The 72,089-nt window shown below is 35.3% G+C and overlaps 6 protein-coding genes and 2 pseudogenes across 6 annotated transcripts in view; 6 read left to right on the forward strand and 2 right to left on the reverse strand.

Moving 5' to 3' along the window:
• LOC102124577 (olfactory receptor 6C1) overlaps positions 1-5,412 on the forward strand; it is a 7,928-nt gene extending 2,516 nt beyond the window's left edge. Inside the window, exon 2 of the mRNA XM_005571111.4 lies at positions 3,595-5,412. Within this exon, the coding sequence (XP_005571168.1) occupies positions 3,628-4,566 (939 nt within the window). The 5' untranslated portion in view covers positions 3,595-3,627 and the 3' untranslated portion in view covers positions 4,567-5,412. The remainder of the gene's footprint in view (positions 1-3,594) is intronic.
• Positions 5,413-13,110: 7,698 nt separating this feature from the next.
• Positions 13,111-15,052, forward strand: LOC102124037 (olfactory receptor 6C3). Its single transcript, XM_005572749.3, has 2 exons — positions 13,111-13,172; positions 14,028-15,052. Exon 2 carries the CDS (start codon positions 14,072-14,074, stop codon positions 15,050-15,052), a length of 981 nt encoding a protein of 326 aa, XP_005572806.2. The 5' UTR covers positions 13,111-13,172; positions 14,028-14,071.
• Positions 15,053-24,204: 9,152 nt separating this feature from the next.
• Positions 24,205-25,143, forward strand: LOC102124447 (olfactory receptor 6C3-like). Its single transcript, XM_005572750.3, has one exon. It carries the CDS (start codon positions 24,205-24,207, stop codon positions 25,141-25,143), a length of 939 nt encoding a protein of 312 aa, XP_005572807.3.
• Positions 25,144-40,665: 15,522 nt separating this feature from the next.
• LOC102124950 (olfactory receptor 6C75) lies at positions 40,666-41,604 on the forward strand. The gene has a single exon (XM_005571112.2). It carries the CDS (start codon positions 40,666-40,668, stop codon positions 41,602-41,604), a length of 939 nt encoding a protein of 312 aa, XP_005571169.2.
• A 4,266-nt stretch (positions 41,605-45,870) lies between these two features.
• On the reverse strand, positions 45,871-46,709 carry LOC102125343 (large ribosomal subunit protein eL8 pseudogene; annotated as a pseudogene).
• A 6,473-nt stretch (positions 46,710-53,182) lies between these two features.
• Positions 53,183-54,122, reverse strand: LOC135966396 (olfactory receptor 6C74-like; annotated as a pseudogene).
• A 10,210-nt stretch (positions 54,123-64,332) lies between these two features.
• LOC102125223 (olfactory receptor 6C65-like) lies at positions 64,333-65,268 on the forward strand. Its single transcript, XM_005572751.3, has one exon. It carries the CDS (start codon positions 64,333-64,335, stop codon positions 65,266-65,268), a length of 936 nt encoding a protein of 311 aa, XP_005572808.3.
• A 2,560-nt stretch (positions 65,269-67,828) lies between these two features.
• The window catches only part of LOC107126710 (olfactory receptor 6C65-like), an 11,016-nt gene continuing 6,755 nt past the window's right edge, over positions 67,829-72,089 (forward strand). The window contains 1 exon segment of the mRNA XM_045366804.2: positions 67,829-68,376. Coding sequence (XP_045222739.2) covers positions 67,829-68,376 — 548 coding nt within the window.

Consider the following 72,089-nt stretch of genomic DNA (forward strand, 5'->3'; position numbering starts at 1 on the left):
TTGAAGACCAGCTATAGAAGTGTCTATTTTTTTGTGAAGTCTCTCATGAACCCTTCAAATAACGACTTACACCTTCCATCATAGCTTTTCCTATGTTCCCTCACGGCTTTCATCTGAAGCAAAAGAATGAGTCATGGTATTGTTATTGAGTAAAGTGTTAAAAAAAAATAGCAGGGAATTTAAGAGGAAAACAGATATACAAAAAAGTTGAAATAAGGTGAATAATACAGTGTAATAGACCAGTAATAATATGATATATATATTTTTAAAACTTGAGTCTCTCATGTCAGTAAGTTGTTGAATAAAATTGAATCTTCAGATTGAATCTAAATCTTGTATATTTGATATGAATGTATTTTGTGACTTCAAAGTGTTAAGAAAAACTCAAGCTTTTAATGAAAAATAAACCCTGATGAAATAAGAGTGATGTTGCTGGAGCTGGAGTGAAGTGAATTGAAAGGATGAATTGTAAAAAAATTTAAAGACAGTAATTCGAAAATAACGTTTCTTGAAGTTTTCTTTAAACTTATGTATCAATGAAATGTGATTCCCTTTACATATCTTTTGTTTTAAATTTAGTCAATACGGTGAACTTGATCCAAATATGTAAACACATCTCACAAGGTAAGACATGTAAGAAAATACATCTTGTAAAACAAAGATAAAAAACTAAGTAAAATCCAGGCTAGAATATCAGCATAAAATAGCAAACTGCACTGATGGCATCATGTGATTCAATAACAAACTCAACTTTAATTAATTAACTAATTAACTAGATGAGTGTTTCCTTTAAACCTACCATAACTATACTAAATACTGGATTATGCTGAAATAGCTTTGAAGATAAAATCCTGTTCTAACTCTCAAGAATGCACAGAATAACGGAGGAGTTAACAGGAGATTTCAGCCTATTGTAAGTGTGATGAGTTAGGAAGAATGAGCATAAGATTCTCATGCAATGCACACAGTGGGTATTAAACCTAGTGTTGTAGAAATAAGGACAGAGGTAATTTGGGATGTCATTACAATGTATTGCCCACAATGCTTATACACACACACACACATAAATACGCACATTCATATATGTATGTATAATATATATGCACATATAATTTACTGCAAGCTTCAAGCACTTTTAGAAGGGTTATTACTAATGAAGAGCAGAGAAAATAACTGGCTATGAGTAGCAATGTTGATAAGCTATGAACATCACAGTGATCTAATCCTGGTTGAAGATAAGAGAAGTGGAGTGTGTGTGTGTGTGTGTGTGTGTGTGGTGGTGGTGGTGGTGATGAGGTGGAAGAGGCAGATACACCATGGTGGGAGAGGTCAGTGCCATGTAGACAAGGAAGAGCAAAGATTTATTTGCCTAGAATGCCTGACAGGTACTATGAAACCTGGTGACTTTTTTCCTATTGCTTTGTTGTTATTGTTCTCATGTGACTCTCTTGGTGCCAAATATAATTATTACTACTTATTTAAGACATAACGTTTTGGACAGGACACCTTCCCATTCCCAAAGATTTTCAGCTGAATGGTTAGGAAATACTTTCTCCATAGAACAAAGCCTCATAGAGCTTTCACTAAATGCTTTAGCTTTCACTAAATTTCACTAAATATATTATATATATTTATTTATGTAAATATAAATTATATGAATATACATATTTATAAAGCATTTAGAAAGATCATAAGTAAGTTAATACATATTAAGTTATATAAAAGTTATTAAGTTAATATACATATTAACTTAATGCTCACAATAGCTCTATGAGATGCACTTGTATACAGTGGAAGAAACTACAGGTGAGGCTAATGAGACAGAGAAGTGTTAAGTGATTTTCAGATATAGTAAACAGGTTGGATTCATAACTAGATAACCTCACTGTTTTCTATGGAAATGTTTATGACAATATCATTTGTACTTTATTTTCAAAAAGAAAGAATTAAAAATTGCTATTTCAAAGCATGAATAAATAATTAAACAAATCTTGGAGAATACTTATGTATCATCTTTTTAACTGAGGGCATCCTTCTCAAATTAATATTATATTATTTACTTATTTATTTCAACTAGGAAGCAAAATGGCTTCTATAGGAATAAAAGTCATAAAATGACACATAGGTAGGCTGAAATATCATGAAATATTGTAAGATATTCACATGCAATAAACTTCAGTTTTGGGCTCTTCCAGCTTACATTATTCTATACTTCTTCCTCTCCTGTATTCCAGACATCTGAAGTTGTTCATGGCAATGGCTTAAGTATTTCCAGCTTTCAATAAAGTGGACATGGGAGTTGGAAAATCTGAATATTCACGAAAGTTGATCAATGGCATTAAGGTTAAATAAAATATGGAGACAAATCTCTAAAATTTAAAACATCTTAGGTGGTAACCGAAAACTTCAACTCAAGGCATATACACAGACCAGGTGGTTTTTCAGTATGTCCAAAGAACGAAGAGAAGGTTAGAAGCTGTATAAAAAAGAAACGTTACTTATTACTCTTCAAGAAAGTTCATTGACACTGGTAAGGTTTAGGGGAGCTGCCAAGTTTTGATTGGTAAGTTAAGGCAATGAGTAAAACTACCCATAGGATCACAGCAGGTAATTTCAGCAGCTATTAGATAACACTGATTTCAGGTTACAGCAGGCAATTTCAGCAGTCAGGCTTACACAGAATTACATTCTTAGAGCAATGCCACGTTCCCTCTGTGCTTCTTACCCCCTGGCATCTTGAACCTGTGGTGGTTGGGTATGACAAAAATGACCCAACCCAATCCATACAATCAACTTTCACAATGGCTAAGGACAAAGAACTCACTTTAAAAAAAAAAACTAGGCCAGGCGCAGTGGCTCATGCCTGTAATCCCAGCACTTTGGGAGGCCGAGGCAGGCAGATCACCTGAGGTCAGGAGTTCGAGACCAGCCTGGCCAACATGGCAACACCCCGTTTCTACTAAAAATACAAAAATTAGCAGGGCGTGGTGGCACATGCCTGTAATCCCAGCTACTTAGGAGGCTGAGGCAGGAGAATCACTTGAACCCAGGAGGCAAAGGTTTCAATGAGCCAAGACCGCACCAGTGCACTCCAGCCTGGGTGGCAGAGTGAGACTCTACCTCAAAAACAACAACAACAAACAAAACAAAAAAACAAAACAAAACAAAACAAACAAAAAACCTCAAGTATCTTCTCCATATTGAGAATTATCAGAGTAATCAAACTTTTACATAACTTGGAAACTTGTATAGGGATTGGTACAAGGATACAAAGGTGGTTCTGATTACAGAGGAAACTTATAGGCATGTCTCAGAAAGATAACAGGTGTTAAGTGGAGTCAGCAAAGTCTGGTTTCAAATTCCTCCCCTACCATTTCCAACTGTGATACCAAACTTTTATTTTTAACCTGTCTTATGTGAAGAGTTTTCACCTGTAAAGGAGTGGAAATTAAAGGACCACTGTTATTATCGGGTGGTGTTAAATTTCCCCTTGAAGTAGAAATGGCATACTATGTCAACCAAACTCCAGCTCCATATTTGGATATTTGTTAATCCATAACTCTTCAAGTGTGTTATTTGTGCTTTCTCTTATAGGTCTGGCAGGGGAAAAAAGTAAGCAACTGAAGAATGAGAAATCATACAGAAATAACAGAGTTTATTCTTCTGGGATTGACAGATGACCCAAAGTTTCAGGTTGTGATCTTTGTCTTCCTGCTTATCACCTACATGCTCAGCGTCACTGGGAACCTGACCATTATCACCCTCACCCTGCTGGATTCCCACCTGCAGACCCCCATGTATTTCTTCCTCAGAAATTTCTCCATATTAGAAATTTCATTCACAACTGTCAGTATACCCAAGTTTCTGGGTAACATTATTTCAGGAGATAAAACCATTTCCTTTAATGATTGCATAGTTCAGTTATTTTTTTTCATTCTCTTGGGAGTCACAGAGTTTTACCTTCTGGCTGCCATGTCCTATGACCGCTATGTGGCCATCTGCAAGCCTCTGCATTACTTGAATATCATGAATCGAAGAGTCTGCACACTGCTTGTTTTTACTTCTTGGCTGGTTTCATTCTTAATCATATTCCCAGCACTCATGTTGCTCTTAAAGCTTGATTACTGTAGGTCTAATATTATGGACCATTTTACCTGTGATTATTTTCCCCTGCTGCAACTTGCTTGTTCAGACACAAAATTCCTAGAGGTGATGGGATTTTCTTGTGCTGTGTTTACTCTAATGTTGACTTTGGCATTAATATTTCTGTCCTACATATACATTATCAGAACAATTTTGAGAATTCCTTCTGCTAGTCAAAGGACAAAGGCCTTTTCCACATGTTCTTCCCACATGATTGTCATCTCCATCTCTTATGGCAGCTGCATTTTTATGTACATTAAACCCTCAGCAAAAGATAGAGTGTCCTTGAGCAAGGGAGTGGCAATACTAAACACCTCAGTAGCCCCCATGCTGAACCCCTTTATTTACAGTCTAAGAAATCAGCAAGTTAAGCAAGCTTTCATTAACATGGCAAGGAAGACAGTATTTTTCACAAGCACATGAAGTAGTATGACGTGACGAATTAGAGGCACAGGAAAGGATAATACGAGTTTCAATAGCTTCTTCCAATCAAAATGGCCTCTTTGCACTCTTCTGCATCATTTTCTTTTTCCTAAAAGTTTGCAAGCATATTTATTTAATATATTTCTCATTCGACTGAAAATAATTTTATTGTGTCTTCCTGACATCCCTTCCTTTGAACAATTTTTTAAAATTACAAGATTCAAAAATATTTTGAAAACTAAAATTATTCTTGAGTTTTCTTCAAGAAATAAAATTATACCTAGATACATTGGAATGGCTTTATAAATATCAATCTGATATTCTACTTGTTATACACAGAACATACAGTTTTATAATTTTAATTTATTCTTATAGAAATTCCCTTCACTATGCTACTGGTGTTCTAGGAAATATGTAAAAGATATGATATAATTTTTTTAAAATGTTAAGTTAATTCATTTGAAAAGCAAAAAAACTTTCATTACTCATTTTAATTTGGTATGTTTGTGAAATTAATCTATTAATAAAGAAAAGAAGCCTAGACCATTATCAATATATACTTTTTTGTTATAAGTGCTAAGTGGATCTCCATATTTGTGAATCCCATAATATTCTCTCTATAGAATGACAGATGATGAATAGACACATACACAAATACATATACAGATTTCATCCAACATAGAAATATAGTTATTTATATAACTATATATAATATATTACTAAGATATGTTAAGTTTCTGTGAGTGGAAAATAAGCTTCTTTCTATCATTACCTAAAAGTAATATGTAAATCTTCCTACATTTTAGACTAGTTTAAAACAGGATATGCATTCAAACTATTTTGTACCTGAACAAAATTATGTAAGGTTTAGTTTTATACAAAATAAAAGCTTCACAACGAAGCAAAAGTTTTTTAGTATATCTAAAATTATGATTTTTATCTGTTAAAATTTTGCTTCCTTGTACTTAACATATTAATAAATGTCTAAAGTATGCAAGCAAGATGAGTGTGTGTGTGCCCATGATTTCAAAAGCTGAAATAAGAAGTAATGATACTAAAATACTGTAAATTTTATTGACCACATTTTTAAGTAATAGAAAACAAATTATAATTTTAATCAGTGATACAAATTTTTTTAAGATTTTTGTGCAATATATTCAACTGGGAGACTAAGAACAAGGTTTGCTGAGGAAAAACTGTCAAAGAAAACTGAAATGAATTCAAAATGTTAAACAGAAGATAGAAATGGTTTCTTAATTTTATTACTTCCTATTAGAAATAACATTTTCATGTTAAACAAGAAAAATGATAGAAAGCCTGTGGTCTCTATGCCCTCTGAGCATATATTTTCTCATGTGTAAACCAGTCATAACATCTTAAGTTAAGTTACTATAAGAATGGAAATCAATCTGTAAAGCATGTAACATAATGAGCTATCAATACATTAGTAACAACTATTTCTATTGTTATCTTTACATATAGTACATCTACAATTATGTTCAGATTTAAATTTTAAAAAATTTTATTTCTTTAGGATTTCAAGTCAATAATAGTTGACAGAACTAACAGATGCATTTATAAAAATTAAAACTAAATGACATTATCATCAATGTTTGAAAAGATGCATAAACTAAATTCAGTAACAGATGAGGAGGAGAAGGTTTTACTTGGGTTAGCTATGGAAACCTGATAAAGATGATTGTATGTTTATAAAATATTGAGAAATTCATTATACAGTAACATGATTGACATGAAAAATAATTACAGAATTTTGGAATTTTTGAAAGAGAGAGGTGAGAGAGTCATTGGAATACTGATATTGGTGCATACTATATTGTTACTGAGAAACAGAATATGTACATGTACTTAGCCAGAAACAAATTATAGAATTGCTTGAAGACCAGTCTGAAATATTTGTATTCTTTATGGTAATTGATTTAGAATTATTTTAGACTCTTTAGAAAGTAATCAATATGATTACCAGGAATAAGTGCTTAGATTCTAAAGAATAATAACTCAACCATTGTGTTCTTTACATGCAGATAGGTGATCCTACATTTGCAACACATAATCACACTGTTAGATTCTCATTGCTATAAACTTTGCCTGTCTATAATAGAGAGATTAGCATTCATTTGTCAGGCACTTTTTGAAGTGAGAGACACAAAAATATATATAACTCATGTAACTAGAGCTCATTCACAGTATTATACAAGAAATCTAAAAGATAACTATCATCAAGGCCCTGGATGATAATGCAGCCAGACTTCCATCAGAGACAACATTAAAATACCCACCAAAAGAAGCCTTTTTAGGCCAGGCATGGTGGCTCAATATATATCTTTTAAGACCTGAGATTCCTGAAATCCCCATCTCTCTTACCAACCAGACAGTCTGCAACAGTAGGGTTGCATTTTTCATTTCCAATGTCTTTAAGAATTTGAATAAACTATAGTATAGCTGTACACTGCAGCTATAAAAGGGATGAGAGATATACACTGTTGTAGCATGGTCCTCAGGGCATATATTGATTAAATAAAATAGGGAAAATATTTGTATGTTTTACTAAGAAGGGAGAATGTTAATGTGTAAATTATTTATGACTGAAGGTAACAAATGAGGTCATATGTAGTGGCTCATGACTGTAACCCCAGCAGTAGGGGAGGCCAAGGCAGATAGATCACCTGAAGTCAGGAGTTCAAGACCAGCCTGGCCAACATGGTGAAACCCAGTCTCTACTAAAAATACAAAAATTAGGTGGGTGGGGTGGTATGCACCTGTAATCCCAGCTACTTGGGAGGCTGAGGCAGGAGAATCACTTGAACCCATGAGGCAGATGTTGCAGTGAGCCGAGATCATGCCACTGCACTCCAGCCTAGGTAATACAGCAAGACTCCATCTCAAAAGAAAAAAAAAAAGAACAAATGAGCAATAAGCCATAATATTTTTTAAAACTGCCTATAGAGAAGGAAGTAAAGAGGTTGGAAGAACCAATGTTTAAATATAGACTTTTTGAAATGTAATTAGGTTTGATTATTAAACTTTGGGCAAATATTAGTATTTAATAATTACAAATGCATTAATTCAAAAAAACTCTGAAAAATAAAACTCAAGTGAATTAAATATAACAAACTGTGTATTAAGTTGGTGAAGTAACCACCTGAACAGAATTATTCCAGCTGGTTTTCAGTATATCAATTGGTCTGTACTTCCACGTGGGGTTTAATCTAAGGGCACAAAGAGAAGAGCTAAAAATAAATCTGAAACTGTTCTCAGGAATGACATTGTGGGTGACAATGGCATCATTATTATTCTAATACTGTTGTATGTGCAATATGAGGAACAGAAACAAATGAAAATTAATGTGATAGCCAGGGTACTCAATATGAGAGAAAGAAGACACAAATGGATCAAAGATAGAAAGGATTATGTAAAAGTCGTGTAGTCCTAAAGTTGAAAAATATTAACATGTTTTAGTGATACAAGACATAGAAAGAAATTATTTAGGTAGTGAAGGTAAGAGAGTCCTTGGCAAGGTTTCCCTTTTAATAAAAAGTAGCCCCCAAGTCATTTCTTTTCTCACAAAGAGCAGCCTGAAAAATCAAGCTGCAGACATAGAAAAGCAGGCTAGATGCTTACATGGGTGAATGCCAGCAGTTGTGCCAATAGGAAAAGGTTATCTGGGGGTCAGGCATATTCAACATGGCCACCCCATCTTCCCTTCTGTTTGTCAACCACATGTACAGTAAAGAAGTAGGCAACATGGCACTGGCCAGGTAGAGAACTCATCTGCATAATAAAAGATTAGGGTGGGGCGGCCATCTTCTTTGTGGGCTATGCAAATGACATATCTGGTCTGACCAATCTCTCGTCCTCTATGTAAATCAGACACTACCTCCTCAGGCTCATCTATAAAATCCTGTGCATTTCACCATGGCGCCAGAAGACCCGCTTAGAAGCCCCTCTCTCTGCAGGAGAGGTAGCTTTTCTCTTTCACCTATAAAACCTCTGCTCTTAACCTCACCCCTTGTGTGTTCACATCCTTGATTTCCTTGATATGAGGCAATGAACCTTGGATATTACCCCAGACGAATAATGTTGTTTCATTAGTATGCTCTTCTAAAGATTTTTTCAACAAGCTATTGTCCAAAAAATATTATATGTTAAAAAAATATGTTTGCTTGTCCTTTCCACTGAAAATAAATAGAAGAGATTATTGACTTCATGACAATTATTATAACTAGTGCTCAGATTCTTATCTTGATTTAATATTTTCCAGTCAATGCAAAGAGGACTTTTTGGAGAAATGATTGATTTCAGATGTAATACAGGAAAGTGTAACATGAGCCTGGAAAAACATACTACTTAAGAAGGAAGCTATCTAATACTAAAAGTATAATGTCCATGAGAGTCAGAAGACAACTTGAAGACTTTCTCCCTGGATAAATCACTCCAAAGAGGTAGAGATGTTAATTTAAATCTTCCTTGAAATGCATATGTCAAACACTAACATGACCAAAAGATGATTTCAAAATTGTGAATCTATGTGTTTATAATGATACCAACAAAAAGATACTGGTGAATCAACTTGGAATACTGAATGAAGAACAAAGTAAGCATTCATCTGAGATTTTCTACATGAATTGTAACAATGTATAAGGAAATGGTAAATGTTAGGTTGAGAATATAATCATTTTGTAGCACATAGTGAACAAATGAATCCAGCCATTGATCACCAATGAAACCACCACGGCAGGATTGTAACTGAGACAGTGAAGGAGATCCAACCTAGCCAATTCCATCTTGCTTCTAACCTCCGGGCTGTCCTTGTTCATTCTGGGCAGCTGAACTGACTTTAGGAGGAACTTAGTTTTCCAGGGCAGGCCTTCGTCTTGCCTGGGGACCAGACTGCCTTTGTAGGACTAACAAATTAGCCACAAGATTAGATATTATGGTTTAGAAGTCATGCAGCTGGAGGCTAAAGGATTCTGACCCTCCCTAAACTACTCCTGAGATAGTACTTGAGATATTTTACAGACCCTGCACTTGACAGATCAGTGGCACCACCCAAATGGATAAACTGGCTCATCTGATCTTGTAGCCCCCACAAAGGAACTGTCTCGGTACAAGAAAACAGCTTCAACTCCCTATGATTTCATTTAGGTCCTGACCAATCAGCACTCCCAGCTCACTAGCTTTTCCCCACCCACCGAGTTGTCTTTAAAAACTCTGATTCCCACACCTTGGGAGGCCAAGGCAGGCAGATCACCTAAGGCCAGGAGTTTGAGACTTGCCTGGCCAACATGGTGAGACCCAGTCTCTACAACAAATGCAAAAGTTAGCCAGGCATGGTGGTGCGTGCCTGTAGTCCCAGCTACTTAGGAGGCTGAGGCAGTAGAATCACTTGAACCTGGGAGGCCAAAGTTGCAGTGAGCTGAGATCGTGCCAGTGCACTCCAGCCTAGGTAACAGAGTGAGACTCTGTCTCAAACAACAACAACTATTGTGGGGTCTGGCCAGCAGCCCACAATGCAACAGGGCTCTCTTTTTGTTCCCAGGCAGATCAGCAGGTCAAGAAATAATAGACATACACAAAATAGTAAAAGCTAGGTCCAGGGGATCACTGCCTTCTGGTCCCATGATGACGCCAATGCACTGGATATGCCAGCATTTATTATTAAGTTTAGTGAGGGCGGGGGTAGCTTAGTGAGGGATTAATGTTGTTTGATTATGAGGTAAAATGGTCACATGGGGATGAAGTAATTCCTTAACATGACATCTGTATGCAGAAGTACAGTATACAAAGATAAGAATTTACAGTAGAGTATGTGCATCAGTAATTTCTAACAGAGCCTTAAAAGAGAAACATGGTCTTTCCATAACCTATGACTAGCAAAACATTAATCAGTAGTAACAGTTGCAGCAAGATATTCATCAGCAGTAACAGTTGCAGCAAAAGCTGGTTACAAACAATCCACAGAAACAGGACGTGAAGCTAGACAACTGGTTAGAACAGAAATTCTCAGAAGGGAGCATGCCTTAACCCTAAAGAGGCCTAAAAGAACCATGGCAAGATGAGGGTGTTTATAGCCCTAACTTATCCATATGAACAGGTGCCTTCATGCATCCATTTATAGGCTCTCCACAAGGGTCGCATTTCATTCCCAGAGCTATGAACATCTGCTTTTCTGGGATAGGAATCTTGGTAATGTGAAACCTCCCTGACTGCACGTCTGTTCATAGGCTCCCTGCAGGGGAAAGCACATCACACGCTGTTGGCTCATTCTGGCAGTCCAACCTGGCATTGTCTTTACACAATCCTGCATGCAACTTTGTATTTACAATAATCAGGAGCATTTCATCTTTTATTCCATAGCAATAGTTTCAGGGGGTCTCCCTACAAACAACAGCAACAACAAAAAACACCTCTGATCCCCGATCCCAGAATCCTCAGGGAGACTGATTTGAGTAATAATAAGACTTGGGTCTCCTGCACTGCCAGCTATGCATGAATTACAGGATTCATTCTTTCTCTATTGCAGTTCTCCTGTCTTGATAAATCGGCTCTGTCTAGGCAGCAGGCAAGGTGAACTCATTGGGCTGTTACACCAATAGCTGCTAATTATTTTTGTAATCAATTAAACATGTATCTCTGTTGAAAGTATAAAATTCTTTTTTGAATTAGTTTTGAAAGGAAAAAAATGCCTAAGCCTAAACCTCAATTAAGCCTTTACACCTAAATAGCAACAACAGGATATCAATAGGACAAGGATGCAATCAAGCGAGGCATTAATGCACTTTTCCGTCTGTGAATAATGATAGAATTTCCTGCTTATTAATTGAGCTGTTATAATAAAAACATAACATCATTTTTATAATGGTCACAAAAGTGATCAACAAAACTTAAGTGATTAAGGGTAACACTCCCTATGATATGGAAACATATCTGCCAAAATGTTCCTTTACTAAATGCTCCTTTATAACAGTGAAATACATCTTAAGTATATATACTTTTGATTTCTAAATTATACCCCAATAAAGCTGGAAAAAAAAAACTAAAACATTATTTGATTACTTAAATTTATTATTGTATTTTTATATATTAAATGCACATTTCATAATTTTATTAAAACATATAATGCCTATTTTGTGTTAATCTGTATTATATAATATGCATTATTAGTTTAAATACATCAAATGTTAAATAAATGGTTTATCTGATTATACATTTTTTTGCCAAAATACTTGGGAAACATAAAAAGAACACTAAGGAGAATAATTAGTTATAATTCACAAACCAGAATTTCACATAAATAAAAGCACATTTTATGGGTTTTTTATTAGAATGTTGAAGGGATAACAGATGTAAAGGCCAAGATAAACAATAAGATGGACAAATTGATGCTGCTATTAAATATTGCAATTTATAATGATAATTGAATTAGTTAACCTGATAGCATTTTTAAAAACTTGTGAGCACAATACTTGCATTATGATAGTTATTCTTTACTTAGCATTGTGAAATAACCTTTTGCTTCTTGATGCCTTAACACTTAACAAAGCCTTAGGATAAAAAACAAAAATGGGATATGTAGAAAACTTTTCTAATCTCAAAAAGATGATTAAATATCAATTAGGTTGTGCTCTAGTTTTGTAAGAAAATGGATGTCATAGCTATTTTTATTACTCATGAAATATTAAGGATGTATAAAATATTAATTGCAATTAATGGAAGTAAATATTTCACAGAAGACAATATTTGAGGTCCTCTGTGGGCCAAAAGATGAACTTAACTGCTCTCAAGGGAGATTGACTACAGATAAGAGTTAGGAGGCTAAAGGCGGCTTCCCGAAATCTCTCATGGTCTATAATACAGCAGAGGTGTGGCCTGGACTTTGCTTTGTTCCCAGATCAAATCTTTTGAGGTCAAAACAAAGAAACTTGAAATGATTTAGATATAAGTATGAACAGAGGGAAGCCAGATACCAGAATCTAACTCATAATATCCAATGTGTCACATATTTATCTGTTTTCTCTTTAAATGTTTTTTTCTTTTTTTAACTTCTGGCTCAACATTATTGAAGAGGAATAAATTTTTTTAACTTCTAGTTCAACATTATTGAAAAGGAATATAATGTATTTCCACGTCTTCCAAAAGTTTCTGGCATTCCATTTTTATTTCCTGAAGTATTTCCCTTAAACCATTATAAAATAGAGAAAAACATAAAATAAAATTTGGTAAGTGTGAACTTTAGTAGTGTCCAGAAGAGAAGCAATAATTTTACATTCTATCCATCATAGCAGAAATTTGACAATCTAAAATATGGAGGAGACAACTATTAGGATTTTAGCAGACCACGTCTATAGAATACCAGCAGTGCTTGAATAGCTGGAAATTAACTGACTAGTTTCGAATGAATGTGAGAGGGTTTCCTATACAATTCTGGATATTTTTATGAATGAATGGTTGCATAAGGATGAATGGTCTTATGTGGGACAAAATTTACTAGGAAATAAAACTTTTTTCCATAAAGCTCTGAAAGGAAGATGTTCAAATGGAAGATGCACTAAGTTATAATCCAAGTGAGAGAGCTGCTGAGACCTAAGGCAAGTAGTTACTTTTCCAATTTATGCTTCAGAGCAAAATGAAAAATAGATAAATACCACATGTTCCCTTAAGCTCAAAATTAAAAATGTCTGTATGTATAATATATACACACATTTCTTGTGAGTCATAGAAGACATCAAACATTAAAGATTTTGATGGAATTACAAGACAAACCAATAAATAAGTGAACATGTTCCCTATTTGTTAAGTAAAATAATTACATTATTTACTCTATCTTATAGTAAATATAAATCATATAGAGGATGTTCTAGTATCTTGACAATTAGACCAAAATATTAATATTAAAAATAAAATGAATAAATAAAATAACAATATTAAAATAAAAATATATGTTCTATTCGCTAAAAATCTTTGTTTCTCATATCATAAAAAGAATAATGGGTTATTAACAATCTTGTAATTTTCACTTTTATCTTTTGATGGAATTAAGAGCACCCATTTTGTATTTAGGTGGTAATATCCTTTAATGTATACATCATGGAAAAAAAGAAAAATGTATGTTTCTTGTGATTGTTTCAACAAAAATATAATGATATTTTGCATTAATGGGACTCAAAGCAGGAATTATACATTTTATTAGCTGTTTCTCAGTGATGCAGCTTATTGTATGAAAATATCCTAACTTCTGCTAGATTTAAAGTAAGAGAACCAGTAAATAGGCTGGACATAGAAAAAAAATTAAAACATAATGCAAAAAAGATAGTCAAAATAAAACTGTCATAGACTGTAGAAGATTTTTAGAATTGTATTAATGACGATTATATGGATCATGATGCATTATATCTCTTATCTATTTTTCCTTAATTGTCATTCTACCAAAATATCTTTAAAAGAACAAAAAGGAGAGTAGAGGAGGGAGAGAGAGAAAGGAAGCGACATGAACCACACAATGGTCACAGAATTTGTCCTCCTGGGCCTTTCTGATGATCCTGACCTTCAGATTGTGATTTTTCTCTTTTTATTTATCACGTATATGTTAAGTGTTACTGGAAACCTGACTATCATCACCCTGACCTTTGTGGACTCCCATCTGCAGACACCTATGTATTTCTTCCTCCTGAACTTCTCTTTCTTAGAAATCTCATTTACAACTGTATGCATCCCCAGATTTCTGGGGGCAATTATCACCAGGAATAAGACTATTTCCTATAACAACTGTGCAGCCCAACTCTTTTTCTTTATATTCATGGGGGTGACGGAATTTTGCATATTAACTGCCATGTCCTATGACCGCTATGTTGCCATCTGCAAGCCCCTTCATTACACAACCATCATGAACAGGAATCTCTGCACCCTACTTGTGTTGTGTGCCTGGCTAAGTGGGTTTCTGACCATTTTCCCACCCCTTATGCTTCTCCTCCAGCTGGATTACTGTGCTTCCAACGTCATTGATCACTTTGCATGTGACTATTTTCCCCTCTTACAACTATCTTGTTCAGATACATGGCTCCTAGAAGTAATTGGTTTTTACTTTGCTTTGGTTACTTTGCTGTTCACTTTGGCATTAGTGATTTTATCTTACATGTACATTATCAGGACCATTTTAAGAATCCCATCTGCCAGTCAAAGAAAAAAGGCTTTCTCCACTTGTTCCTCTCACATGATTGTCATTTCCATTTCTTATGGAAGCTGTATATTCATGTATGCTAATCCAGCTGCAAAAGAAAAGGCATCATTGACAAAAGGAGTAGCTGTTCTCAATACATCCATTGCCCCCATGCTGAACCCTTTCATTTACACTTTGAGAAACCAGCAAGTAAAACAAGCCTTCAAAAGTGTGGTCCATAAAGTTGTGTTTTATGCAAAAAAAATGAATTTTTGGTCAAAGAGCCCTATAAAAAAACAAGAAAAATTTTGAAATTTCTCAATATCTCTGTAAGTATCCTTGCTCTCCTAGTTTCTTTATATGCTGCATTATAGTTAATTTTATAATTTCCCTGTCCATTTCTTCCACTTCTATACAAGTTTCTCCACTGCATTGTTTAATGACTTACTGGAAAAAAAAAGTAAAATTTATTTTCCTTACAAAATTGTATGGAAATTATATATATTTATTTAAAACTCAGCTTGTGTATGATTTTATAGTAAAATAATTTTACTATAGTAATTTTAATTCTGTATGTCACTTCCTTAAAGGCACATATGTCCTCATGTCGTACTTCAAATGTAGTTTCAAACTTTAGTTTCTTCTGTATTTTCAACATAAATATTGATAATGTCATAACACTTTTAGACTCTACATGTTCTCTATCATGTTCACTAAATTCAGCGCCTGGAGGTACTATGCTCTGTTGCATTGTACTTTAAATGTAGAGATTTATTTGATGAAATTTAGTGCATGCCACTTTTATTTTCTTTGTAAATTAAGTTCCTTATTTAAAATACAAGAATAAATTTTAAAAGCACCATAATTTTTTATTTATACAAATATCAATTCAATTAGTAATTATTAGGCTTGAGGTATAAGTCACTGATAAATGGTTGGACTATAGGAGAATTCCATCTTCAAATGTTCATTTTACTTCCATGTTCTCCCAAATGATGTTGGTAAAAAAACTTTAGGTCTAGCACACTTCATTTACAAATTTGTATACTGCTGTAACTTACAAAGTAAAATGTAAAAAAAAAGATTTCAAATAATTGTAAAAAAAATTAAAACTTTAATTGTATAGATTTTAACATATTTCAAATAATTTTGAGTCTTTTATGTCTCAACTATTTGCTGGTAAGATCTGGAAACCAAAGTCTTCCAAGACGAACAATTAACTTGGAGACATCTCTGAGGAACTTAATCTTTAGGAATCTGTGATACTTTAAAAGTTAACCTATGCCTATATTTGAAATAATTTTAAATACCTTTCACATGTGCCTTTTGTTGTTTGTTCACTTATTTATTTATAAATGTATCTACTAAAGAAACCATTCAGTGATTTAAAAGATTTGTTCTTGCTCTCACACAGATCTAGTAAGAGAGAAAAACATAAACAAATGAATGATCACAATGCAATTTCATATGTTGTACCTCTATGAAGAATATATTATATAGATATGTACATATGTTGAGATCTAAATGATAATAGTCTTACAACATTAATAATATTAATAATTTGAAAAGACATATGGATAAGGAAGTTAGAATAATTGTTATTTTTATTTATTCTATCAGGATAGCCATGATGAAGATAACAGGTAAAGAAAAAAGTACAATATCAGAAAGCCTCAGATAAATAGACATACCACTCAGATCTAACAGTTAGTACTTACAATGTCAGACACATTACTAAGTGCATAAACTTAATTATTTCTTTGCACTGTTATGACATATATAGTCATATTTTTTTTCAGTTGTTAAATGACTTGATCAATGTTATCACATAAATGATATGAATAGATTTTATTCTTTTAAACTCTCCTGGCTTATTCAAACAAAATCTGTAATTCTGATCAACTTCATTACATTAAAATATTTTTATAAGTATAATATTTGGTGTGTGCAACTCCAGCAAAAAGAAAAAGTTGTGTTCATATATGTGTATTTTGGTTCCATCAAAATGTTAGATTTTAATTTTGTGGCTTTATATCTATAATTACCTAACAAACTATAAGCAATGAGAAACATGTTTCTCTTTGGTTAAATGAGTTGCAGACCATTTGTTGAATTTTTGAGTTATGACGCTTGACCTTCAATTTGCCATCAGTAAGAACTTAAATTAGATCATGCTAGCTTTTTGAAGCTAATCCTTCAGTTTTGATATTATTTTCTAATTGTGATATCAATTACAAAATACATGGAAACTTTTTTTTTACTAAGAAATGTTATTCAAATGCAACATGAGTATGTGAAGAGCCTATGAGATGAAAGTCTTAGATTTTGTTGCAAGTCCATGGCTTTGTTTGGCTGTCAGGAAGGTGGAACTGCCTCCCTAACAGGTAGAGACAGTACTCCTTGCAAGCAGTCATCAGTCAAGTTGCCTATGAAATTTTTGGATAAAATAAATATTAACAGTAAGGAGAATAGTGATAATTGAATTCATGTTGAAACAATGTGTCTTCATTCCCATTTATTTGGATTTAGACCAAGGTAATTTGCTACTCAACACAAGGAATTGAGAGTAGACGGATTCACTGTGAAAATGATGCTTTCACTCTCATCGTGTGGGTGTTTTACGTTAACATGCTGAGTTACTGCTGTAATAAGAACTTTGGCTATCAGGAAAAAACTCTGTCTCCTTGAGAAAGTTATTTTCTGTGCCTCATTTGCCACATAAACTTATGAACGTTTCATGGCCTCATTTTCCACATAAACTTATGAACGTTTCGTGGCCTAATACATATAGGAAGCTCCCCCTTATATGTAATGCAGGGTGGTTTTTCTGTTGTTACTAGTTTTGTTTTGGTTTTGGGTTTTGGTTGTTTTTTTTTTTTTTTTTTTCCAGGCAGGGTCTGGCTCTGTCCCCCAGGCTGGAGGGCAGTGTCGTGATCTCGGCTCACTGCAACCCTCGCCTCCTAGGCTCAAGGGATCCTCCCACATCAGCCTCCTGAGTAGCTGGGAATACAGGTCTGCCCGAACCACCGCAACTGGCTAATTTTTGTATTTTTTGGTAGAGATAGGGTTTCGCCATGTTGCCAGTCTGGTTTTGAACTCCCAGGCTCAAGGGATCCACCTGCCTTACTGTGCTGCTGGATTTGGTTTGCCAGTATTTTGTTGATGATTTTTGCATTTATATACATCAAGGATATTGGCCAGAAGTTTTCTTTTTTAGTTATGTCTCTGCCAGGTTTTGGTATCAGGATGATGCTGGCCTCATAGAAGGAGTTAGGGAGAAGTCTTCCCTCCTCAATTTTTTAGAATACTTTTAGTGGGAATGGTACCAGCTCTTCCTTGTACAACTAGGAGAATTCACCTGTAAATCTCTCTGGTCCCGGGCTTTTTTCGTTGGTAGTCTATTTGTTACTTACTCAATTTCAGAACTTGTTATTGCTCAGTTCAAAGATTCAATTTTTTCCTGATCCAGTCTTGGGATGATATATGTGTCCAGGAATTCATCCATTTCTTCCAGATTTTATCATTTATGTGCATAGAGGTATTTATAATATTTTCTGAGGGTTTGTATTTCTGTGGGGTGAGTGGCAATATCCCCCTTGTCATTTCTGACTATGTTTTTTGAATCCTCTTTCTTTTCTTCTTTATTAGTCTAACTAGTGTTCTATCTATTTTATTAATTTTCTCATAAAAACATATATTGAATTGTTAATCTTTTGAGTGGTTTTTCATATCTCAATTTCCTTCAGTTCTGGTCTGATTTTGGTTATTTCTTGTCTTCTGCTACCTTTGGAATTTGTTTACTGTTGGTTCTCTACTTCTGTCGGTTGTGATGTTAGGTTGTTAATTTGAAATCTTCTAATTTTTGACTTGGACATTTAGTGCTATAAATTTTCCCATTAACACTGTTGTAGCTGTGACCCAGAGGTTCTGGTATGTTGTATCTTTGTTCTCATTAGTTTCACAGAACTTCTTGATTTCTGCCTTAACTTCATTCTTTATCCAAATGTCATTCAGAAGCAGGTTATTGAATTTCTGTGTAATTGTATGAATTAAGTGAATTTCTTAGTCCTGATTTCTAATTTGATTGCACTGTAGTCTGAGAGATTGTTATGATTTCAGTATTTTGCATTTGCTGAAGAGTGTTTTATGTCCGTAGTTGATTTTACAAGTGACTGATTTAGAGTATTTGCCATGTGGCAGTGAGAAGAATGTATGTTCTGTTGTTTTGGGGTAGAGAGTACTATAGATATATATCAGGTCCATTTGATCCAGTGCTGAGTTCAGGTTCTGAATATCTTTGTTAATTTTTTATATTTATGATCTATCTAATATTGTCAGTGGCATGTTAAAGTCTGCCACTGTTATTGCATGGGAGTCTAAATCTCTTTGAAAATCTCTAAAAACTTGTTTTATGAATCTGAGTGCTTCTGTGTTGAGAGCACCAGTATTAATCCTTCTGCCACTTGCTTTAGTTTCAGTGTTCATATCACAGAGTGGTTCATGTCATAAAAGAAGTCAAAAGAATTCTTGAATAATCGGAACCCTTGTGCCAGATTGTCTAGTGTAAATATGTTTTCTAGCACTGCTTCTTCTGTATCTTCTTCCTCATCATCTGGCTCTGGTTTGGGAGCACTTATCTCCATTGGGTTATCTGCTGTTTTCTCCTTTAGTGGTGTCTATTAGCTCTTGAAGTTCTCCAAGATACATATCTTGAACTCCTTTACCCGCCCCCTTTTTTTTTTTTTTTTTTTTTTTTTTTTTTTGCCATATCCACAATCTCTTCCATGATTTTCTTGATTGTTTCTGTCTTAAATCCTGTGAAGTCATGCACAACATCTGGACAGCTTTCTCCAGCACAAATTTATTGTTTTGGGCTTGATGGCTTTCACAGCTTTTTCTGTAACAATGATGGCATCTTAAATAGTGTAAACTTTTCAGACGTTGATGATGTTCTCTCAGAGATCTGTTCTATAATATTGACGATCCTTTCCATAGAGTACCATGAATAATGAGCCTTAAAGGTCGTTAAAACCCCTAATCTAAAGGCTGAATTGGAGACTTGTGTTTGGGGTCAAGTAGATTACTTTGGTGCCTTCTGCATTGAATTTACGCGGTTTGGGGGGCCAACGGTATTGCCCAATATCAAAAGAACTATAAAATGCAGTCTCTTACTGGCAAGGTACCTCCTGACTTCAGAGATGAAGCACTGCGAAACCAATCTAGAAAAAGGGTTCTTGTTCACTCTTTCTGGTTGTACAACCAAGACTGGCAGGTGGCATTTATTTTTTCTTTCCAAAGATCAGGGATTGGAGGCTTTATAAATAAGAGCAGTTCTGATTATAAATCCAACTGGATTTGCACAAGAATTAGAGTTAGCCTTCCCTTCTTTCCTTAAATCCTGGTGCTCATTTCTCTTCCTGACTAATAAGTGCCCTTAGTGAAAATTTTTTTCTAGAATAGTGCACTTTTGTCCGCATTAAAAAAACTGTAAGGGCAAATGTCGTTTCTCCTCAATGATTTTCTTAATAGTGCTTGGGAATTTGTCTATGGCCTCTTGGTCAGCAGAAACTGCTTCTTCAGTTAATTTCCTTATTTCATTTTTTACAATGGTCCTTACATTGGATTCATTTATTTTGAAATAGTGGGCCACCACAGCTGCAGACTTCAATCTCTGGTACATATTAAGCAACTCAAGTTTTTCTTGTAATGTCATATTTTTCCACTTTTTGGGGGCACTTTCACCATCAGTAGTGACACTTCACATGGGTCTCACATTTCTAGGCTACATGGTTTACCTGCAAGTTTTTTTAAATTGTTGCAAATCTCCAAAAGTTTTCCCAATATAGTTATTGAAAAAAAGTTCATATAGAAGTAGACCTGTGCAATTAAAACACATGTTGTTCAAGGATCAACCATACTGTAAAATTATGTATAATTTGTTTTCACTTTATATTTAAAATTTTCCTCACAATAACTCCATGAAATATTATTTTGATTTAAAAAATGAAAAAAGCTAAAATTCAGAGATATTAAATAATTTGTTCAAAGTCACAATATTGTATGTAGCTAAATTACATTTATAATCCAAAACCCATAGGTTGCTCCATTAGTCCCACAAATTATAAATTAATGTTGTTATGGTTTTCATAAGAACATTTTAATGTCCTACTTTTCAGGAGAACTTCTGATTTTTAAGTTAAAAATCATCTTCAACTACAGATGGCTAGTTAACAAATAGAGACACTTGGAATATAAATAGAACATATCTGAAAACCTACAGATTTTGAGAGTAATTTGGATGATTACTATTTTCAATTTCTGTTAGAAAAAAATTAAAAGTCATTTTCCCCCGCTGAGGACTCCAAGGAAACAATTCTGTACTAAGTATAGGAATATCATAAGACAATTCCAAAGTAATAATCTGTAAGGTGAAATCTGAGAAAAGTTTAAACTGATTTTTATGAAGCTTTTGGCATTTAACCAGATTATATTATTGCACTCTGTATGTTAGTGTGTACCCATTGTTTAACTTCCACTTATAAGTGAGAACATATGGTGTTTGACTTTCTGCTTCTGAGTTATGTTACTTAGGATAATGGCCTCCAGTTCTATCCATGTTGCTGCAAAAGACATTATTTTATTCTTTTTATGGCTGAGTAGTATTCCATGGTATATAATTTATGCATATATATACCATATTTTCTTTATCAGTCATCTGTTGATGGACATTTAGATTGATTACATGACTCTGCTGTGGTAAATAGTGTTGTGATAAACAAACGAACGCAAATATCGTTTTTATTTAGTGGTTTATTTTCCTTTGCGTACTCAGAAGTGGGATTGCTGGATGAAATGGTAGCTATATTTTTAGTTCATTAATAAGTCTCCAAATTGTCTTCCATAGGGGTTGCACTAATTTACATCGCTACCAATAGTTAAGAAGCATTCCCTTTTCTCCCTATGCTTGCCAGTATGTTTTGTTTTGTTTATTTTTCTTTTAATACTAGTCAAAGAAATGCAACTTTTAGCAAATATTGCTCTGACACTGGTAGTGGGACTTGAGAAGGGTTTCCCTAAATTCAAAGGACCGGCCGGGCATGGTGGCTCATGCCTGTAATCCCAGCACTTTGGGAGGCCAAGGCGGGTGGATTATGAGGTCAGGAGATCGAGACCATCCTGGCTAACACGGTGAAACCCCGTTTCTACTAAAAATACAAGAAATTAGCCGGGAGTGGTGGCAGGTGCCTGCAGTCTCAGTTACTCAGGAGGCTGAGGCAGGAGAACGGCATGAATCCGGGAGGCAGAGTTTGCAGTGAGCCGAGATCGTGCCACTGCACTCCAGACTGGGCAACAGAGCGAGATTCCATCTCAAAAAAAAAAAAAAATTCAAAGGACCAATACAGGCATAAAACTCCCCATAGGTCCTTAATATTGTCCGTTTCAGAAGACAATTAAGTCAAACTGGAAATCCAAAGCTGTGTTTTCTACTATCTCAGTGAAATAGAAAAGTCTCTTTTCTGGGTTGCCAAAATTCAATAGATACGCTTATATAAGTATGCTAATTCTCCTGAAGATAGGTCCAGATTTTCTGGAAGAAATGTATGGATTAGTACAGTTGCAGAATAATCAAATTCTAAATCAAAGTTTCACACATTCATTATCACATGTGGTTTATATATTTGCCTCCTTTACACTAATAATTATGTTTTTATACTTTCTTATCAATATTTATAAAATGACTAATACCAATGATTCATCTGTATTTTCTACTGATGCCTCACCTTGGCACACTTTGCTTACATAATGAATTCCCATGAGCCAACAAGAAAGACACATAAAATAAATCTAACTCCATTTGTGTAGCATACATAGAGAGGGATATTCCTTATTTTCTATTGTTCAAATCAGCATTTTCAGGAAAATGTAACATTGTCTGAAGCCTAAGGGAAGTATTAATTAAATTTTATGAATATATAATTATAAGGTTTTAAAATATTATTTTAAATGTTTTCATAAATTCAAAGAAGAATGTTTTAACAAGTGTTTGTGTATTACATGGAAAGGAGAAAATGGAAGACTACTTTACTAACCAATCCAGGTATAACTATGTTTATAAATGGATCTTGGGTAAGAGAGAGGAAAAGCAGGAATTCATTGTAACATAATAAAATGTTCCAACAATTTTACAATATCAGGAATTAAGAGTATTGTGGGTCAAATATTATATTCTAGGGGAGAACTGTAAGGTCTAAAAGCCATGAAAAATAACTACATTTATTTTACAAGTCCAAAAGAAACCAAATAAATTGATAAATCGATTTTCCAGCTCTGAAATTACATGGTTATTTAAGAAAGCTAGATGGTAGAATTTGAGATAAAATTACTGAGAAAAACCAAGGAGTAAGTAAGTTTGTTACTTTTAAATTTCATACATATTATTCCACTTTATTTACATATTTTAAAAGATTATTTGCACATATGATTGTGGACTTACAGCCCTTACAGTAGTAAAAGTTTTATGGTTGTTTATTACTGAGAAGACTATAAATGTAGTCCCAAAGCAGAAACACAGCAGTAACTCTTGGTTTGTTCATTTTTCTAAATAAGTTTGGATGTTATGCTGTGATAGAAATAGGATTTTTAAAAGGCATTTGCTATTTGAAATACTTATTTCCCATTAAGTCTTATTTTGACCATCTACTTGTTTCTTTGCTATAACAATATTGTTATAAAAGAAAAAACTACAAAACAAAAAAATATTGTATATGATATGAATTAAAATGTTTTTAGGCAATTATTTGTTTTTTCAACAGATGTTTTCCTTTATTATTCTTCTCATCTTTTTGCTAAAAAAGAAAAAAAAAAGTGGATCAGGGAAGGTGCTAGCATCAACCAAGCCCATAAGTAATACCAGGAGGCAATGCCAGCAAAACTGTCTATCCCAGGAATAGACATGCATTATTTTTTCTAAAGTGAGATGGTTTACTGTGGTGACGAGTTGTTTAACCTCATGAAAGTCTCCTAACCTATATGAGACTGAGTTTCTCAAAATATGACACTTCAAGATAGAACTAAATAACATCAGTAAATTTTTAAACTCTATATTTAGATTGTTCTACATTCCAGATTGATTTAAGTAACTGGAAGGTTAGTTTTGAAGAAATATTAGAAGTGGCTTCTGTTTAAATGTTAGCATCATAATTTTTTATTCATGGCCTGTAATAATGTATTTTTAGTGAAGAAAGACTGATATTTCACTTCTTATATTATTTGTTACTGGAATGAAAGGCAGATTGGAAACCACAGAGGGTTGCTAATGGGGAACCCTTAAAATTTTATAGATTATTCATTAATTATGTATATTTTTTAAATGTTATGCCTGTCTTCAACAGTTTTAATTTTTTTTAACATTCTGTAGGGGAAACATACATTTTCTCTTCTAAAGGAGAAAATAAAGATCTGCAATGAAAAACTACACAGCACCCACAGAATTCATTCTTCTAGGGCTATCAGATGACCCGGAGTTTCAGATTGTGATTTTTCTCTTTTTAATTATCATGTATACATTAAGTGTCACTGGAAACTTGACCATCATCACTCTCACCTTAGTGGACTCCCATCTACAGACCCCCATGTACTTCTTCCTTAGGAACTTTTCTGTATTAGAAATAACTTTTACAACTGTCTGTATCCCTAGATTTCTGGCCACCATTATCACCAGAGACAAAACGATTTCATACAATAGTTGTACAGCTCAGTTATTTTTCTTCATCTTTATGGGTATAACTGAATTTTACCTTCTAACAGCCATGTCCTATGATCGTTATGTAGCCATCTGTAAACCCCTGCATTATATGACCATCATGAACAAGAGAATCTGCATATTGCTTGTTTTTTGTGCTTGGTTGGCAGGGTTCTTAAATATCTTCCCACCAGTTATTCTTTTTCTCCAGTTAGATTACTGTGGCTCCAATGTCATTGATCACTTTGCTTGTGACTATTTCCCCCTATTGCAATTATCCTGCTCAGACACATGGCTCCTAGAAGCGATTGGTTTTTACTCTGCAATAGTAATTCTGCTTTTCACTTTGGCATTAATCATTCTATCCTACATGTTTATCATTAGGACAATTTTGAAACTTCCTTCTGTTAGTCAGCGAAAAAAGGCATTTTCTACATGTTCCTCCCACATGATTGTCATTTCCATTTCCTATGGAAGCTGCATATTCATGTATGCTAATCCCTCTGCAAAAGAAAGAGCGTCGTTGACCAAAGGAGTAGCTATTCTCAATACCTCCATTGCTCCTATGATGAATCCGTTTATATACACCCTGAGGAACGAGCAAGTGAAGCAAGCCTTTAAGGGCACCATCCAAAAGGTTATGTTTTTCTCTGGTAAATGAAAGTATTAATAAGGCTTTAAAAAATCAAGTTACAGTAAATGCTTTCTATTATACATATCCTCTCAACACCCTCTTTCCTTCATTATAGTTAAACATGCATTTTTTATTTCCACCACGTTGTATTCAATAAATTTGATAAAGCTGAATACTGCTTCATAGTTTTCTGAAAATTAAAGCATTTTATTCACGTGTATTTGGATGAAGTAGAAAATCTGGGTGAACGATTATGATTTTGAATAGGGGTGGTTAGCTTTGGAAGAGACTTAAGGCATTTAGTTTGATGATGTAAGTGTCAGGATAGATGTGGACCTGGGAACTATTCATTCTTACCAGGTACTAGATATGAATGTTCTTAGGAAATGTGATTCTACTTGGCATTTCTGTCAAATCAAATTCTCACAATAACCAAGAGTTTGAAAGTAAAATATAAGTAACCATGTAAATATTTGAAAATATTAGAAACCCATTTTTATACAGCATTTTTATGATATTAATAAGTATGATAATAATGAGGAGAAGTAATAAGAGGAGGAGAGCAGAAGATGAAATAAAGATTTATAGCAATTATATTGCAGGACTATTTTAATTATTTTCTATGTATTGGCTCATTTAATCCTGCCAACAACTTTATGAGGTACCTACAATTATTACTATCTCTTGTTCAGAGGTATTTTTAGGTAGATTAAATAACTCTAAAAGTGAATAACAAAAACCAGAGAACAGAAACTATAAAATAATATCAGGAAAATGATGGATTATGGTAAACAGGTGAGAGTTCAACTTTCTATAGAACTGAGTTTTACTCTGAGGGTCCAGAAATAACTTTAGAGTTTCTGGAAATAGAGAAGCAAAATGAAATCTGCTGCAATAATGTTCTACATCTCCACTTTGCACTACACAAGTCATAAGCAATAGCATTTTACAAAACCCCATAGAGAGTATTATACACTGACTTTCATTTCTAATAATTAACAGCTCATGTTAAATTGTTAAAGGACTTTCTAATGTACAATTAATTCATTCAGGTTATACTTATGTATCTTATGACACATATTGTGGATATAGTGATGAAAAAAGATGACCCTTACCCTAAGTTTTCTAAAATTCTAGTGAGAAAAAAAACACATAATTAAAATTTAAACAAATGCAACAATTTGGATCTAAACTGCCTATAGGTCAAGTAATGTTACCATGATCAAAGATAGAATATCAGTTTTCCTGACTTTTCTCTTAGCAGAATTATTTCCAATTTCACAATAATTACTAAATATGGGTTCATTTTAGCTCTAAAATCACAAGCATATAAAAAATCCTTGGCTGTCACCTTAGTTTTCACTCACTATCTTTCTTGATTACTTTGTGTGCTGTAACGAATGGCATTTTTTCCTAATTTTAAAAAGTTACTGGGAATAAGATGATGATGGTCTCCAAGCAGTGACAAAACTCCCCCTAGTAGCTCTCTGTGGCTCTGATTGGTATCATTAATCATCAATTGATCTTCCACACAGTTTGACCTGTGTACCCTGCCACATCTATTATGCTCCAAGTCTATTTGAAAGAAGTTATGTATATACAACCATGTCATAGATTTCTAGAAGATGCCAAACTGTTTCAAGCACTTTCAGGTTTCATCCAGAAAACACTGAGTTTTATTTCTCATTTTAAAATCCATGCACAAGGAAACAGAAAATCCATAATAATTAATAAATATTGAATAGTCTAAGATAATATCTGGTAAATAATTGATTTGGTAAATAATATCTGGTAAATAATTGATGCTTAAAGTGATTATGCATGCACTATTTTTTCTAACTCAGTATCTGTATGTGAATTGTTTCCTATAAAGAGAATAAGAATTTCCCAAATGTAAATTCTTCCCAATTCTTATATGATTATGAAAATTCATTCATATATTATTCTAAAAATATTTTTTAAGCAACTAAGTTGCAAGTATGTGCTAGCCATTTGGGTTAATGGAATAATACTATCTTCACCTTCTGGGATTTCAGATGACAGTTAAAAAGGTAGATATTGACATATAGAATAACTTATTTCATAAAAACATATACCACATGCTGTATCAATGTAAAAGACGGGGTTGCTCACAACACCTGCATTATCCAAGAATTACTTCCAGTAAATACAAGAAATTCAATTATATGAATATTCTGGACAAAAAGAATCATGATTGCAAATAACATGGAGTTGTAAAAGTGAAGGAAGTAGTGTACGGTGAATTATGACGAAACAGAAAGCAACAAATAGCAATTGATTTCTTTTTATGCTTTTCATGAAAGAGCTAATTTTATTAGTTCAATTTATTATGCAAAGCAACATAAAGCTATAAAACAAATATTTATGTCATGTGAATATTATATCCTAAACTCTATTAAATTTTTTATCTATCCCTCTAAGATTTTAACAGCCAATTTGTTTTTCTCCTCCTTCTAAAGAATGAAGCATAAAGAGTCATAGGAAATAAGTAATCACATGCAGTCAATACATATCAGAACAGTGATTCAAATCAGGGCTAGGCCCCAACAAATAAGCCCTGTACCAACTCCTGGGGGAGGGGAGAAATCTTGCAAAATAAAAATATCCAAGGGAATCTTAGAATTTCAGAATAAATACTATGATGTCATTTATTCCTTCACAAAAGTATTAAGTGAGCACATCAAAAATGTCAAGCTTGGCTTATAGGGATTTCTGTCCAAATTATCATACTCTGAAAAATTAAACATTCAGGAGACTATTACTCTTTTGGAATTAAACTTACATTCTTGGACAACAAAGAAAACACTTTAGCTAAAGACATTCAGAGTCCTCCAACTCTTCTATTACTTATTTCGTATGTAATATATACTTGCATGATAACTGTGGTGCGCTTTCTGTGTATCCTTTTTTCTTTAGGGTTTCATGGGCAAGACTCTGTTACTTTTTGATTGAACACTGAATTATCCACAACACCAACATCAACCACAGCTATAGAATATGTGGTTGATAATTTATTATCTCACCCTTAGATATTACTTAGTCATTCTCCATCCAATTGATTTAGGTCACAGTAAACCTTTGTATCCTCAAATAATTAAAAGGCATTCATTATGTCCTACATCTCTTTCTGATGTTAGGTCTCTTGTGCTAAATTTCCCAAGCTCAAGTTGACTTTTTTTTGCCCCATTTATATAATTGGACTTTTATTGCTATATTTTATGATCACATATGATCACATAAGCATCCTGGAATGGAGAAGTGGGCTTATCAATATGATAACAATTTTTACAATGTACTAGAACTTTATTTTTCTTGGCTATCTCTACTAGTAACCCGTAAACATTTTTTGTTTGTTTGTTTGTTTTTTGTTTTTTATTATTTTTCTTTTTTTTTTAAATTTATTTATTATTATTATACTTTAAGTTGTAGGGTACATGTGCATAACGTGCAGGTTTGTTACATATGTATACTTGTGCCATGTTGGTGTGCTGCACCCATCAACTCCGTAAGCATTTTTTAAGCAAAGGAAACATTTTGTTCATTATTGCCTACTAAAGGGTTTATTGTAGTGTAGCAATTCAATAAAATATTTGTTAATCAACAAATGGATGGAAGTCTCAAAATGCCTAGTTTCTATTTACATTATCAATATATTTTGCCTTTAAATTATCGTTGCTCTGCTCTGACATCTTTTTTGAACAAGTTTTTATATCAGGGCTTTCTAGGACTCCTTGCTTTTCATAACTATGGATACAAACCTCTATATCCCATCAGCAATGCTGGCCACCTCTTAAACTCCTTATTCACCCAACTGAACCTCTCTGATTTTAGGTCTATGTCTCAGGATCTCCACTATGGACATATGTGGGGCAAAATGTGTCTGTGACTCATTAAGCTACTAAATAGATTTCTATAATCAGATTTCCATGGCTATCACACTTTTGAAGCTTTCTTGACTTCAAATATTTTCATATACACAATAGTGAAATAGCACAGTAACACTCAACCATATTATTAAATTAGGAAAGTTCTGTATCACTCCTTGATAACAGTGGCTTCTATGAGGTGAAGTTATTCAAGTATGAGTAGCAGCTTTTGTACTCCCTCATTCACTGTATTATAGTCTCAGAAATCACAGTCCATTTGTATGACCTCGAGCAAATTAGGGAAAACTCTCAATGACTCAGTTTCCTTATATGAAAATTAGGAGAAATAATAGTAATTTTCTCAGAGTAGTTGTGAATATTTATTAAAACAACACTTTAAAAAGTGCTTACAAACATGTCTGATACCTTCCAAGCACTTAATAAAGTGTGACTATTACTATTATTATAATGCCAATTTTAATTTAATAGCATACAACCATCCACGTACAATTTACTCAAGGATAAGTCAGCTTTATGCAGCACAAGAGTGTCAATAGAACAACTGCCTTGTATAGTATATTATATGGAATTCCCTTAATCACAACTAAAGCATCCCAGTTGTCTCATCTGTAAATTGAGGATTACAGTAAATTTTAGTTAATTTATTTTTATAAATTATTTAAATTTCTCTTCTGGGTATTACTACTCTAAAAATGTTGTGTATTTGCTCATTTTGCATCTTTCAAATACCTTCAAATAAGCCTATCTATGTGCACAGACTGTAAGCACCACATTTTCTGTGGCAATGTGATTTGGTTCTGCTAATCAGATACATTCATAAAAGAACTTTTAACTCAGTCATCTATATTGCTGATGCAGATCATAGTAAGTGCAGGTGACTCTGAAGCTTGTGGCAATAGTGGTAAATTCCTGAGGAGCCATTCTCATGGAGACTCATGACTTATGCATGAGGCTGTGCTTCTAAGTGCATTAAAGAACTTAAAGAGAGAAAATGTAACTTTAATGTTTCAATTATCTCATATTTTAATGTTTTAATTATCTCATTATTTTAATATTTCAATTATCTCATAACTGCAGAGATGACATAGCCAATAATAAATCCTAAGTTTCCTTAATTATAAAGTTGATTTAATTCACAACGTCTACACCTAGGTAAATGTTAGTGTGTTGACTGTGAAAGAGATGAGATTGAGTATGGGAATGAAAGACTAGTGTCAGAAGATTTCGAGTAACTGAATTTGAAAGTACTACCAGCCTCCTTACCAACACAAGAATCTATATTTCTCTGTCTCATGAAGGTGGCCATGCATTGTTTAGAAACCCTATTATTTGGCCATCTTTCCAGCAATTCATCTGCTTGCAAGATATCCAAATTACAGGGTTTCTAAACCAAATAGGAACAGCTCTGGTCTGCAGCTCCCAGCAAGATGAATGCAGAAGGCAGGTGATTTCTGAATTTCCAACTGAGGCACCCAGTTCATCTCACTGTAACTGGTCGGACAGTGGGAGCAGCTCACAGAGGGTGAGCCAAAGCAGTGGGAGATGTTGCCTCACCTGGGAAGTGCAAGGGGTTGGGAAATTCTCTCCTCTACTCAAGGGAAGCCATGAGGGACTACGCCATGAGGAATGGTGCACTCCAGCCCAGATACTGCACTTTTCTCATGGTCTTCAAAACCCGCAGACGAGAAGATTCCCTCCCATGCCTACCTCACTGGAGCCCTGGGTTTCAAGCACAAAACTGGGTGACTGTTTGGGCAGACGCTGAGCTAGCTGCAGGAATTTTTTTTTTTTCCCCATAACCCAGTGGCACCTGGAACACCAGCGAGACAGAACCAGAAAGGGGCCTGAAGCCAGGGACCCAAGTGGTCTGGCTCAGCCGGTCCCACACCTATAGAGTCCAGAAAGCTAAGATACACTGGCTTGAAATTCTCACTGCCGGTACAACAGTCTGAGGTTGACCTGGGATGCTCTAGCTTGGTGGGGGAGGAGCGTCCGCCATTGCTGAGGCATGAGTAGGCAGTTTTACCCTCACAGTGTAAACAAAGCCACCAGAAAGTTTGAAATGGGTGGAGCCCACTGTAGCTCAACAAGTCCCCTGTGCCCAGACTGCCTCTCTACATTCCTCCTCTCTGAGCAGGGCATTTCTGAAAAAAAGGCAGCAGGCCCAGTTAGGGGCTTATAGATAAACCCTTGATCACCCTGGGGCAGAGCACCTGGGGGAAGGGGTGGCTGTGGGGGCAGCTTCAGCAGACTTAAATGTCCTTGCCTGATGGCTCTAAAGAGAGCAGCAGATCCCCCAGCACGATGCTCAAGCTCTGCTAAGGGTCAGACTACTTCCTCAAGTGGATCCCTGACCCCCATGTAGCCTGACTGGGAGACACCTCCCAGCAGGGGCCGACAGACACCTCATACAGGAGAGCTCTGGCGGGTGCCCCTCTGGGATAAAGCTTCCAGAGGAAGGAACAGGCAGCAATCTTTGCTGTTCACCAGCCTCCGCTAGTGATACCCAAGCAAACAGGGTCTGGAGTGGACTCCCAGCAAATTCCAGCAGACCTGCAGCAGAGGGGCCTGACTGTTAGAAGGAAAACTAACAAATGGAAAGGAACAGCATTAACATCAACAAAAAGGACATCCACTCAGAGACCCCCAAAGGTAACCAACATGAAAGATCAAAAGTAGATAAATCCACAAAGATAGGAAGAAACCAGCACAAAAAGGCTGAAAATTCCAAAAACCAGAACACCTCTTCTCCTCCAAAGGATCACAACTCCTCACAAGCAAGGGAAGAAAACTGGATGGAGAATGAGTTTGATGAATTGACAGAGTAGGCTTCAGAGTAGGTGGGTAATAACAAGCTTCTCCGAGCTAATGGAGCATGTTCTACCCCAACACAAGGACGCTCAGAACCTTGAAAAAAGGTAAGATGGATGGCTAACTAGAATAACCTGTTTGGAGAAGAACATAAATAACCTGATGGAGCTGAAAAATACAGCACGAGAACTTCATGAAGTATACACAAGTATCAATAGCCAAATAAATCAAGCAGAAGAAAGGATATCAGAGATTGAAGATCAACTTAACGAAATAAAGTGAGAAGACAAGATTAGAGAAAAAAGAATGAAAAGGAATGAACAAAGCCTCCAAGAAATATGGGACTATGTGAAAAGACCAAATCTACGTTTGATTGGTGTACCTGAAAGTGGCAGGGAGAACAGAACCAAGTTGGAAAACACTCTTCAGGATATTATCCAGGAAAACTTCCCCAACCTAGCAAGACAAGCCAACATCCAAATTTGGGAAATACAGAGACCACTACAAAGACACTCCTCAAGAAGAGCAACCCCAAGACACATAATCATCAGACTCATCAAGGATGAAATGAAGGAAAAAATGTTAACGGCAGCCAGACAGAAAGTTTGGGTTACCCACAAAGGGAAGCCCATCAGACTATCAGTGGATCTCTCTGCAGAAGCCCTACAAGCCAGAAGAGAGTGGGGGCCAATATTCAACATTCTAAACAAAAGAGTTTTCAACCCAGAATTTCATATCCAACTAAACTAAGTTTCATAAGCAAAGGAGAAATAAAATCCTTTACAAAGAAGCAAACACAGAGTTTTGTCACCACCAGACCTGCTTTACAAGAGCTCAATGAAGGAAGCACTAAACATGGAAAGAAACAACTGGTATCAGCCACTGCAAAAACATACCAAATTATAAAGACCATTGATACTACGAAGAAACTGCATCAACTAATGGGCAAACTAACCAGCTAGCATCATAACGACGGGATCAAATTTACACATAACAATATTAACCTTAAATGTAAATGGGCTAAATGCCCCAATTAAAAGACACAGACTGGCAAATTGGATAGAGTCAAGACCCATCAGTGTGCTGTATTCAGGAGACCCATCTCACACGCAAAGACACACATTGGGTCAAAATAAAGCGATGGAGGAATATTTACAAAGAAAATGGAAAGCAAAAAAAAGCAGGGGTTACAATCTTAGTCTCTGATAAAAAAGGCTTTAAACCAACAAAGATAAAAAAAGACAATTGAAGGGCATTACATAATGGTAAAGGGATCAATGCAACAGGAAGAGCTAACTATCCTAAATGTATACAGGAGCACCCATTTTCATAAAGCAAGTTCTTAGAGACCTACAGAAAGACTTAGACTCCCGAACAATAATAGGAGACTTTAACACCCCACTGTCAATATTAGATAGATCAATGAGACAAAATTAACAAGGGTATTCAGGACTTGAACTCAGCTCTGGGCCAAGCAGACCTAATAGACATCTACAGAACTCTCCACTCCAAATCAACAGAATATACATTCTTCTCAGTACTACATTGCACTTATTCTAAAATTGACCACATAATTGGAAATAAAACACTCCTTAGCAAATGCAAAAGCATGGAAATTATAACAAACAGTCCACCAGATCACTGTGCAATCAAATTAGAACTCAGGATTAAGAAACTCACTCCAAACCACACAACTACATGGAAACTGTACAACCTGATCCTAAATGACTACTGGATAAATAATGAAATTAAGGCAGTAATAAAGATGTTTGAAACCAATGAGAACAAAGACAAAATATACCAGAATCCATGGGACACATTTAAAGCAGTGTTTAGAGGGAAATTTATAGAAGTGAATGCCCACAAGAAAAATCAGGGAAGATCTAAAATCAACACCCTAACATCAACATTAAAAGAACTAGAGAAGCAAGAGCAAACAAATTCAAAAGCTAGCATAAGACAAGAAATAACTAAGATCAGAGTAGAACAGAAGGAGAGAGAGAGTGACACGAAAAAACCTTCAAAAAATCAATGAATCCAGGAGGTGTTTTTTTGAAAAGATCAACAAAATTGATAGACTGCTAGCCAGGCTAATAAAGAAGAAAAGAGAAGAATCAAATAGATGCAATAAAAAATGATAAAGGGGATATATCACCACTCTTCCCAAAGAAATATAAACTACCATCAGAGAATACTATAAACACCCCTACACAAATAAACTTGAAAATCTAGAAGAAGTGGATCAATTCCTGGACACATACACCCTCCCAAGACTAAACCAGGAAGAAGTTGAATCCCTGAATAGACCAATAACAGGCTCTGAAATTGAGGCAATAATTAACAGACTAACAACCAAAAAAAGTCCAGGACCATACAGATTTACAGCCGAATTCTACCAGAGGTACAAAGAGGAACTGGTACCATTCCTTCTGAAATTATTCCAAGCAATAGAATAGAAGGAATCCTCCCTAACTCATTTTATGAGGCCCGCATCATCCTGATACCAAAACCTGGCAGACATACAACAAAAAAAGAAAATTTCAGGTCAATATCACTGATGAACATCAATGCGAAAATCCTCAACAAAATACTGGCAAACCGAATCCAGCAGCACATCAAAAAGCTTATCCACCATGATCAAATCAGCTTCATCCCTGGGATGCAAGGTTAGTTGAACATATGCAATTCAATAAACTTAATTCATCACCTACACAGAACCAATGACAAAAACCACATGATTATCTCAATAGATGCAGAAAGGCCCTCGACAAAATTCTACAGCCCTTCCAGCAACATGGCACAAGTATACATATGTAACAAACCTGCACGTTATGCACATGTACCCTAGAACTTAAAGTATAATAATAATAAAAAATAAATTAAAAAAATAAAATAAAATATCTACCTTCTAAAAAACAAAAAAAAAAAAACTCTCAATAAACTAGGTATTGATGGGCTGTATCTCAAAATAATAAGAGCTGTTTATGACAAACCCACTGCCAATATCACACTGAATGGGCAAAAACTGGAAACATCATCTTTGAAAACTGGCACAAGTTTCTCTCTCACCATTGCTATTCAACATGGTATTGAAAGTTCTGGATAGGGTAATCAGGCAAGAGAAAAAAATAAAGTGTATTCAGATAGGAAAAGAGGAAGTCAAATTGTCTCTATTTGCAGATGACATGATTGTATATTTAGAAAACTCCACTGTCTCGCCCAAAATCTCCTTAAACTGATTAGCAACTTCAGCAAAGTCTGAGGATACAAAATCAATGTGTAAAAATCACAAGCATTTCTATACACCAATAACAGACAGAGAGCCAAATTGGGAGTGAATTCCCATTCACAATTATTAAAAAGAATAAAATGCGTAGGAATACAACGTACAAGGGATGTGAAGGACTTCTTCAAGGAGAACTACAAACCATTTCTCAAGGAAATAAGAGAGGACACAAACCAATTGGAAAATATTCCATCCATGCTCATGGATAAGAAGAATCAACATCGTGAAAATGGCCATACTGCCCAAAGTAATTTATAGATTCAATGCTATCCCCATCAAGCTACCACTGAATTTCTTCACAGAGTTGGAAAAAACTACTTTAAATTTCATATGGAACCAAAAAAGAGCCCACATAGCCAAGACAATCCTAAGCAAAAAGAACAAAGCTGCAGGCATCACGCTACCTGACTTCAAACTATACTACAAGGCTACAGTAACCAAAACAGCATGATACTGGTACCAAAACAGATATATAGACCAATGGAACAGAATAGGGGCCTCAGAAATAATGCCACACATCTAGTCATCTGATCTTTGACAAACCTGACAAAAACAAGCAAAGGGAAAAGGATGCACAATTTAATAGTGTTGGGAAAGCTGGCTAGCAATATGCGGAACACTGAAACTGGTTCCCTTCCTCACACATTATACAAAAATTAACTAAAGATGAATTAAAGATTTAAACGTAAGACATAAAACCATAAAAACCCTAGAAGAAAACCTAGGCAATACCATTCCGGACATAGGCATGGGCAAAGACTTCATGATTTAAAACACCAAAAGCAATGATAACAAAAGCCAAAATAGACAAATGGAATCTAATGAAACTAAAGAGCTTCTGCACAGAATAAAAAAAAAAAACAAACTATCATCACAGTGAACAGGCAACCTACAGAATGGGAGAAAATTTTTGCAATCTATCCATGTGATAAAGAGCTAATATCTAGAATCTACAAAGATCTTAAATAAATGTACCAGAAATAAACAAACAACTCCATCAAAACATGGGTGAAGGATATGAACAGACACTTCTAAAAAGAAGACATTCATGCATCCAACAAACATATGAATGATCATTAGAGAAATGCAAATCAAAATCACAATGAGATATCATCTCACTCCAGTTAGAACGGCAATCATTAAAAAGTCAGGAGACAACAGATGCTGCAGAGGATGTAGAGAAATAGGAATGCTCTTACACTGTTGGTGGGAGTGTAAACTAGTTCAACCATTGTGGAAGACAGTGTGGTGATTCCTAAAGGCTCTCGAACCAGAAATACCATTTGACCCTGCAATCCCATTACTGCGTATATACCCAAAAGATTATAAATCATTCTACTATAAAGACATATGCACACGTATGTTTATTGCAAAACTGTTCACAATAGTAAAGACTTGGAACCAACCCAAACGACCATCAATGATAGACTGGATAAAGAAAATGTGGCACATATACACCATGGAATACTATGCAGCCATTAAAAAGGATGAGTTCATACTCTTTGCAGGAACATGGATGAAGCTGGAAACCATCATTCTCAGCAAACTAACACAGAAACAGAATATCAAACACCACATGTTCTCACGCATAAGTGGGAGTTGAACAATGAGAGCACACGGACACAAGGAGAGGAACATCACACATCAGGACCTGTCAGGGGGTGTGGGGGACTAGGGGAGGGATAGCATTAGTAGAAATACCCAATGTAGATGACAGGTTGATGGGTGCAGCAAACCACCATGTCACGTGTACACCTATGTAAAAAACCTGCATATTCTGCATATGTACCCCAAACTTAAAGTATAATAAAAAAAGAGAGAAAAAGTGGGCAAAAGACAAAACATTTTATTTTTTTAACTGGCAAAATTGTCCATATTTATAGGTTACATAGTGATGGTTTGATAATATAATGTGTAGTGATGAGATCAGAGTAGTTAGAAAATTTGTCATTTCAGGCATTTATAATTTCTTTATGTTGGGAACACTTGTTTGTTTATTTATTTTTTAGAGACTGGGTCTCACTTTGTTACACAGGCTGGAGTGCAGTGGCGTGATCACAGCTCAATGTAACCTTGAACTCCTGGGCTCAGGCAGTCCTTCTGCCTCAGCTGCCTGAGTAGCTGGAACTACAGGTGTACACCACCACATCTGGCTAATTTTTAAAAAAAATGTTTTCAGAGACAGAGTCTCACAATATTGCTCAGGTTGGTCTCAAACTCCTGGCCTCAAGGGATCTGCCTGCCTCTGCCTGCTGAGTTTCTGGGATTACAGGTGCAAACCACCATACCTGACTGCATTGGAAACATTCAATATCCTCTTTCTAGCTATTTGAAACTGTATAGTGTATTATCATTAACTATAGCTGTCCTATCATTGTATAGAACAGTAGAGCTTATTCCTCTTATCTAGCTGTAATTTTCTTGAGATATGAAAATCCAGGGGAAGCTGCAGTGACAGAGGCAATGGGTAAAACTGGAAGCAGCAGCTCCTGTGGGAACAGGTTCAAGATATCCTCTGCCAGGACAGACTCCTGGACAAGGAGCACAGCAGGAAGAACTCAAAGGACCTGTGAGGATGCATGAAGTTAGCACCCCCAGGAAATTCATAAGTTACCCAAGGACATTAAAGGAGACTACATTCCTATCTGGGGACATGGACATTTGAAGTCTTTAAGTGTTTTTTAATGAAGATGCAACCTTATTTTATACTTACCAAAAAATGTAGAATTTTCACACTTTTCTGCAGGAAGTAAAAATCGTGCAAAGAGCTCTTTATCATCTCTGCGTTCTCACAACCTAAGGCTGAGCCCAACACTTTAAAAGCTTTAAAAGGTAAATATTGAATGAATAAATGGTAGTGATTATAATCACAATCTGGTTTTCTATGCTATCAGTCAATGGAAAAATTTAAAACCTTAAACACAAGTCTGACATCTTTTATGATGTGGAATAATGGAGACCACTGGCCTGTTCTAAAACATCAGAATGAATTCTTAACATTTCCCTAAAATAGAGAATCAACTCACTAACAATTTAGTAGTTGACCATTTAAAGACTACGAATCTTTTTTACTTCATTATTTATTTTCTTCTATTACTGCAGTTTTGGATTATTATAAAAAAGTAAATTTTTCTATATATTTTTCTGCTCTAATTTCAGGCTTCTGTATCACCTAAATATTTTATTCTACATTGTATACCAATTTGGACTATTATTTAGTGATTGGTGTCATGAGAACACCAATCTTCATGGTACCTTTTATTTATTCATTTAACTAATCCCCCGAGTCCATCGTAAACAGAGCAGATAAAATCATGACTAGCTTGAATAACATTGCTTCTGCACAGAAGATCATTTCTTCTTACCTTTCAAGCTTGGAAAGACACTATATTAGCCTTCATTTCAACTAAAATTTATAGCAAGATAATACTTTTTAAAGTGGCAATAGGTAGGATATCCTAAGATCTCAGATCCTTGGTGAAATTTGGGTTGATGTATAAAAATGTATTTATGTATGCCCTTCTTGTAAACGTTACAGAGAAGCTCTTGAAATTGTTCTTTATTATCAATATTTTGGATATTTTGTTACAAATACAAGATGATAGAGGAAAAATAGATTGCAAAAGCTCTTGAAAAATCCAACAGCATTTATGTTTCAGCAATGAATAAACCTTTTGAAATAAGATACACTAAACCATTCATATTTACCATAAAAGTAAGTATGTTTTTTCAGGAATATAATTTTTGCTTTAATGGCTTATATTTATGTTTTATATAAATTCAGTTATTCACATTACATATAAGTCAAATTAAACCACACAATTTAAATGAAATAGATAAAGAAAAGATAATGTAAAGAATATGATACTCTTCTGTCCACGAAACACTTCTATGTACCATTATCAGAGACATTTCTCTGATAAATTTCTCTGAGTAAAGACAACTGAGTCAATTGTAAAAAGTAGATTATAAAAATTTGAATGAGGCTGGAGAAAGACATGCTTTCTTTTTTTCTTTTCTTTTGAATAAGCGTCTCTTTCTCCACCCTCATTCAAAAGAAAAAGAACGGAACAGATAAAGAGAAAAATAACAATAAAAAATTTTCAAAGACTACCATAGTCGGCTGGCTATGAATTCTCATGAGCTTCATTTGAAAAAGTCTTAATCTCAGAAGTTTTAGTTTCTTTTTTCTTGTTTTCAGGGAATATACTGAAACATTTAGAAGACAGAGATTTATTCTGAAATATGTAAAAATATAATGAAGGAAATATAGAAATAATTGATTTATAAGGTAACAACAGAGTTTTTAAAATGTATTTGGTATCTATAGAGTACAAAACCGTTTTTCTCTAAAAGCAAAAAGCAACAATGAGGTTTTCTAAAGGTGTGTGTGTGTGTGTGTGTGTGTGTGTGTGTGTGTGTGTGTTTTGAGACAGAGTCTCCCTCTATTGCCCAGGCTGGAGTGCAATGGCACAATCTCGGCTCACTGCAACCTCCACCTCCTGGGTTCAAGCAATTCTCCCGCCTCAGCCTCTGGAGTAGCTGAGACTACAGGCGTGCGTCACCATACCCAGGTAATTTCTTTGTATTTTTAGTAAAGATGAGGTTTCACCATATTGGCCAGGCTGTTCTCGGACTCCTGACCTCAGGTGATCCATCTGCCTCAGTCTCCCAAAGTGCTGGGATTACAGGCATGAGCCATAGCATCCGGCCTAAAGTTAATTTTTTTTTACATTTAGTTTCTTTTCCTTTTTTATTTATTTATTTTTTTTTTTTTTTGAGGTGGAATTTCACTCTTATTGCCCAGGCTGGAGTGCAATGGTACAATCTCAGCTCACTGCAACCTCTACCTCCCGGGTTCAAGCAATTCTCCTGCCTCAACCTCCCGAGTAGCTGGGATTAAAGGCCCCTGCCACCACACTCCACTAATCTTTTGTATTTTTAGTAGAGACAAAGTTTCACTATGTTGGCCAGGCTGGTCTCAAACTCTTGACTTCAGGTGATCCATCTGCCTTAGCCTCCCAAAGCAGTGGGATTACAGGCATGAGCCACTGCACCCAGCCTACAGTTAATTTCATTGTGTATACGTAAGGTATATAACATAATCTTTCTATATGTGTATATACAGAGAAAGGATTACTACGTCCAAGCAAAATTATTCTATCCATCACATCCCATAGTTATCTTACGCAATACATTATTAACTGTAGCCTTTGTGCTGTACATTAGCTCTCTAGATTTATTTATCATACATAGCTACAAGTTTAAACCCTTTGAAGACATTGAATATATACATATGTATTAAATAGATAGATGCATAGGTGGATAACTAGATACAATGGAATGTTATCCAGTCTCATAAAAGAAGGAGATACTGCCACACTGCCATTTGTGACATCATGGATGAACCTGGAAGGCATTATGGTAAATAGAAAAAACCAGACAGAAAAAAAATACTAATTTTCTTTACTGGTGTCATAGCTTTCTGGTTTCTTTACCTATTTTACAGCTAAAATACAGAATACTTTTCTAAAGAAAAAAATAATGAGAAATTCCACAGCAGTAACAGACTTTATTCTTCTTGGATTGACAAGTGACCCACAGTGGCAGGTTGTACTTTTCATATTTCTTCTTGTTACCTACATGTTAAGTGTGACTGGGAACCTGATCATTATCACCCTCACACTTTCAGATCCCCATCTGCAGACTCCCATGTATTTCTTCCTTCAGAACTTCTCATTCCTGGAAATTTCATTCACGTCTGTCTGCATTCCCAGATTCCTTGTCACCGTTGTGACAGGAGACAGAACCATTTCTTATAATGGGTGTGTGGCTCAGCTATTTTTTTTCATCTTCTTGGGGGTGACAGAATTTTACCTTCTGGCTGCCATGTCCTATGACCGCTGCATGGCCATCTGCAAACCTCTTCGTTACACAACCATCATGAACACCAGAGTTTGTATCCTTCTTGTCTTTAGCTCCTGGCTTGCAGGGTTTCTGATAATCTTTCCACCAGTAATGCTTCTGCTGCAGTTGGATTTCTGTGCCTCCAATGTAATTGATCATTTTATCTGTGACTCCTCTCCAGTGCTGCAGCTTTCTTGCACAAACACTCACTTTCTAGAATTCATGGCATTTTTTTTAGCTGTGGTAACATTGATGGTCACCTTGACATTAGTTATTCTCTCCTACACAAACATCATCTGGACAATTCTGAAAATTCCTTCTATGAGTCAAAGGAAAAAAGCCTTTTCCACTTGCTCCTCGCATATGATAGTTGTCTCCATCTCTCACGGTAGCTGCATCTTCATGTACATTAAGACTTCTGCCAGAGAAAGGGTGACTTTCAGCAAAGGAGTAGCTGTGCTCAATACCTCAGTGGCTCCTCTCTTGAATCCCTTCATATACACACTGAGAAATCAGCAAGTTAAGCAAGCCTTAAATAGCTTGGTCCAGAAGATGATCTTTTCTTTAAATAAATGAATGTGATTATGTAAAAAATGTACACCTAAAGGCAAAGCTGAATGAAAAACTCTCTACCCTTCTCTATATAAACTCTTTCTAAACACCTTATTTCACTCTTTTGGTTAGACGTAGTTACATATCATCAACACTTCTTTATGTAATTGGCCTAAAAGCCAAGATTTAACTCTTTTAAAAAAACTGTATAGAAAGTGTTTGGTCTCTCACCTATGTAACTAAATTTTAGGTAAATTAATAATCACTATTGTTTATTATATAAAGGCAAAATAGATTATGAATTCATTCATAAAAGAGAGAGCTATAAATTTAAAACTTACTAAAAACCACATTCAACTATGAAATTAATTTTATGTGACATATATAAACTATGTATCTTAATTAATATATCTAAAATTTTTTCTTCAGTGTAACCAGGAAAAACATGTTATAAAACTAAAAGCATTATTAAAATGTTTCCTTGTATTTGTCAATGAAATGTCGTTAAAATGTGTGTAAACATTAAATAGAAGTGTAAGACAAACGTGCAGCTATTATCTCTGTCGTTTGAATTAAGGTTGTATTATTTTTTGTCTTAGCTTTCCTAGAAAAAAAAGCAAAGCGTAATCAAAGAGTTGATATTATTTATGTTCTATTTTTCTTTGGTGATTGTTCCTTAAAAATAGGTTACTTAACAGAGAACTTTTCTGTTTCTGCCAATATTTTAAACGAAAAACTATGGTCTATAAAGGCAAGTCATATTTGTGTTCAGATTCCTTAAATTGATACAAAATTGCCTTTCTACTGATATGAAGAAAATGACAAAGTAAGGTCTACAATGGTGTGATACTGCCTTTTTATAAGGTATTTGGCTAATGATGACATGTGAATTATTAATGTCTTGGATTTTCCTTTATTAGTAAACCCATAATATTTTCTTTATCTTTCCATTGTCTCTTTCACAGAAGGTTTCACTCCCTTCACCTATACCCAAGAAAATGACTTTTAGAGGTATTTGAGAACTGTAAAAAATGTGTTCAAGCCCAGTTCCTATAGTTAATGAGTCCCTCAACTCCCATGTGTCATTAAGAAAACTGGTTGTCAAATCCAGCAGCACATCAAAAAGATAATTCATCACGATTAAGTGGGCTTTATAACTGGATGCAAGGATGGTTCAACATACACAAATCGATAAATGTGATTCACCACTTAAACAGAATCTTAAACAGAATTAAAAATAAAAACCATATGATCATCTCAATAGACACAGAAAAAGTAGTCAATAAATCCAACATCTCTTCATGACAAAAACACTCAACAAACTACTCATTGAAGGAACATAGCCCAAAACAATAACAGCCATCTATGACAGACCCACAGCCAATATCATACTAAACCAGCAAAAGTTGTATGCATTCCCCCTAAGAACTGGAATAAGACAAGGATGTCCCCTCTCAGCACTCCTATTCAACATAATACTGGAAGCCCTAGCCAAAGCAATCAGGCAAGAGAGAGAAATGAAAGGCATCCAAATAGGAAAAGAGGAAGTCAAATGATCTCTGTTTACTGAAAATATAATTCTGTACCTAGAAAACTTTAAAGATTCCTCAAAAAGACTCCTAGACCTGATAAATGACTTGAGTAAAATTTCAGGATATAAAATCAACATAGAAAAGTCAGTAGCATTTCTATACACCAGTAACATTCAAACTGAGAACCAAATCAAAAATGCAATCTTGGCTGGGTGTGGTGGCTCATGCCTGAAATCTCAGCACTTTGGGAGGCCAAGCTGGGAGGATTGCTTGAGCCCAGAAGTTTAAGACCAGCCTTGGCAACATAGTGAGAGCCTGTCTGCACACAAAAAAATTTAAAAATTAGCTCAGCATGGTGGCACACATCTGTGGTCCCAGCTACTCAAGAAGATGAGGTGCGGGAATTGCTTCGACCTTGGAGGTTGAGGCTGCAGTGAGCTCTCATCATGCTACTGCACTCCACCCTGGACAACAGAGTGAGATCCTGTCTCAAAAAAATAAATAAATAAAAATTGTCCAAACATGGTGGCTCACGCCTGTAATCCCAGCACTTTGAGAGGCTGAGGCTGGTGGATCACTTGAGGCTAGAAGTTTGAGACCAGCCTGGACAACATAGCAAGACCCTATCTCTATTTTAAAATAATAATAAAAAAAGATGCCTGTAATTCCAGCACTTCGGGAGGCTGAGGCAGGCAAATTACTAGAGTACAAGAGTTCAAGACAAGTCTGAGCAACATGGTAAAACCCCAACTCTACAAAAAATACAAAAATTAGCTGGGCATGCTGGCATGCACCTGTAGTCCCAGCTACTTAAGAGGCTGAGGTGGGAGGATCGCTTGAGCACAAGAGGTGGAGGCTACAGTGAGCCAAGATCGCACCTCTGCACTCCAGCCTGGGCGACAGAGCGAGACTCTATCTCGATAAAATAAAACAAAATAAAAAAGTTATTTTAAAATTTCTAAAACAAGAAGAGAAAAATTGGTTGTCTTGGAATAGTAGCTGTGAATCTGACTAGACACAGGATAAATGGATTGTAGTTTGGTTCCTTGGTTTTCAGCTTCATCTAATATACAGGTGAATGTAAAGAGCTCTACAGGTTTTCTAAGTCTGTAACAGATACTTTTTTTTATAGATGTGAGCATCCTTCAGCACTTGTCTATTTCTTACCATTGTGTTTTATGGAATGGCATACTTTTTTTTTTTTTCAAACAGATTCTAATATCATCACAAAATGAAAATTACATGATAATGATTACATAATTATTTGATTATGAATTCTTTATTGTGGCAATTTGTAAAGAAATGAGACATTGTGGGTTGGGTGCGTTGGCTCACACCTGTAATCCCAGCACTTTGGGAGGCGGAGGCAGGTGGATCACGAGGTCAGGAGATGGAGACCATCCTAACCATCCTAGCTAACACAGCAAAACCCAGTCTCTACTAAAAATAAAAAATAAAATAAATAAAAATAAATAAAAAATTGCCGGACCTGGTGGCAGGCGCCTGTAGTCCCAGCTACTCTGGAGGCCCAGGCAGGAGAATGGCGTGAACCCCGGAGGCGGAGCTTGCAGTGAGCCTGGGCGACAGAGCGAGACTCCGTCTCAAAAAACAAAAAAAAAGAGACATTGAAAGTTTGCTTTTATTAAGATTACAACAAGTAAGCAGAAATGCAAAAGGGAAAATCAGGAGTGTGGAAACAACATACAAACGTTAACTAAGTTAAGATGAAGTGTATGTACATATATAATCTACATGATAGATAGATAAAGAGAGATAGAGGGAAAGAGAGGGAAGGAAGAGAGAAACTGGAAAATTAGAGAGTCAGGGAAAGTAGATTTTCTTAATCAACAAAAATTTTTCTGAAGAAGTTGATTCCAATGTTCAATAAATGTAAACCCATGAAAATCACTATGAATGTTTCCTACAGTAGTAGTATCATGCTGTAAGGTGAAATATTATTCACTATTATTTATTATGTATTTTTATGTAAATATTTTATACATAAAATAGGTCAGGCATTTAGAGGTTTTTTATTAACAATTTATACTCGTATTTAATGTTCATACTGTACTATTTCAAAAAATACTTTCCACAATGTGAAAAATTACATTTGTATAATGCTTACAGAAAATATGTCTGGGTCATAACCATTTTTAAATTACATGGCAATTATTGTCACTATTGTTTTGAAGTTATAGAAATCATAAATAATTATTAAATTTCATTGGTAAAAAATCATCTTGGAAATTGATTCTAGCAAATAAATGGTTGTTAAGAATGAAAATGTCAATATTACTGTAATTGGCAACTTCATTAATTCATATTCTCTTGGAACATTACTCAAGTCTTAGATATTAAAAATGCTCTCAACAGAGTAATAATCATTCATAAATCACTGATTCTCTTGGGATCAAAATAACAGATAGTTATTGATAAATAAAAATGTTATAATCATTAATCACAAAAGTGATCATAAAATCTAAGTAAAATCATACAATCAGACAATTTTAGTAAATGCTTTACTGTTTGGTGTATATATATATATATATATACACACACACACACACACACACACACTCAGAAGGAAAGGTAAATTAACTTAATAGATAATTAGGATAGAAAAATAGGACACCAGTAATTTTTATCTTGCATGACATTCCTGTCTTGATTTTAATTTGAATTTAATCAAGTACAGATGCTTGTACTTAGTTAAATTTCTTTTTTTTTTTTGAAGGAAAATTTGTATTTTAATTATTTTTATGTACAGAAAACTCAGCAGTGTACATTTAACCCAGTTTAGTGGCAAGTTCTTTGGCCTTTGCCTTTTGGAGCTTGGCGATACAAGCCACGGACTTGGGACCCAGGACATTGCCGCCCCAGTGATGGCGGATCTCATCGTATCTGTCGTTGGAATTGGTCCTGATAGCTTCCACCAGCTTAGCCAAAGCGCTTTTGTCTTCAGAGTTCACCTGTGTGAAGGCGACAGTGGTGCAGGTCTTCCTGTGGACTAGATAGCCCAGTCTGGCCTTCCCTTTGATAATGCAGTAAGAGACCCCCATTTTACGACACAGGGCAGGCAAGAAGACAACCAGCTCGATGGGATCCATGTCGTGTGCAATCACCACCAGCTGAGCTTTCTTGTTCTCCACCAAGGTGGTGACGGTGTTAACTCCTGCTGGAAGGACAGGTGGTCTCTTAATGGGGACGTCCCCTTTGCCAGCAGCTTTCTTCTGGGCCCGGGTCAACAGCCTCTGCTTCTTCTCTTGCTTTGTCTCTGGTCTGTACTTGTGGGCCAGCTTAAGCAGCTGAGTAGCTGTCTGGCGGTCCAGGGCCTGGGTGAACTGGTTAATAGCAGGAGGCACTTTCAGCCGCTTATAGAGGATGGCTCTCTGCCACTGCAACCTGATATAGCGAGGCCATTTCACAAAGCGGGTGAGGTCTCTTTTGGGCTGGATGTCCTGTCCAATGCCAAAATTCTTAGGTCTTTTCTCAAACAGGAGATTCACTACTTTCTTGGCCTCCTGCTTTCTCACGACAGCAGGGGCCGGAGCCACCTTCTTTCCCTTGGCCTTCTTTCCTTTCGGCATCTTGGGCGGCAGGAGGAGAGAGCAGTTAAATTTCTTTAAGTAAGGCTAGAGTAAATGTCTTAACATTTTTCTGATATTCCACATAATCATGTTTTTATAAAAGACAAACCATGTTTATCATTTGTTCAAAAACAACATTGTAACTCAGGAATGGTGGTGGTGTTTTCTACTTGTTTGAAACTACTTTTGGTATTATCTCTACGCCTTCCTAAAACTTCAGATACTTTCTTTGTGTCTGATTCACAAGATGCTAAGTGAAACCTTTAAATAGTCATTCAATGATTCTACCTTCAATCCCCTCCCGAAATTGAAATCATTCATACAGATCACTCTATAAAGAGAGAGAGAGAAATAGGTAAAAAGACAGGGGAGGAATTGCCCGAGAGCACAGAAAGGTTGTCAATTTTGCTGTCAATAAGGATTTTAGTGTGATGTACAAATGAGATTATTAACAACTTAAAATAGTGTAGAGAAAATTGGACAAAGCAGTCTGTTTACTCTCTTTCTGTGGCCAAAAACACTAATAGGCAAAGCTCCACATGAAAAGGATTACTGTTAGGAATGATGTGTTATTTAGGAATTAGGTAAATAAATTTTATAGCACATTCAATTACTTAAATTTCCCTCCAGTTATTTTTATGAGGCATATTATTAAAAACCATTAGATATATTTTTATTTTTGTTTTTTATTTTTTAAATTGACATAAAATTATATGCATTTATTATATATAACATTACATTTTGAAGTATACATACTTGTGAGATGACTAAATCTAGTTAATTAACATATTCATTACCTCACATAGTTATTTTTTGTAGTGAGAACACTTTACATACACTCTCTTAGCACTTTTCAAGAACACAACATATTGTTATTAACTGGAGTTGCTACGTCATACTACAGATTTCTTGAACTTATTCCTTCTTTTTGACCAACATCTACCCATCCCATCCATCTACTCCCAACCCCAACTACCCTAGACTCTGGTAACCACCATTCTGCTCTTTCCTTCTAGAGATCAGCCTGGCCAGCATGGTGAAACGCCATCTCTACTGAAACTACACAAATTAGCTGGGCATGGTGGCAGTGGCGGGAACCTGTTGTCCCAGCTACTTGGCAGGCTTAGGTAGGAGAATCGCTTGAACCCAGGAGGCAGAGGTTGCAGTGAGCTGAGATCGTGCCATTGCACTCCAGTCTAGGTGACAAGAGTGAAACTCCGTACCCAAAAAAAAAAAAAAAAAAAAAAAAAAAACCAACCCTCATGTACTCCATAATTACATATCCCTACTATGTATCAACAAAAATTAAAAATTAAAAAAGAATTAATGAAGTTGAAGACAGGCTATTTGAAAATACACAGTTAGAAGAGACAAAAGAAAAGAGAATAAACAGAAATGAAGCATGCCTATGAGATCTAGAAAATAGCATCAAGAAGCCAAATCTAAGAGTTATGTTTTTTGACTTTTTAATAATAGTCATTCTGACTGGTGTGAGATGTTGTCTTATTACGGTTTTGGTTTGCAAGAAATTTATTTTTTCACAGTTCTGAAGGCTAGCAATCTGAAATCAAGGTGACAAAAGCGTCATGCTTCTGAAGGCTCTAGGGAAACATCCTTTTTTCCCTTTTCTAGCTTTTTGTAGTAGAAAACAATTCTTGGCATTCCTTGGCTTGTAGCTCCATCACTATAATTTCTGCCTCCATCTTCACATGTCTTTTCTCTGTGTGTCCTTGTCTCCTCTTCTAAGGACACCAATCATATTGGAGGGATAGCATTAGGAGAAATACCTAATGTAGACGATGGGTTGATGGATGCAGCAAATCACCATGGCATGTGTATACCTATGTAACAAACCTGCACGTTCTGCACATGTATCCCAAAACTTAAAGTATAATAAAAAAGAAAGATACTACAAAACTTCATTCTTTGTCCCCACATTCAGAGGATAAGTTCTTTTGTTTTGGTTTGGTTTTTAGTTAATAGCCATTTTTTTCTCCCTCAATAGGTTCTGATACTAGAAATAAAGTGACGTTTGAGTATATTATGATGTATGCCTTAAAGTATAAAAGAAATGTATGTTGTGTGGTGAGTAGTGGTGGTGATTTATTGGATTTTCATAGATATAATACACACATACACAAATTTTTTGGGAAAATATCTGTCATACACCCTGTTGATAATTCTGGTTTTTTAATTTATTCTTTTAGTGCAGAAGAAGAGAGGATACTGGAATATGTCACACGCCCAAAACAATGGTAATGGGAGTTGTATACAAAACTCTGCCTTTAGAGATTTGGCTGTAACAAAACAAAGTTTAAAATATAAAAGAAAAACATAATATAAAACCTTTTTTTTTTATCCTGGCTAACCTTTTTTTATATGGAGCTTTTTTTATATGGTTTTTTTATATGGAGCTCCTGATAGATGCCCTCCTCATTTCCTGTTCCAACACCCTGCTCTGGCTTTCTCGTAATCCCTCACTCCCTGTTCATGCAGATGCCTGCCTTGCTCAGCTCTACCCACTGGCTTTTGTACTGAAACTCAGAAAGTAAGGCAGGAGGCCGGGCGCGGTGGCTCAAGCCTGTAATCCCAGCACTTTGGGAGGCCGAGACGGGCGGATCACGAGGTCAGGAGATCGAGACCATCCTGGCTAACATGGTGAAACCCCGTCTCTACTAAAAAATACAAAAAACTAGCCAGGCGAGGTGGCGGGCGCCTGTAGTCCCAGCTACTCGGGAGGCTGAGGCAGGAGAATGGCGTGAACCCGGGAGGCGGAGCTTGCAGTGAGCTGAGATCCGGCCACTGCACTCCAGCCTGGGTGACAGAGCGAGACTCCGTCTCAAAAAAAAAAAAAATCAAATTTATCAGTAAAACAAATTTTAAATGAGAAGCTTATATGCAACACTCACACAATGAGAAATCTATTTCTGAAAATTCCCAAATCCACAAGAGAGTTTGAAAGATCATCAGTAATTTCAATGCCATTTTTAAAATTATGTAGTTGTTTGGCCGGGTGCGATGGCTCACACCTGTAATCCCAGGACTTTGGGAGGCCACGGTGGGCAGATCACCTGAGGTCAGGAATTGAAGAACAGCTTGGCCAACATGGTGAAAGCCCATCTCTACTAAAAATGCAAAAAAACTAGCCAGGTATGGTGGCACACACCTGTAATCCCAGCTTCCCGGGAGGCTGAGGCAGGAGAATCGCTTGAACCCAGGAGGCGGAGGTTGCAGTGAGCCAGGATTGAACCACTGCACTCCAGCTCGGGGGACAGAGTGAGACCCTGTCTCAAAAACAAAAAAAAAAAATGTAGTTGCTATTTTAAAGCAAAATAAAGTAAAATATAAAGTCATGCAAAAAAGCAATCAAATTATGACAATAGCAGTAAAAGTAAAATAAATCAAGGGTATAAGAAAGGCTTAAAAGAAAGATAAAATAACAAAGCTCTATAGAGTTATAAACTGATAAATTGATAATGGAAAGATAAGTCAAATCTATAAAAATTCATAAATCTGATGTTGCAGCAAATCAAAGCTGTGATGAGACCGAAAAACATTAAAATTCAGAATATTTTTAAATGACCAAAAATAATTTAGTGGAAATATGGAAAACAAATAGCAAGAGACCAAAATGTAGAACTTAGGTTTCACTTTAATAGAAAAAATAAGTGATACAAAGGTAGAGAAAACACAGATAACTACCTGGAAAAATGAATCATAAAAGCAAAATATAATTACAAATGTAGATAGACATATGTTAGAATAGATAGATAATAAATGAATGATAGACACAGATATACATAGAAATATCTTATGACTGTGATAAGCTATGTATAATAAGTAAATACAACATTAAAGATAAGTATTATTAAAATGAGTTTTAAAAGATAATTAAAAAGAAATATTGGTAATTTCCATTAAAATATAAACTGCGATCTTTTTAAATAGAGAACATGTCTTATTGTTTACATTAACAGAAAGCATGAAATGATCCAAAAAATTCTGACAAATATATTAAAGTGTGATGTGAAACAAGTATTTGAAGGATTGGGGGAAGTGGGAATGGTTAATGGCATAAAATTTGTTAGAAAGAATAAATAGGATTTAGTATTTGATAGTACAACAGGGTGACTACATTCAGTAATAATTTAATTGTACATTTAAAAATAACTAAAAGTACAGTTGGATTGTTCATAACACAAAGGATAAAAGCTATGGATACCCCATTTAGCATATTATTATTATACATTGTATGCCTGTATTAACATATTTCATCCCATAATGTATGCACGTACTATGTACCCACAAAATTTAGAAATTAAAAATTTTTTAAAACAATTATTTTAAAAGAATTAAAGATACAATCATTCTAGAGTTGGCGTTTATTTATTTAACAAATGTAATTTAACATGCCTTTGTACCAGATAGTGTGGTAGGCCTTGAAAATAGTGTGTTGAATAAATTAGAGCCCCTACTTTAACTGAGCTTCTATTCTACACGTGAAACAAATAATTAATAAATAATTTGTATTACTATAAGCCATAAAGACAAATTAATTCAGATAAAGAGAGAATAATGAAGTTGCTATATGAGAAATTAAATTTGAAAAGTAAAATGCCATGGTTTAGTCAGATGGTTTAATTATATATATATACCCCCTTTTATGTGTCTGAACACATAAATTCACATATACTGAATAAAAGCGTCTCTTAAGAGAAAGTGGACTCTTAAGACTAGAAGAATATTAACAATGATTTCAGAGCAGAACATTTGGAATACAAAGGAAGCAACTGCAGAGCAAGAAAAGGGCATGTGTAAAGACACACCAGTGGGAGAAAACATAGCACATTACAAGATATAAAACAGTTCTGTATGAGTTAAGGTATATATTTTTAAAATCTCAAACATAAGATTTAGTTGTGTTCCTAGAGTTATACAGAGCCAATCTTCTCTGCTTCCTAGGATGGCTTTTTAAATATTTTAAAATCGCTGTTTTTTTCTCAAGTGTTTTTCAGATTAATGCCAATTGATAAAAACTCAATATTCCTTGATAATTACTTCATAGGATTTGAATTTTAAAATCTAGATACAAATTTAAGATCTAACATTTACTTGCTGTGTGACACTGAGATAGTCTACCTAGGATCTTTAAGTTAGTTTTCAACACAAGCTCCCTTTCCTAAATGAAAAAGGCTCCTTTCATTTACACTAGCATAGAGATTTGGAGATTATTTTTTTGTGTTTCCTTTTTTTTTTTTTTTTTGCATCCAGATAATATACTTTTCTTTTTTTAATTATGCTTTAAGTTTTGGGATACATGTGCAGAACGTACAGGTTTCTTACATAGGTATACACGTGCCATGGTGGTTTGTTGCATCCATCAACCTGTCATCTACATTAGGTATTTCTCCTAATGCTATGCCTCCCCTAGCCTCCCACCCCCTGACAGGCCCCAGTGTGATGTTCCCCTCTCTGTGTCCATGTGTTCTCATTGTTCAACTCCCACTTATTAGTGAGAACATGCAGTGTTTCGTTTTCTGTTCCTGTGTTAGTTTGCTGAGAATGATGGTTTCCAGCTTCATCCATGTCCCTGCAAAGGACACGAACTCTTCCTTTTTATGGCTGCATAGTATTCCATGGTGTATATGTGCTGCATTTTCTTTATCCAGTCTATCATTGATGGGCATTTGGGTTATATTATTAAGCCTGAACACAAATACTTATTTTTGAGACGGAATATCTCTCCTGTTGCCCAGGCTGGAGTGCAACAGCATCGTCTCGGCTCACTGCAACCTCCGCCTTCTGGATTCAAGCAATTTTCCTGCCTTGGCCTCCCAAATAGCTGGGATTACAGGCATGTGCCACCACATTCGGCTATTTTTTTTTTTTTTAAGTAGACACAGGGTTTCACCATGTTAGTCAGGCTGGTCTTGAACACCTCAGGTGATTCACCCGCCTTGGGCTCCCAAAAAGCTGGGATTACAGGTGTGCGCCAGCACACCTAGCCCAATAAATACTTCTATTTAAGTTCACTATTATGTTTCTGGAAACATCACATACTTTAATAAAATAATATTATTATTTGGTTTTAAGAAATCTTTCTTAGAGATTTATAAAATCAAATAAATCAATATTGAAAGAGTTCACGAGTAATCTATAATCTGGGCACATTTATGCTAGAAAAACAGAGAGCTTTTAGATTTCCAAAACGAATTCATAGTGAAATATTTTTAGGGTGAGCAAAGTCAGATTATTAAGTTAAAAGAAGAAGTAATTTCAGCAATGCATAAGAGAATATCATGGATACAGAAAATACCATTGAAATGATAAAAATTCACGAATAGATAAAATGGCTCTTTATGGGTGACTTCAGTTACTATCATAATATAAACATAAAATAAAGGGGTATGTCAAAAACCCAGCTGATTCAGGCTACAATTTTCAATTAGTTTGAGTGGCATTCTATTATAATACCCCAAACTATTATTTCAAAGTAGTAAAGATACACTTTTTTCCTATATTCTTCATGGCTTGTTTCACTTGCTTATTTCTTAAGGGATATATAAAAGGATTTAATAAAGGTGCAACTGAAGTATTGCTACTCCTTTGTTTAAAGCTGCCCTTTCTTATGCAGAAGGTTTAATATACATGAAAATACAGCTACCATAAGAGATGGAAACAACAATCATACGGGAGGAACAGGTAGAAAAAGCCTTCTTCCTCTGCTGGGCAGAAGAAACCTTAAGAATTGTTTTTTTGATATTTGCATAGGAGTCCATTACCAGGGCCAATGTAATCAGGAGTGTGACAGTGGCTAAAATAAAGCTTAACAGTTCTATGACCTGTGTGTCTGTGCAGTAGAGTTTCAGAAGAGGAGAATAGTCACAGAAAATGTGGTCAATAATATTAACATCACAGAATTCCAATCTCAGGCCCATGGTAAGTCCAGGAAAGATTGTTAACAAACCAGCCCACCAAGAGGCAACAGCTATCTGGTTGCAGACTCTGTTGCTCATAATGGTTGCATAATGCAGGGGTTTGCAGATCATAGGATCACAGGACATAGGTCATAGGACATGGCAGCCAGCAGAAAAAACTCCGATACACTCAAAAGAATGACAAAAAATAATTGTGTCCCACAAGCATCATAGGAAATAGTTTTATCCATAGTCACTATGATGACTAGGAATCTAGGGATGCAGACAGATGTCAACAAGATTTCTAAAACAGAACAATTCCGAAGGCAGAAATACATGGGTGTTTTGAGGTGAGAATCCAGCAAGGTGAGCAGGATAATGATCAGATTTCCAATGACACTCAATAAATATGCTAAAAATAGAAAAAGGAAAATTACAATTTGCCAGTGTAAATCATCTGTCAGTCCTAGAAGAATGAAGGTTGTCACCATTGTACGGTTTCTCATGATTAAATTCCTTCTGAATTTCATCAGACCTGGAAAAAAATAAATAATATATGTTAAAAAGCCTTCACTGAGCATAGGTTTAAAAGTGATGTGAAGAACCAAGTAACTCACTTGAGAAGCACACACTTTATTCCCTTCTATGATTTTAACAATTTTGCCTAGTGGTCAGAACCCCAGAATCTCTTTTCAGATCTTTTTTACTTTGAGAAAGAATGGTTTTATTAGTTCCTGTTATAAGTATCTGTACATTTTTCTAGTTTAAAGTTTTGTCTAAAATACGAAAATGTTAACTCCTGCAATTTCATTCAATCCATAAGAAAACATCTTTCAGATTAGATTGGTTAATCCCCTGATTGTTAACATAATCTCAGGTTTTTTTCAGCTAGATATAGCTTTTCTGCACATTTCTACATCTTAAAGAGCTAATTAGAACTGAATTTTTGTAATTAATCTTTTTACAATTGCTCTTTTCTGATCATATATTTCTGGTTAGTCTTTGGGTTGTTTGGTACAGCCAATGAAAACATTTTCAATGGAAAGAATATTCATGAATCTCAAAATTATGCAAATCTCAAAATTAGTATGTAAATATGAAGGTAAAATTTTACATGGAATTTGAAATTTATGTACTCAATTGTTCAGTAAACTTCAACTTCATAAGTAGCTTTATCAATGTAGAAAATATTTTATAGTCAATACTGTTAGAGTAGTTAATCCTTTACTAAGTATGAAGGGATATATACATTCTAGTCAAATTTTTAATAAAAATAACTGTAAATCATTGTTCATGATACTATTCTAATAGACAAACTTAGAGACTCTTTTAAATATATATATAGAATCTTTAATCAAGAGTTACATAAATATTTTCTTTATTTTTCTAATTCTGAATTTAATGAGTTTAATCTATGGACACACATTCAGAATAACTTATGTAGTAATTATGTACAAAAAACAACAATATACTGAAAATATTACTTTCCACAAATTTCACAAGGTTTTTGTTTGCTGAGGCATTGTGAAATTTTTTGGTATCATTAGCCAAAAATGTAATATTAAATGATTTTTTTTAATATTTATTTCTTCCTAACCCATATTTTTTCTCTATTTCCTCACTCTTAACAGAGTGATCTGTTCACACTAAAAGCCAGGGATATTTAAAAACATTTGTGGATCTTTCTCTTTGTCTCTCTCTCTTCCCTTCCTTCCGTCCTTCTTTCCTTCCTTCCTTCCTTCCTTCCTTCTTCCTTCTTTCCCTCCCTTCCTTCCTTCCTTCTCTCCCTCCTTCTGTCCTTCCTTCCTTCCTTCTTCCTTCTTTCCCTCCCTTCCTTCCTTCCTTACCTCCCTCCTTCTGTCCTTCCTTCCTTCCTTCCTTCCTTCTTCCTTCTTTCCCTCCCTTCCTTCCTTTCCTCCCTCCTTCCTTCCTTCTTTCTTTTCTTTTCCTCTCTCTCTCTCTCTCTCCAATCAGCTTACATGTGCCATTTCAAACACATTTTTCTGACTTTTCCTATAAATAAAATGAATAATGTCTGGATTCAGTCTAACTTAAAATCTGAAAATCTGATTTACTTATTAGAATCAAAATAGTTTTGTTTTTTTTTTGTTTTTTTTTTTTTTAGTTTGTCTTTTAAGAACTCTGGTCACTACTTAGAGTTTCTCATTCTCTCTGGAATAAAAAAGGTTTTGTCTCCACAGTGCCATAGATTTATCTTTGTTCTTTAATAATGAATATGTTTACTCAGAACTGATGAGGAGCTCTGGGGATTCTTTTGGAGAAGATACTAATTGGCTATTTTCTTCCTTAACTCTAAAAAGAAAAACAAAATCACAAAGCTAATTGAAAGTCTTGTTATGGCATCTGTAGAAAAATCAGAAATGTTGATATTAAAACGAAGTCTAATTCCTGGAGTGGGATTAAAAGGTTGTATAAAGTACTTTAGGCTTTTCAGAGTGTCTGAGCTAATACTAGTCCAAAGAAAGAAGAGAACTAGAGCTTTTTCATTCTTCATTCCAAAAAAAATCAATCTATCTAATGGCATCTGTCTAATGACAACATTGTCTGTAACTTCTAATTCACTGAATCTTCACAAATTGACTCATATGTTTTTATGAGTCAAATATACTCATTTCTTATTCTCTCTGTACAACTTCATAGCATTAAATATGTATTATATACTAATATAACAACTAGGAAAACAATGGCATAATTAGAAAGTAACAAATAATAGAAAAGTCATTAATAAAATCCCTTTAGAAGAAAACACATGTAGATTTTTGCCGACATGTCCCCTAAACCAAGGAGATGACTTATTATGACATGAGATATAACGTAAAATTATAGGAACATGAGAAGAGCAAATCTTTTACTTTTATTCTTTATTAAGAAAACCAAATTAAAATTATAAAAATTGATGAAAGAACAAATTGAATTGGTAACCAAGAAGTTAGAGAGATTTTATATAGACAGTAATATCAGTAACTGATTTAGGTATATAGGAATGGTAAGATATTTTCCTTGCAGAGGATTGGTTATATTTTAGAAAATGTCTAAAATGTAAATATTAAATTAACAAGCAACATGCTTCACTTTTTATGTGTTAAATATATTCTCTTCACATGAACTTTGAAAACAGCAGAGGAAGATGGAACACTTATTAGAGTTCTATAAGGGAAGCAAATCTATTTTGAGGGACATGAAATAAAATAATTTTTAGAGAATATGAATGTATTAAATCATGTATGATTGTGTAATTGATGAAGAAATATATGAAAGATTGTTGCTTTAATTTCTGGTGATACTCCTGAAGCTTTTTGCAGAAGGCAAGGTAGTCAGTTTAGAAGAAAGCCAGAGGTGAAGCGGGGAGACATCTTACTTTTAAAGAAACAGATTACTGCAGAAACAGTGATGATTAGAGAGATTAAAATTCCAGAAAGAAAAAGAAAAATCTTCAGAGATAACATCAATATACATACAGGTGTTTTATTCATTATTTGTTTTACACTGGGATTTTTTGTTATATATGACTTTTGGTCAGAAATGAGAATTTTGGCTTGACCCTGGTAGAGGGCTGCTTTTTTGGGTCAGATACATCAAGAAAATTATTCATAGTACAACAGAGTTAAGAGTGAAAAAAATGGAAACATTGATGGACTTTGAACAAATGGCCAACTGTACCATTAAAGACCCTTACTCAATTTTAAAGCTGTGTAGATTTGGAAGCTAACTACTTAAGCAGATCCAGCAGGCTTCTTCTCAAGATGTTTGTCAAATTTTGAAGATGAATAGAGCAGAAGTTTGAAGAGATAATTTCTGCATTTCTAAAATGCCCAGACTCCTAGTGGTAGGAAGACATATATCTCACCTCCCACCCCAAGGTATTAACTGGAATCTTGAAAGAACCACACGCTATGTACTGAATTAAGCCAAAGGTACATTGGATCTATCTATATAAATCCAGCTTCAGTTCAAAATCTAGCTTAATTCCAGCTCAGGTTAAGTTGTTCTCCTCATTTCTCTCTGCATAACATTGAAAACAATAACCTATCAGAAGCATAAAAGAATTTTTAAAATAAGGTTTAGTGCTCAGCAACACAAATAAGCAAGCAAAAATGTAGGGTTGCAAGACCAATAAAAGCAATAGAAATAAAACCACAGATGATCCAGACATGGGAGTTAGGACACAATGATCCTAAAATTGTTATTATTTTTGTATGCTCAAGGGAATAAAAAAATTGATAAAATAATTAAAATATGATATTGCAATAGATTTGAAATATATAGAGAGGGATCATAAACTTAATAGCATTAAACAACAATATCTAAATTGAAGAATGCAGTAAATCACTTTTTTTTTTTTTTTTTTTTTTTTTTTTTTTTTTTTTGAGATGGAGTCTCGCTCTGTCACCCAGGCTGGAGTGCGGTGGCCGGATCTCTGCTCACTGCAAGCTCCGCCTCCCAGGTTTACGCCATTCTCCTGGCTCAGCCTCCCGAGTAGCTGGGACTACAGGCGCTCGCCACCTCGCCCGGCTAGTTTTTTGTACTTTTTAGTAGAGACGGGGTTTCACCGTGTTAGCCAGGATGGTCTCGATCTCCTGACCTCGTGATCCGCCCGTCTCGGCCTCCCAAAGTGCTGGGATTACAGGCTTGAGCCACCGCGCCCGGCCGTAAATCACTTTAATAGCTAAAAGTATACATTTGAAGGTAGGCGTGAATAACAAATATCCAAAGTAAATAGAGAAAAGAAGAACATAGAGAATAAGATACATGTGGAACCATGATCAAAAGTTCTAATACATGTAATTTGGCATCCCAGAAGAAAAGTAGAAAGAATATAGGGGGCAGCAATATTCAAAACAATAAGTGCAAAGAGTGTCCTAAAGTGCTAAAAGACATCAACCCAAAGATTCAAGAAGCTCAGTGAACCCCAAGTGAAAAACCACACTCAGTGGTATCTTCACTGGTATCCACTGAAAATGAATATAGGCAAAATCATTGTGAGTTCGAAACCCTAGATATGAATTTTTGTGTCTCTTCAGCTAGTAACTAAACATACTTTTGCTAACGTCTGAGCCAATGCCATAGGGGAAATAGAATAACTAACAGAAGAATGATGCATAAATACCACATATGGTAGTCACTTCTGCTATTTATCAATATCCCTTTCTTCTCAATTAAGATTCAGAAAGGAAAGGGAAAATATCACCAGGGTAAATTTCACATAAGAAATGTTTAATTCAGGTTGGAAAAGGTGAAAGGAAAAAAAAAAAAAAAAAGGAACACTAAGGTCACCCAGAGATAAAAACTATCCCATGAAGGATAAGGTTTATAAAAAGGAAGTATAATGTATAACTTCTGAGAATAGATCATAAAGGGCGTTGATACTTTTGCCTTGGTCTCTTGAATTACCTGTTCTGGGGAAAGAGCTGGATTTCCAGAACTCAGGATCTTAGAGTAGGTGCTAGATGGAATTGGTGCTCTTATGAGGCTGTGATACTGCATGGATTCCTTCAGTAGCTAGGAACTCCTTACAAAGCCCCCACAGATTTTATACTCCTATCTCTGAAAAGGGGGCACTGTCTGTTACTGCTTACACATCTGAAGGCCATGATGCAGCCAGTTCTTCGAATGAAGAAATAAGCTGATCCCTAGGGCTAATTGCCTCTGTAAAGTCAACTGCCACTGTTAGGACCATCAGACAGATACTCAGACTCCTCCCCGCACACACGAAAAAAGGGAAAAAATAAATTATCTCACCTTCTCCCACTTCTGATTTTGCTGTAGTGCCTCTTACTGGCAGTGCATATTAGGAAATCTGATGGTGAAAGAGACTGTAGTTTGCAGTATCTGATCCCTGATATTACAGAGTTAAATAATAAATGTTAGTTTTGGAGCTGAAAAATAATCAATAAAAATTAATATTTTCTGACATTTAGTATTATTTCTTTGTATTCATTATTATAGATATGTCTATTTGACTATTTTAGGCCATGAAATATAAGTAGAAATCCCGTGTCACTTATTAATGGCAGTATATAATGGCCTCTATGTTTATTTTCTACCTTATTTTCCTCCTGACAGTTTCTGATTATGTTTAAATTAGATTAACTTGGGTCCTGACCAGAGCAAGATGTAGAACAGAGTCTTCAGCTGGCCTTCACTTTATATGTGTTGGGAATGAAAAATAACTTTGGTTTAAGCCATTGAATTTTTTTTATATAAACCAGTAACATAGGTGTTTATTATCATTATCAAATATGCACTGTGTATAATTGTATGTGCTATACTTTTATCCAACTGGTAGTGCAATAGATTTGTTTATACCAGCATCACCATCAACACATGAGTAATGCATTGTCACACAACATTACAGCAACGTTGTGCTGCATGCAATGAATGTGGTTCAGTAGTGATGATGGCGACATTCCTGGGTGACAGGAAAATTTCAGCTCCATTATAATATGATTGGGACCATCATATATGCAGTCCATCATTCACAAACATTTTATGCAGTGCAGGACTTTTATACACACACACACACACACACACACACACTTATAGTTAGCTATTATGTATTTTTAAATGTGTTTTCCTTTTTCTTTTCTTTTTTTTTTTTTTTTCTTTTTTTGAGACAGAAACTTACTCTGTTGTCCAGGCTAGAATGCAGTGGTGCAATCTTGGCTCACTGCAGCCTCTGCTTTCTGGGTTCAAGCAATTCCCTTGCATCAGCCACCTGAGTAGCTGGGATTGAAGGCGTGCACCACCATGCCCAGCTAGGTTTTGTATTTTTAGTAGAGATGGGGTTTCATGTTGACCAGGCTGGTCTAGAACTCCTGACCTCAGGTGGTCCACCCACCTCGGCCTCCCAAAGTGCTGGGATTACAGGTGTGAGCCACCTCGCCTGGCCTTAAATGTTTCAACTTTAATTATAGAATAAAGGGTCCATGTGCTGGTTTGTTACAGGGATAAGTTGTGTGACACTGATGCTCGGGGTGCCAACAATCCCGTCACACTGAGGTAAGCACAGCACCCAACAGGTGGTTCTCCAGCCCATGCTGTCCTCCTGGCTACCCCAAATAGTGACTTCTAGTGTCTATTCTTTCTTTATGTTTAGTCAATTACCCCAACACCATTTTTTTGAACACGGAGTCCTGTCTACATTGCCTATTTTTGTTGATTTTGTTGAAGATTGGATAGTTGTAGGTGAGCAACTTTATTTCTGGGTGATCTATTCAACATTACTCGGTTGCTGGCAGAATCACATTTTCTGTGGCTGTGGAATTCATGGAAGCTGTTTACTTCAAAGTCAGCAATGGAGAGATACACTATAGCAAATTGGCAAGCAAGAGTCTTTTATAATATAACATAATCATGAGTGTCGATGCATCATCTTGGCCATATTGCATTGTTTAGAAGCAAGTCACAGGCCCTGCCCACACTTCTGGAGAAGAGATTATACAAGGCCATGAACACAAAGAGTTAGGTACTATGGGGACTATTTTAAAGTCACCTGCTACACCTTGGAAAAAAGATGTGTTCCTAGAAGCTTGGTGGTGAAAGTAAACAAACAAACAAAAAAGTATCTGAAACACTGAAATGGAAACATACTGAATATAACATGTAGAAAATATTAGAAAAGAAATGTATTAATATTTGGTTAGAAAATATTGTCCTTCTTTGAAAGTTCTCTTGAAATAAGACAGTCAGCCTAAGCCTCCAATATTTTCCCTTCATTCTAATAGATTCAGCTCCTATAGCAAGTCCAGGTAAATACAAATATATAATCCTAAAAATGAAAATAATTTGAATCCAGTATCCATAACAAACATACTGTAAGAAAAAGATTAAAAATGAGGATGAATTCAGTAGTTGTAAACAATGTACTAGGTCCAAATTGTCTAGTATAAACTTTGCTTTCTTTGTTTTCTAATGTGAAAGAAACAATACTTAAGGAAGTCTTTAGATAATCAATTTCATGAGATTTATGTTTACATTATACTTTCTATTTTTACTGTGTCTTAATGGTGTGCCTATATACTAGTTAAAATATGCCATATTTTCTTTATTAACAAATGAAACACTTAAATAGCACATTTTATATCCTAGGGTCCTTTTCTTGTTCTATTTTCTGCTTCTTCACACGCTTACATGTAATTGAATTATATTACCTTGGCAGACATTTATTTCAGGTTAAAATAAAACTATGTTGACAATACATCCAAAATAATTATAATACTGTTATTTCCTCACTGCCGTTGTTTTCATTATACACTTCCCTAACATTTAAAGATTAAAAATAATAATTTCCAAAGGATGCTTAATTAAAATTATTCAACATAACCTCTATGTGCATTCATCACTACCATCTCTCTCCAGAGACATTTTAATTCTGTTTTACTGCAACAGTCTCCTATGAATATTTTCAAGGAGAAAGAAAAAAGCTGCTAAAAACAGTCTGTGTTGGGAGAATACTTTAAAAAAAACAAGTTTTCCTGTGGGAAGAAGAAGAAAGGAAAAAAAATAGTAACAACAGACCTTTTTTTTCACAAGAGTTACTGAGAGTCACTTAAAATATTATATTAGAAAGTTTTCCTAGTATCCAGGCTCAGGACATTGTTATTTTCACGGAAATTTTGGGGAGAAAAAAGAGATACTGAATGCCTAGTTGAAGAGTTCTTTTACACTTCAAGGATACTCCGTCCCAAAGTTCCGTCCCAACGTTCCGTCCCAACTGTTTTCATTCATATGCCATGCAGTTCATCTTTTCCACTGGTGGTGTTTTTGGATTCTTACTTGTGATTTGAACCCTCTCCTTCTGATGATCTAAGAACTTCACTTAATTAACAAGTAAAATACACAACTTCATCATCTCTGTTTACCGATTTCCCTGTAAGTATTGTCCTGATTCTAACAAGGATCCACATTTCCTTCCTTCCTTCTTTCCTTCCTTGCTTGCTTCCTTCCTTCCTCCCTTTCTTCCTTCCTTCCTTCCTCCCTCCCTTCCTCCCTGCCTCCCTCCTTCCCTGCCTTCCTCCTTTCCTGCCTCCCTCCTTCCCTCCTTCCCTCCTTCCCTCCTTTCTTCCTCTTTTTGTTTCTGAGAGTCTCATTGATTGACACTCCAGGAAAGCTTGATCTTTCCTGGAGTGTCAGCAGTCTGCATCCAGAGGCTGCTGTAACCAGATGCAAACTGCCCATTTTGCTACTGCCCTTTCCCACTTCCATGGCCTCTAGCTTTACTACTAACAACAAACTAGTACTAGAGACACTGTTACTCAGTGAGTTTCAGACTTTCAGACTTTTGCCACTGATTGAGACACCCAGATTTTTCACCGTATTGTCAGCTCTTTCCTGGATCTCCAGCTGCAGGACCTTTTGGATACTTTACTGGTTGTAGCACCTCTGAACATCAACTGGGACTATGTCACCTATCAGGGCCTCTCCTACTTCTGGAAGAGAAAACAGAATTTTCAGCTGGACTTATTCCTACATTATGTTCCATCCCAATGTACATAACCAGGTTCATCTTTCCAAATTCCATCTCCTCATTATATAAGTATGTTATTATGTAAGAAAATTAAAGGCAGAAACGAGTTGTGAAGCTTATGAAATGTTCCCAAAGTAAAGCATCAAACACTGATGCCAGTTAAAGTAAAACCACATAGCATTTGGGTTTTAGCAGTTAAACTGCTGCCATGTGGAATTATATTATTGTAAGTATATTTTCAATTACTTGCCTCATTTTTCCATTTTTCTAATTAATTTATAACTTAGATGACTTAACTTTGGCTGTTAGAATATCTTCTATAGAATAATATTTAATTAGAAAGAAAAAACTTTGAAAAATTCTGTTGGTATTTTAGGATTATAGAAATATTAGTTTGATGGTCCTGATTTATTTATAAATTATTAATTCTCTAGGCAAGACTGAAATTAAATATCTTGAAATATTATGGAAAATAACTTTTAAAAACACTTCAAAATGTTTTATTTTCAGACAATCAGGACATGTGATCCTTGGTATAGTATCTTAATAATAACAAAAGAATATTTCACATTTTGATGTTTTTTATGTTTCTAGTTTTCGTATACATATGATCAAATTTTTTTTTTCTTTTTGAGATGGAGTCTTGCTGTGTCACCCAGGCTGGAGTGCAGTGGTACAATCTTGGCTCACTGCAACCTCCGTCTCCTGGGTTCAAATGATTCTCCTGCCTCAGCCTCCCAAGTAACTGGGATTACAGGCACCTGCCACCATGCCAGGCTGATTTTTATATTTTTAGTAGAAACAGGGTTTCACCATGTTGACCAGGCTGGTCTTGAACTCCTGGCCTCAAGTGATCTGCCTGCCTCGGCCTTCCATAGTGCTGAGATTACAGGTGTGAGCCATTGTACCCAGCCAATCAATTTTTTTAAGAGAAAGTAAAACACAGTTGGTAAGCATATTTTTCTTATTTATTAAATCTATCAAGTAACACACTCAATATTAAATGGCTAGTGACCAGCAAGGCAAGTACCAGACATAGATTTGTTTTTGTTATGGTTAACACATATTGTTATAATTCAGTATAACTTGGTTGGCTGATTTTTCTTTTGGTTTATTATAGGCCTTATATGATTTCTAACCCAGCAGATGTGATAAAATGTAACCTTGAACTCACTAAATCATTGTTTCTTGTTTTCCTTTATAGACCTGGTAGCAGTCAACAATAAGCAATGAGAAATTACACATCTGTGAAACAGTTCATTCTTCTGGGATTCACAGATGACCCAAAGCTAAATGTTTTGATTTTTATATTTCTATTTTTTACATATATACTGAGTATAACTGGGAACCTGACAATTATTACCCTCACTTTGATAGATGTGCACCTAAAAACGCCCATGTACTTTTTCCTTAGGAATTTCTCTTTTCTAGAAATCTCATTCACAACAGTTTGTATTCCTAGGCTTCTGGTCAGCATCATAACAGGGGATATGACCATTTCTTATAATTCTTGCATGGCCCAGGTGTTTTTCTTTATACTCCTCGGTTCAACAGAATTTTTCCTTTTGACTGCTGTGTCCTATGATCGTTATGTTGCTATCTGTAAGCCACTGCACTACACAACAATAATGAACAGCAGAGTCTGCATCCAGCTTGTAATTAGCTCTTGGCTAGCTGGATTTCTCATTATCTTTCCACCTGTGATCATGGGGCTTCAACTGGATTTCTGTGACTCCAACATCATTGATCACTTTACCTGTGATTCCTCTCCTATGCTACTGATCTCCTGCACAGACACAGCCTTTCTAGAGTTCATGGGATTTTTCCTGGCCATATTCACTCTCATGGTAACCTTAACATTAGTGACTCTTTCCTATGTATTCATCCTTAAGACAATTCTGAGACTTCCTTCTGCTGAACAAAGGAAAAAGGCCTTTTCCACTTGTTCTTCACACATGATTGTTGGCTCCGTTTCTTACGGAAGCTGCATTTTCATGTATGTCAAAACGTCAGCAAAAGAAGGAGTGGCTTTGACCAAGGGTGTAGCGGTGCTCAATACCTCTGTTGCCCCAGTGTTAAATCCTTTTATTTACTCCCTAAGGAACCAGCAGGTAAAACAGTCCTTTCAGAACTTGATCAAAAAATGTTTTTCAAATAAATTTTAGTCACAAAGAAATGTATAGCCTGAACTTGAAATGGAAACTTATCTGTAACATAATACTGACATTGTTCTATATCTCCATCCAGTACCATTAATATATTCAACTATTTTTCCTTCAGGATTTTTTCTTCTATCCCATTTTGACCTCACTTGGCTTGATAACCCATTTATATTTACATGCTGTGAACATTTAGGTGTTGTGTTTTCTTGTTTGTTTGTTTGTTTGTTTTTTGAGATGGAGTCTCACGCTGTTGCCCGGGCTGGAGTGCAATGGTGCGAACTCGGCTCACTGCAACCTCTGCCTCTTGGGTTCAAGTGATTCTCCTGCCTCAGCCTTCTGAGTAGCTGGGATTACAGGCACCTGCCACCACGCCCAGCTAATTTTTTGTAGTTTAGTAGAGATATGGTTTCACTATGTTGGCCAAGCTGCAGAATTTAGTTTTAAACAATCATTGAAAGACTTTCCCTTTGATCACCAAGAAAAAAACTTTAAAAAAAAAAATTACCATCAAGCTAATCTGAAAAATTATTTATCCCAGTGCATTAGCACACTGTACCGAAATAAGTTCTTCTGTGAGGTGAAGTCTCCTACCTCTAGTATATTTATATTTCTCCTTTAATCTCATTTGGTTTTTGCATTATAAATGTTTACATATGCTATTTGGTACATTGGCATTCTATGTCCTCAGTGTGAATTCCGTTCTTTAATATTATAAAATATCTTGCTCGATGTCTTTTCTTGGCTCAAATGCCAAAAGTACTTCAAAACCGGTTCTGATATTTCTGTTAGGCCCCAGTACTCTTACCACAAAGCACCCTTAATGAACTACACTGATGATAGCCCATTTCTTTCTGTTAATTTACTCATGCTGGGTCAGGAGTTTACCTGCAGCTCCTTTGAAAAGAATCTGGCTTGCCTTTCTCTCTTTTGATTTTACTAGCCCTTTAAACCCCTGTGCTTTCTATCTCCCAAGTGGTTCTTAAAATTTCTAGTATACTAATGACGCTCTCGACTGTATTTATATGGTTGCATTCTTTTTAAAACATTTTGATATTTTTATGGACAATGCAGAGTATGGGATTAAGTATGTTTACACTGTCTGCACCTTGATATAAACTTTTCCTATAAGAGGTTCTTAATGATAGTTATACACTTGTAAGAATAAAAATGTGTTTAGTATTTATCAATTTGCTTTTTTCCTATCTTCTTCCACAAACAATGCATGAACACATGAAATCATTTAATTTACTATCAGATCACTTTTCCTTAATATGTATTCAAATTCCTAGTTCTTGGGTTCTCTTTTCTCCCCCGTTTAAAAAATGAGTTATTCAAACAAGTGTTTGTAGAAACAAGGTTATATGTAATCAAAAGCAGATGAACGAAGACTAACACATTCGATCTGAGAGAGAGTATGAATGTCTAAATGTCTAAAATAGCCATATGATATTTGCATCTGTGTATCTGAGCAAAATGATTTACTACATCTGCTTATACGAAGTGTTTTGTTAAATTGGTAATAAGTTCAGTTAGAATTGATAAGAATACTGGACTCCTTTAGGCATCATAGAGCTAAATATTCCAGCTAATCAAAAATTACATTTTTATTTCTCATTGCTTTACAAAGCTTTTTATTTTTCTGGTAGTTGCTTAGCATATTCTACGCAAATCTGAATTTGCTTTGCATCTATTGATGTGGATATGGCTCAAGCAATGTGATGCTCAATAAAGGCCAGATCCTTCAGTGCATGTGGGCAGAGAGAAAGGATATGCTGTGTAATGTTTAACAACCAGTCCTCCAAAAAATAAAAACCTGACATAATTATAAATTTTAGTGCCAATTCTACATACCAATTGATTTTCATGCAATATTTTATTGACTTTTACCAAACTTGTGTTCATAAGCAATTTATTTTTGCAATTCAACCGCAGTTTGACAAATGGAATTGTATTTCAATCTGCGAACTCTTTTTCTATAAATTTACTGTCATTAAATCTGAGAATTAATGAGTTTTAAATTATATTAATTTTAAATGTAATTTATTTAATTACTAGTTTTTATAATTTATATTAGAATTATGTATGACTTTTTAAAATAACTGCCTGCCAAAAGTCCTAAAAACTAAATGTAATGGGATCTTTAGGGTGTCACTTTTCTGGCTGGAAACCTCTGTGGCTAGTGGCACCTTTGCCTGAGTTCTTGCCGTGAGTCCAGGAGAATGAGGTAGGCATACAAGTGGAGGGTGAGCAAGATGAAGACAAGCTTTATTGAGTGATAGAACAGCTCAGAGGAGACCAGCAGGGGGCAGCTCCTCTCTGTAGGCAGGTTGTCTCATCCAGAGTTCAGCTCTCAGCAGAGAGGAGGCCCTGAATTGGGAGGCTCCTCTCTGCCGTCGGGTAGTCTAGTGGTCTCTGCAGCTCTCAGCAGAGTGGGTAGCTCCTCCCTTCAGCTGGTCCTCTAGTCATCTCCAGCTATCAGCAGAGAGGGTAGCTCCTCACTTCAACCAGTCCTCTGGCCACCCTCTCCATCCTCTGCCCCATTCTGGCTGAGCCCGGGGCTTTTATGGACCCCAGAGGAGAGGAAGTACATGCAGATTGGTCCATGGGCAGCCATCAGCAGCAGAAGAGGCACGACAAGTTCCCACTCCAGTCTGCCGTCTACAGGACTGACAGCCCGGTGCCCAGTCTTCAGGCCATCCCTGGCCTGAAGGTGGGGCCTTACAGGGGCACCACCCCCTTCCTCCCAGTAGCCTGTCTGCCTACAGTAGCTATCCATGGCACCCAGACTGCTGGCACCAAGGGGCACCTGCAAGCCAGCACCCAGAGGCCCCCACCACCCCTCAGCTTCTCCTCCTGTGCTACTCTGCACCCAAAGTCCAGAGGGGGCCCAGTCCACTGGGGGCTGGCATGTCAGCAGTGCCCCCAGCATGAGCATACCCGGCCAGACTGTGACAGCGCCTGGGTCAGCCCCAGCACCACTCCGAGATCTGAGCTGGCATTAGGAGCGGGGAGAGGACAGGCAGCAGGAGCAGGCACCTCCGAGCCTGCAAAGGCAAAGAGAGCCTTCCCAGGCCACCCAAGAGTGCGGGGATTGCTGGGCGTGCAGCCCAGGTTTGGACGGCTACAGCCGCGCTGAGGGACCGGGCTCCTGCCTGCTCCGTGGAGCCAGAGTCCCAGGTCTACAACCCTGGTTTAGGCGGGCACCCGGGAAGCTCCTGCCCCAACTCGGAATGGGCGGGGCTGTCACTTGTCCTGGACTCCCGCCGGCTCCACTGAGCGTGCAGCCTGCTGTGGCGCCTCCCTGCTGCAGCTGGCTTGAGGACAGCAGCTGCTGCCATCACAAACACTGTGGCATCATCCTCTATACTCAAAATTCAGAATAGAAAGGGTTATATTAGGTCATCGACTAAAAAGTGTACCCACCCTACACCTCAATTTATTTTTTGTTCACTATGCACATTAAACTAATTTTCCAATCTTTATATCATGCTGCTAAATGTACACTTTAAAGTAGTATTTTGATCTGCAAGTAACCATCTTCCTATAATAAATAATATTATAACAACCTCTTTATTAAAGCATACTTACAATGTTTTCTCAAGTTCTTGGCTTTAATCATGGCTAATTAAATATTATATACTTCAAACTTAAAGTAGCTGTTATACTTTAACAATTTTTTCTTCATATGCCATCTGTATTATTTAATTATATACCTTTAATAGTTTTGTTGTAACTTTATTTTACAAACATTAAACATCTTAAAATCTTTAAGAAGTATCTAACATCTTATGACCATTAAATAATCTTAGTTCTGATTTAATTTAAAATACTTATAAGTTTGATGGAGTTCTTGGATTAAATATCAACTAAATATGTCTCAAAATAACTAGTGTAAAAGGGATATTATAAATGTCTTTTTATATCAAAGCAGAGGATAGTGAATTGGCATCTGTGGGAAAATTGTTGACTGGAAATAGGAAGAAGGGATTATGAGATTTAACAAATAATGTAGCCTTCTAACGGTATTCCAGAAGATGTAAAAACTATGCAAGTGGCTAACTTTATCATGACTGCGTTCTATTACCCAAGAGTGAGCTCAATACGTAATAAATATGTTAAAAGTTATCTAATAAATAAGCAGTAATTTTTATTATAATCATATTTTCTACATTTTCAATCAGTGGGAAAACATAAAACCTTAAAGACAATCTTGACATTTGATTCAGTGTAATGAGAACCTTGGCCTAAGTCTAGAACATCACAATGAATTTTTGACATTTTCCTTAAGATTAAAGATAGACCTACTTGTTCACAGCATAGTCTGTGTCATCTAGAGGCTGCCAATATCTAGTACTCCACTATTAAGTTTCTTCTCATTGTAAAGTTATAAGATATTTATGAATCTGTAAATCTTCCTATATCTTCTGCTTTGTTTTTAGGCCACTATTACCTAAGTATTCTATTCTAAAATGTGTGTTAATTCAGACTATTGTTTAGCTCCCAGTGTCTTGAGAACACTAATCTCCTTTTGTTTATTCATTTAATAAATCCTGAGGTAGTAATATTATTATTCAAGCCAGCCATTATTCTGTTTCCTCCATTCAGAGGAATATTAATAGGAACATAAATAGAATATGCTGGCCATTATTGTTTTCTCCATTTAGAGGAATAGTAAAAGGAATATTAATAGAATAAGCAAGCCATTATTCTGTTTCCTCCGTTTAGAGGAAACAGAGCTTAAATAATAAGCTTTGCAGGCTATCCTCCATGTAGAGGAAACAGAATAATGGCCAGCTTGAATAATAATATTACCACACCCAAAATATGATCTTGCGTATCAGGCTTGGGGAGATGTTACCTTCACCTCTACTTCAACTATAATTTATTTCATTTTAAATGCCAGGATAATACTTCCTTCAGTAGAAATAGGTAGAGTATCCAATGACTTCAGACCCTTAGAGAAATTTGATTGGATGTGCAGAAATGGGTGCCCTTCTTGTGAACATAGTAGAGGTACTCCTGGGATTTTACCTGTTCACATACCCTTCTTGTGAACATAGTAGAGATACTGCTGGGATTTTTATTTTCTGTCCATATATTGAATATTTTGTTACAAATGCAAGGAAATGCAAGGAAGAAGAAACAGAACAATACGCAGAGGTTTTTTGAAAAATCCTGAAGCTTTAAGTAAATTTAAAAAGCAACTAGAAATGACATTTTGACTAATCCAGTCATGTTTACCTTAAAAGTATGTATATTCTTAATTGTTATTTCAGGAATATAATTTTTCTGCTTAATAGTATATGCTTATGCTTTATACAAGTAATCTCAATTATGTACAATATTAAGTATTAGTGAGTTTAAACCACACAATTATGACATTTCATAATATCAAAATATATAAATAGCAGGAAAATTTAAAAACCATTACATTCCTATAGTTTTAAGCAACAAGTTTCAAGTTTCTTCTTTATAGCATGGGTTGCAACTCATGGTACTGAATGACATTTTGTGTTCTTGTGGAGATATCCTATACAGTTGTTTGTAATATAATCAATATCAGAAAAAATATAATTATTTTTACACAAGATTCAAAACAATTTGATGCATTTTTAACACAGTAGATATACCTTATGTATTTAGTTTTACACGGTGTGAATTTTACATGTGGTGAAAGTCAGTACCCATAATATAAAGGCAAGAGACTAAAAGAAACTGCAACTCTGGGTTCACAAAGAACATAGATAATAGGAAGGGGCAAATATCTCCCTCTTAGGAATCTTGTAGGTAAAAATCGGTGACAAATATATTCACATAATAAATTATCTAATCCTGAGAAAATATTCCGTTTGAAAGTGCTAAAGTCTCTGAAGAATACCAGAACCAGATGAGACTTTACAAACTCAGAAAAGCTGTCCGGATCCGGATCTTTAAGTATTTTAAAAAATTATGCTAAGTGGCAGCACATTTAAGCTTTTGTGGAAAATAACTAAACTTGAACAAAGAAGTAACATCATAACATCAAGGATGATATCAGAAGAAAAAAAATGAAGGAAAAACAATCTTGCCTCATCTAAAATGTATCTTGAGTATCAAACTAATTTATCACCACTGGAGAAAAGAACACACAGTAATGTGAATTCATGTTATATTGGTCTAGAAATAGGATTAATAAAACACTTGCAGCTTACTAAAATACAGTTAGAATTAAATAAAATACTACTTTACATAACAAACAGTAGCTTTATGATAGGTAGCTGCTAAATAAAAACATATTCAAGAAGAGTACATTTTACAGTCTTATAGGAGATTATCATAGATGATTAACTAAACTAGAATGTCTTCCATTACAACATTAGAATTAGAGTAAAAACCACTTCCAGATTAAATATCTCTGCAAACCATTATTAGGGACAGACTACTCTACCAGATTAAGGAGTGGGCTGACTTTTTTAACTCTAAACTTTTAAATAGGGGAGGTAAAATACATGCTTATTCAAAAGTTTTAAAAAGTTAAAACTATCAAGGGAAAGCAAAATAAAATATCAAAAAGTATTGAAATGAATATCGAAGTATTGAAAAATGCTGGCAAATGAACTCTCAGAATGTTATTTGAAAAGTTTCAATCTAAGAGGCTTAATTTTATTTTCAGGAAGTATGTTGAATATTCAGAAGAGAGATATTTGTATTGTAATATATGAGAATGTAATGAAAGAAATATACAAATAATGAATTAATATGTGAGATAATAAATAATAAAGTTGTTAAAAAATATTGTGGGTCTATGTACCACAAAATCATTTTATTGTAAAAGAAAAGATAAC

Source organism: Macaca fascicularis, chromosome 11 (genome assembly GCF_037993035.2).
Source record: "Macaca fascicularis isolate 582-1 chromosome 11, T2T-MFA8v1.1".
Taxonomy (NCBI): domain Eukaryota; kingdom Metazoa; phylum Chordata; class Mammalia; order Primates; family Cercopithecidae; genus Macaca; species Macaca fascicularis.

What these genes read in the sequence shown, in the direction of transcription:
- LOC102124037 (XM_005572749.3), top strand. Translation starts at nt 14,072, where the DNA reads ATGAACCACACAATGGTCACAGAATTTGTCCTCCTGGGCCTTTCTGAT.
- LOC102125223 (XM_005572751.3), top strand. Translation starts at nt 64,333, where the DNA reads ATGAGAAATTACACATCTGTGAAACAGTTCATTCTTCTGGGATTCACA.
- LOC102124447 (XM_005572750.3), top strand. Translation starts at nt 24,205, where the DNA reads ATGAAAAACTACACAGCACCCACAGAATTCATTCTTCTAGGGCTATCA.
- LOC102124950 (XM_005571112.2), top strand. Translation starts at nt 40,666, where the DNA reads ATGAGAAATTCCACAGCAGTAACAGACTTTATTCTTCTTGGATTGACA.